The 71,575-nt window shown below is 34.7% G+C and overlaps 1 long non-coding RNA gene across 16 annotated transcripts; it reads left to right on the top strand.

Annotated features, from left to right (window-relative positions):
- Positions 1-12,326: 12,326 nt before the first annotated feature.
- Positions 12,327-61,210, top strand: LOC141380326 (uncharacterized). 16 transcript variants are annotated; one of them, XR_015521990.1, is made up of 8 exons: positions 12,327-12,387; positions 12,849-12,925; positions 14,166-14,243; positions 35,846-35,978; positions 53,729-54,055; positions 57,124-57,267; positions 57,482-57,591; positions 60,929-61,210. It is a non-coding gene; the product is annotated as an uncharacterized LOC141380326 (long non-coding RNA). The 16 variants fall into 16 exon arrangements; XR_015521994.1 differs by having other exon boundaries at positions 56,898-57,267; XR_015521991.1 differs by having other exon boundaries at positions 12,327-12,544; positions 53,822-54,055.
- Positions 61,211-71,575: the final 10,365 nt, after the last annotated feature.

The following is a 71,575-nucleotide window of genomic DNA, read 5'->3' as shown; positions in this document are numbered from 1 at the left end:
GTGCGGAGGGAGTCCGTAATAATCGTGACACCTATCAGCACGTAAATTACATTTAACCTGACGTTCAGCTAATATATCAACCCCATTTAGATGAATTGCCGAGTTATTGCTGTAAAATGGCCGTGTTTGCTAAAAATCATTATGCTAGCGTGAACCCGAAAGCTCAGCGGACATCAGAAGGTCCCTGTTCACTTTCAGCCAAGATTAACATTTGTCAGGTGTTATTAGCATGTGTCAACATTTGAGTTGGAAAACTCAAAAAGTTCAGCGGGGTCTTACATGAACAATGTACTAACAGCAAAATTAGCAAATAAAGAAGTTTTACCTAAATGGAGATCGAGCGAACATCGTCTGTTATTTAACTAATAAAGTCTGTTTGTTTTTTTGGTAGTTAACCTAAACAAGGAAGGTCATTTAACAAGGTGGTAGCACTAATTACCATATTAATAATGTTTTGTTAATATTTTCAATGTGCCAATGAGATAGGCTATAGGCCTACTACACGTTTATATATATATATATATATATATATATATTTTTTTTTTTTTTTTTGCAATTGGTGCACATAAAATATTGAATATTCATGAATTAAAATAAACATAACACTTCCCCACACCTCATGAAACCATGCCTTTATGGCGTATAACCACATATAGTGTTAAATATGGGTATATTATAACTAGTGTAGTAAAACCATTTGTCTTTGGTTTAATTTGTACTAACACTATGGTTATTTTATTTAAATATAGTCGTTTCAACTTTCAGTCATTAATTGAGGTATGACATGCACATAAAATAAACATATAAAAAGGGTGTTTTTTCGTATTTAAATATATAACACATATGCCTGTATAAATGAAATTAGCTAAACTCATAAACAAAATTCTAGACAAACTAATTATTAAAATGATTATAGTTGTTGTTGTTGTTGTTATTAAGCTATTATTAGCCTATTCCAATTTCAAACAGGTCTCAGTAAAAAAAAATGAGCAGGGTAAAAATGATATCTTTAAATCATAGCTACATTTTCTTAAACATATCCCTAAATTCCTAAATTGCACAGATCTAAGCCTAAAATGGCCAAATTTATTAATTAATATAATAAATGTATCAGACATTAATAATAAAAACGACACATATGTGTACAAACGCCTTTGTTTGTTGTCTGGTGTACTTTTTAGCATATTTTTAAAAAGTTTATATATATATATATATATATATATATATATATATATATATATATATATATATATATATATATATATATATATATATATATATATATATATATCTGCGTAATCTGGATAAGTTGGCAGTTCATTCTGTTTTGGCGACCCCAGATTAATAAAGGTACTAAGCCGCAAAGAAAATGAATAATTGAATAGAAATTAGTGCATGATAGCTTACGAATTTGTGTAGACTGTTAAAACTAAACAAACGCTGCCATCTAGTGTTCACCATGTGACGTCAACCGATTAGTAAACATTTTTTGCCTACTAATAATCGACTGCTTTAAAAAAAAAAATAAATAAAAAAAAAATTAAATAAAAAAAAAAAAAATATATATATATATATATATATATATATATATATATATATTATGCTATAAAATTAAATGTATAGTTTACCCTAAAATTAAAATGACGTACTCATCCTCACTTGGTGCAAGCATGCTGAGTTACTTTCTTCTGTTGAACACAAAAGAAGATATTTTGAAGTATGCTGAAAACCGGTCACCATTGACTATGAAAGACAATGTACAGTTTTTACTTTACTTTGTTCAACAGAAGACAAAAACTCAAGCATGTTTGGAGGATGAACAAATGATGAAAGAATTATATATTCATTGAATTTTTATTAAATTCATATCCCTTTCTTTACAATAAGGGACAGTGTACATTAATCAATATTTCTTAAAATAATAATAATAATAAAAAAACGTAAATTTACACAAATTAGCCCAAAGTTTAGTCCTCATTGGTAGTACACTTGCCAGATGCTATAGGCTTATAGATAGTGTGGATTGCAGTTTGTTTTGATGGTTTTATCTGGATAGCAGTCAGGATGGGGTGGGCTGATGACCTGATGATGACCCCTGTCTCGAGGTCAGTTGTGTCATCTTCCTCATTTTTTGACTGTGTGTGTGTGTGTGTGTGTGTGTGTGTGTGTGTGTGTGTGTGTGTGTGTGTGTGTGTGTGTGTGTGTCTTATTAGCAGCTAATGATGCAGAGGGGACAATCTGCCTGTTCCAAAACGCTGCTTCTGCCTGCACTAGAGCTGATTTACTGGCCCTTGCAGCAGCACTTAGGGCTGAAAGATGGAGGCTTTCCTCTCATATTTTGTGCTCTGTCCTCCTTCTCTGTCTGTTTTTCATGTTTGAGATGGTGAGAGGATCACATTAAATGGTTTAGAGGGATGAATAGTTGCAAGTGCACTGGGAACTTTTTGTGAAGAAGCTTCATCTAAGAGAAAGAAAGAACCTTCAGAAATGGGCACTGTTGTTATTTTTCTAAAGAAGCTGGCAAAAATAAAGGAGGAAACCATTTGTTAAGGTCTTTAAAATAAGAAAAACAGTAATATAGAGGAGGGAAAATCATATTTGTTATTATTTTAAAATAATGAAAAAAACTAAATAAACATATTAACTTTAGAAATAATATAAGTAATAATTATAATAATACTTTTATCTATTCATTCATTTTCCTTTAGCTAAGTCCCTTTACTCATCAGGGGTTGCCACAGCAGAATGAACTGCCAACTTATCCAGCACATTTTTTTACGCACCTATGCCCTTCCAACTGCAAAGGCCACAAAATAAACTAATCATATGTTTAATTTATACATTGAAGTCAGAAAATCTATAAAAACAAGCAGGAGAAAAAAAAATAACATTAATAAAATGTAATATATATATATATATATATATATATATATATATATATATATATATATATATATATATATATATATATATATATATATATATATATTTTTTTTTTATCTTTTTTAATTTATCTATATATAGGCAGGTTAGGGTAATTAGGCAAGTTACTGTTTAATGATGGTTTGTTCTGTAGATTATAAAAAATATAGCTTAAAGGGCCTAATAATTTTGACCTTAAACTGTTTTTTAAAAAATTAAAAACTGATTTTATTTTAGCCGAGATAAAACAAATAAGACTTTCTTCAGAAGAAAAAAAAAAACATGATCAGACATACTGTGAAAATTTCCTTGCTCTGTTAAACATAATTTGGGAAATATTTAAAAGAGAAAAAAAATTCAAAGGTTAAATAACTCTGATTTCATATACAATAATGTTAATAATGTTAAAACTTTTCATTTATCTTTGTCTTTAAGCAGAAAAAAACAGACCTACTTTATTATAATAATATATAAATAATAATATATTAATTACAATTTCTAATAATAATTATGTTATTATTATTATTATTATTATTAGCATTATTAATACTACTAATAATAATAATAATAATAACAATTATTGTCTGGCAAAAATGGTGAGGAAAAGTAACCATTGTTATAAAACGTAATTTAATAAATGATTTAATTGTAAAAACGTTTAAACGGAATATACTTTATTTACCACTAGGTGGCAGTGTATACCTGAAATAGGCTTCTTTTAAACAAGACAACGTCCATATCTTTTATACCATAGGCCCACATTTATAACATTATTTGTTAATATTAGTAAAAAAGCAAAACAAAAAACAAAAAAAAATCTAATTTAGACATTTTATGCGCTGATCACTAACAACAAATATGAACTACAATGTCTGATTATCGACATATGTTCTTTATAAACATATTTCTGCATTTTTTATATGTTGTAGTAAATATAATGCAGTTCTAATTAATTAAATTGCAATGTAGCCTATGTAACGATGAAATGTTGGCAAGAGCAACATATTTGCAAAAAAAAAAAAAAAGAAGAAGGTTGCGCTTATATTTGAATCTGAATTAGAAGCTGAAGTATGAAAAGGTCAATGACTGTTTTTTTGCGTCTTACTGACACTCGCTGCGCTGTCGTTAGTAAAATAGACAGACCTGCAGTTGTGCCTAAATGTCTATCCGAGCACCTAAAGCTGCCCTTTGACCCGCAGCCTTATTTAGGAGGTATAAATGACGGAGGGGTGAACAAAAGAAAAAGACTCATCCGCATGGCACCGTCCGAGCCTCCTGTCCGAGATCTGCGACGGCAAATGGTCCGAGCGCTAATTAAAACCGATTGACTCCATTAAGTCATTCTTCAATGCTCCGATGCATGTCCGATTCGTCTGTGTTAAAGGGACAGACCATTCAATAAATAAATAAATAAATAACATCCTTTGCTCACCCTCAAGTTGTTATAAAACTAAGGCCCGTCATTTCAATTAAGTAGTATAAACAAGTAAAAACTTTGTGGTTCGAAAGACCTACCCCTCAATGACAAAAGTCCAGAATTTGTACTATACATGAGCTTATTTGTATGATTTTGACTGCTGCACCATCAAAAATTGTGAAAATAAAAGAGCTTTCAGACCAAGCCAAATTATCTGTTGACCGTCACATCAGTGTGACTTCAGCTAATCAGTTTTGTCCAATGCAAACTATTATTTTTCATTAGTCCAACATCCAGCTAAAACATACAATCTGGTGTAAGTGGTCATCTTTCGCTACTGTATTGTTTTTAAATAGAGAAAACATTTTACAAGTAACTTTTATTCTAAATCTTGGACCTTGTTCTTGAAACAAAAATTGGCCAATAAAAAGGTGTAAAGCCCCAGAAGTCCCATAATAAAATTAATTTGACTACTAATTTAGCTATTGTTGTTATCCATAAATCTTCAACCAAATATACTTTATTTACAAGAAAGGCTAGAAAAATCATAAATTGCTTTTATTTTTAATATGTCTCAATTTTTTATTATTGGAATGGCCAAATTCTGAATGAGGAAATTTGAATGTGCTGGCCAGTTTGTTATTTGCCTAATGCATTTTTTTTATTTAAAACTTAAACAGATTTTTTTGTAATGATATATGATGTAATATTCATTCATTCATTCATTTTCTTGTCAGCTAGTCCCTTTATTAATCCGGGGTCACCACAGCAGAATGAACCGCCAACTTATCCAGCAAGTTTTTACACAGCGGATGCCCTTCCAGTCGCAAACCATCTAACATCCACACACACATTCACACTTACGGACAATTTAGCCTACCCAATTCACCTGTACCGCATGTCTTTGGACTGTGAGGGAAACCAGGTCACCCGGAGGAAACCCACGCGAACACAGGGAGAACATGCAAACTCCACACAGAAACACCAACTGAGCCGAGGCTCAAACCAGCGACAGCACTACCTACTGCGCCACTGCTTCGCCATGATGTAATAAATTTGAATTTAAAAAATAAGTGTCCATTAATACTTATTTTTTTCTAAATCTTTATGAAATATTTTGGTACTGTAGATCATAAAGTGTTGTTATGATGACCATCTGACAAGCTAATACAGCTTAAAATTTTTTCAACTTCATAATTAAATAGAAAATGAGCCAGAAACCTGCAAAAAGGTCTTAATTTTGATTAAAAAAGAACCACCCCTTTCCCCAGGCTGGCTACGTGCCTAAAACGGTAGGTATTTCATTTTCCTGCTAAACACAAAATAGGATATTTTGAGTATTGTTGAAGAAAGAAACTGGTACACCTAGCTGGGTTTCCATTGCCCTGTGTTAGTGCACATTTTAAAGTAGCCTACTGCATGAGAAACAAGTGATGGAAATGCCAAATTTAAAAATTAAATTAGATTATTGTGGATTAATGGATTAAATTCCATTAATCCACAAAAAAAATGCTTGCATGAGGTGGTTTTGGGTGTTTGAATAAAGGGAGATGGAAACACATTTTCCTAAACAAACCCTGACATACTGAACAATGCACCCACTTGACTAATCGGCTGTTTCCATTGTGCTTGTCTTGTTTACTGTTGGTTACTAGGATACCAATACTACAGTCAGCCTCTCTAATAGCTTAATGGAAACCATTGTTCCTTTAAGGCAGGGGTCACCAATCTCGGTCCTGGAGGGCCAGTGTCCCTGCAGGGTTTAGCTCCAACTTGCCTCAACACACCTGCTTGGATGATTGAAGTATACCTAGTAAGACCTTGATTACCATGTTCAGGTCTGTTTGATTAGGGTTGGAGCTAAAATCTGCAGGACACCAGCCCTCCAGGAACAGGTTTGGTGACCACTGCTTTAAGGTAAGTATTTCAATTAACGGCCATCTTTGAAACGTCTTTCGAGCAGTTTGCTCGGGCATTCTGTCTGAATGGGGAAACATCAAATTCTCCAAAACTGTTGGCCAAGCTTATGATTACATTACATAAAAGGAATTACCAATAAAGTTAAACAACAACTGTATCATAAGTTTAGTTTCTGAACATCCAAATCAAGTAAAATCTTGACATTTTCAGGGTGCCCCAGCTAATGCGCATGCGCACTCGAAAGGAACGAGATCACGACACCAACCTTATTTATGGCCATTCTACACATTATCATCCTCTGGATAATATATCATCAGATTGTGCTGCTCTTCTGAAGTAATCCACAACTTGCTCTTGATGGAAAATCTCCTCCAGAAATGTCAGTGGCTCTTTGTTTACAAGTTTGTAGGTATTTGAGTAATTGCTGTCATGTGATGTGCATTTGACAAGATGGTCTGTACCTTGCGATTGTTTCATACAGATTACAAAATAAAAAAAAAAACTTTTGTCTTCAAGTGCACTTGGTTCATTTAAAAGTACATATTTTAAGCTTTATTTAAATATATTTTTTATGTCTGTGAAGCAAGTATTTGCTGAGATTCCACTGCATTTGTTGATCACCAAACTGTCATAAAAGCGCATGTCTGGTCCGAGATTTTCCCCTGGAGATTCGTCAGTCTTTAACGATCGATGATTGGCTTCTGTACTAGTAGACGGGGCTTTGTTCGCCACATTGACCATTACACTTTTCCCCATTTAAAACTATACCAGTGACACTTCTTGTGTATTCTAGAGTCTTTGTGGAAACTCACTTAATTCCAATCAAGTGATTCTCTTTTTGTAAAATTTTTAAAGATTCGCTTCACATTATAGGTTGGAAACTCGGCTATTGAAAAAATAGTATGTAATGTATATTCAAAATACTACTAAAATACTATGGAAGACAATGACTACCAATTTCCAACATTCTTCAAAATATCTTCTTTTGTGACGTTGTAAACTCAAACAAGTAATGATGAGAGAATTTTTTTTCATGAACTAACCCTTTAATTGCAAATCTAAATGTGAGAATTTGAGGGAAAAGGGGTGGCTAAATTATATATAACCCTCATGCGGCTACCTGGCATTTTTGCTTTGAATCTTGTGTTGTTATGACTGGTAAATTTTCACCTATTGATTTACCTACGAACACACAGTGGCTCAACGCGGCCTGAACTGAATATTGCGTAGCTAAACTACTCGTCTTATAGATTCTCTTTCTGTCTGACAGGTATATTCTCAATTAAATAATCATCCCCTGCTTGTTTACTCATACACTTTTGACAGGCCGAAACGTATACGGAGGAAGCATCTAAAATGCATGCATGAAATTAAAAATGAAACGCGGTGGAGCTCCAAATGAAGTCCCCAGCCTCAGAAAAAAAGGCAAAATTCAGATGAGAAATATCTGACAGTACTGGAAACTGCCAACAAGACTGCAGGTGAGGAGATGGTTAATATTTGACTTTCGTCCTGGGAAACAAATTCAGCAAACATTTGTTATGTTTTGCAAGCAGTAGTCATTATCGTTTTCAAAGACGTGTAGGCCTACTGTTGCTTATCAGTTGATGTGTTGAAACCTTTGCCTTTAAAAAAATAAAGCGGTTTTACATAGTAGCTTGGTGTTAAGTTTCTGCAAGTTATGTGAAAAAAATGAACACCCGATGGATGTATAAACTTTGAACTGACTTTTTAAAACTGTACCACTTTTTAACACAAGGTTGTGAGTTTGTGAACCTTTCACATTAACAAGTTTTTGTCAGCTGGCAAAATCAATACCATAAACATTCATTCATTTTCGGATTAGTCCCTTTATTAATCAGGGGTCGCCACAGCGGAAAGAACCACCAACTTATCCAGCATATGTCTTACACAGCAGATGCCCTTCCAGCTGCAACCTATCACTGGGAAACACCCATACACTCTCATTGACACACGTAAACTATGAACAATTTAGCTTACCTAATTCACCTTAGGGCATGTCTTTGGACTGTGGAGGAAACCGGAACAGTCGGAGGAAAACCACACAAACACAGGAAGAACATGCAAACTCCACACAAAATAAAATAAAACAATTAAAATTCATTCTTTCATTCATTTTCTTGTCGGCTTAGTCCCTTTATTACTCCGGAGTCACCACAGCAGAATGAACCGCCAACTTATCCAGCACGTTTTACACAGCGGATGCCCTTCCAGCCGCAACCCATCTCTGGGAAATATCAACACACACTAATTCACACACACACTCTTACACTACGGACACTACTTGGGCCTACCCAATTCACCTGTACTGCATGTCTTTGGACTGTGGGGGAAACCGGAGTATCCGGAGGAAACCCATGCGAACGCAGGGAGAACATGCAAACTCCACACAGAAATGCCAACTGAGCCGAGGCTTGAACCAGCGACCCAGCAACCTTCTTGCTGTGAGGCGACAACAATACCATCTGTGCCACTGCGTCATCCAATACTTTAATAAACAAATAAATAATAAAGGTAGGACATTACTCATATTACAGCATATCTCCAAAAATAATGAAACTCCTTTTCTATAGTTTGGAGGATTCGCTGTACTATTTGTATTATTTTACTTTATTTGTTACGGAAGCACTGTTTGAAACACATCTGAAACATAAGTGTATGTGTATTAAAAATACAATTAAATTAAAATGTATTGTGAGTGCACTTGTATCAAAAAAAAGTGTTCATAATACATTGCAGAACATTTACGGTGCTCTTGAGGTGTGATAAGGGAAGGGTTAGGGACAGGCTTGGTGGTGATGGTAGGTCTAAGAGTCGGTTAAGGCAGTGGTTCCCAAAGTGGGGGTCGGGACCCCCTGGTTGGGTCACAAGACAATGAGGCGTGGTTGGTTGGTGATTTCCAAAAATCTAACTCAATAGAACTACCATATTTTATCTATAACCCCCTGAGGAACAATATAGTAGTGAATAGTAATATTGGTAACATGTTAATAATACACATAGAAAAAACAACAACATGCCAATAAACAGCCATCAGCCTTTCGATTTTTTTTTGCAACCCCTGGGGTGACAATTGTCAGATGCAGCACATTGATTTTATGGAACCAGGTTAAACTTATCACTCATGCTCAATAAAAACATATACAGGCCTAAACTGAACATGGAGGATGATCTCCGAGTGGCGTTTTCCAAACTTTAACGATTATTAGACCTGGGCCTATTGGTATGTGTGCACTATTGTGTGCAAAGTTGATATATTTATAACCGTCTCAGAGAATATGGGGGGTCGCGAGTCACAAATGCAAGTAAATTACTTCTGGCACTTTGAGAGTCAATTGATGTCATTGAATTATAATAAAACAAAACCTATCACTCTGTAGAGGAGTGGTTTTAACCAAATTATGAACAAAGTGGTTTGGTTTTAACCAAATAATGAACAAAGTAATGGGGTTAGACAAACCCTATTTTTTACCAACAACACACAATCCTCTCCTACAAATGAGCACTGGTTGTATGACCACCAGACCTATGAATTCTGTGCAATATTGCCAAAAGTGCCAAGAGTAAAACTGTTACTATTTACCAAACTTGTGGGGCAAGTTGTAACAGACAGAGGGTTAGTAGTAACACATGCTTATAAAGTCAGATTTCACACAATTCATTTAGATCCAGTTTACTTTAAATAGTAGCTATATTTCCTTTTCATTCATTCATTTTCTTTCCAGATTAGTCACTTTATTAATCCGGGGTTGCCACAGCAGAATGAGCCGCCAATTTATCCAGCACATTTTTACGCAGCGGATGCCCTTCCGGATCCCCAACCCATCTCTGGGAAACATCAAGACACACATTCACACACACACACACACACACACACACACACACACACACACACACACACACACACACACACACACACACACACAATGGACGATTTAGCTTACCCAATTCACCTGTACCGCATGTCGGTAACACTTTACAATAAGGTTCATTAGTTAATGCATTTACTTACATGAACTAATCATGAACAACACATGTACAGCATTTATTAATCATAATTGTACATTTACTAATGCATTATTAACATCCAAGTCCATGCTTGTTAACATTAGTTAATGCACCATGAGTTAACATGAACTAACAATGAACAACTGTATTTTCATTAACTAATGTTAACTAACATGAACAAATGCAGTAGTAGATGTGTTGTTCATTGTTTGTTCATGTTAGTAAATGCAATAATTAACATTAACTAATGAACCTTATTGTAAAGTGTGACCCGCATGTCTTTTGGGGAAAACGGAGCATCCGGAGGAAACCCACGTGAACGCAGGGAGAACATGCAAACTTCACACAGTGAGCCATACTTTTTCTGTTAAGAATATTTTCTATTTAATAAACATTTTATATAAAAAGTTTTCAACATTACAATCAAAATTCAACGATTATTCTGTTAATTTAATTGGTGTCCAACAGTGTGTGACTTATATTAACACCCTGTGTCGTATTTTACTACAATAATCACAACAATATGAGATTTCACAAACATACTTTCACGGATAAAAAAAAAAAAAGAAATAATAAAATAAATTAAAAAAAAAAATAAATAAATATATATATATATACTTACATGCTGCATAAATGTTTTTTCCTGTGTTTCTCATCCATTTTTCGCCAAACTTTTTCAGTAATTGGCAGGAAGATGACACTGTGGTGAAAACCTTGGAACCATGCCATGGTTAACCCTGTTTAAATACCTAAAAACTCCATTCTACTGGAGATTTAAAAAAAAAACATTACCTACATCTTGTATGGCCTGAGGGTGAGTTATTTTCAAAAATGAAAACTTACAAAAAATTAATAATAAATAAAGATAATGTAGATAATATTTTTTTTATATGTTTTGTTTACACTCACTGGCCACTTTATTAGCAAACCTATCCAACTGCTTATTAGAACCATCTATAGGGTTTTCAGAGAATGGTCCGAAAAAGAGAAAATTTCCCGTGAGTGGCAGTTCTCTAAGCGCAAATGCCTTGCTGATGTCAAGAGACATGGTAAAATGGCCAGACTGGTTTGAAATGATAGACAGCCAACAGTAATCCAAATAACCACTCGTTACAACCAAGGTATGCAGAAGAGCACCTCTAAACATACAACACATCCAACCTTGAGGTGGATAGGCTACAGCAGCAGAATACCACACCGGGTGCCATTGTTTTAGCCTAAAAGATGGTAATCACAGCAATATAAAATTTCACTAACATATTTTCAAAATTTAAAAAAAAAAAAAATCGACTAATAAAAAATACTTTTATGCTGCATAAATGGGTCTTCCATGTTTCTCATCCAAATTTCGCCAAACTTTTTCAATAATTGGCAGGAAGACAACACTGTGGTGAAAACCTTGGAAGCATGCCATGGTTAACCCTGAGTAAATACCTTAAAACTCTGTCACATTGTACTCTACATTACTTTGTGTCCCCGCTCCCCTAAACGGAATATTATTCAAATATGTTGCTTGAATTGTGTCTTATGAATCACTACAAACCATGATTTTACCTAAAATCTTCTTTAAAGTTCTACTGAAGATTTTAAAAAAACATTACCTTCATCTTGTATGGCCTGAGGGTGAGTTATTTTCATTTTAGGTGATCTATTAAAGACAGAGTTTTTCAGCACATACTATAAAAGTGAATAAAATCACTTCTTTCTCAGAAAAAGTGAATGTACTTGTCTTGTCCTAGAACATTAAATACTCATAAACAGACATCTCTGAAGCGAAGCCAAAGCTTTTGTTTGAGCATTTTTCTTCACTTTTCCTTTTTTAATCGATGGTCTGCTTCTTTAATGAGACATACTATATGCACGAAGCATGTAGGACTTGACAGGATCAGTCACCGGTGGCAAGTGTGCTGATACATCAAGGATACCACCTTTTACCCTGACAATTCAGCAAACTCAGGAGGCCAATTAACACCTTCACAGTGAGGGCCGAGAGAAGCGCGCCGGATTCCTTCCCTCGTGAGAAGCGCGCGCCGCTGCTGATGCGCGCGTGGCTGAGAATGGAAAAGCGCGGGAAAATCGCAGGTGAACTTCTCCTCAGGGTAATTGTGGCGGGACCTCAGGCGAGATACGGCTGAGGCGATGCTTTTTTTTCTTCTGTCTTTCGCCTTTTGTTTTCGATTGTTATCCCCGTTGTGATTCGAATTAAGTCACATGAATTAAATATTAAACGCACATCAGAAAAATATTCATTTAAAGGTAAGATTTCTGTCAGGGGAGCCGTCTCGATGCAATTGATATTCCTCGGACTGATGGTTAATACATATTCATTCATCAAAACAATCATTAAATGAAATGAGGCGTAGGTTCTGAGATTTACTTCTGTTATGCAGTTAGATTTTGGGGGAGTAAGCCAAGTATTGAAACGAGCATGTTTTAATGCATTTTAACTACATTATCACTATTAAGTAGCCTAGCCTATATCCTAACAGCTTATTAGGCTTATATATTTATGTACATGAAATGTTAATCTAAGTTTAAAATTAATTTTACTTATTTTCAGAAAAAAGGAAGAAATACTGACCAGAACAAGGGACATTACTTTGAGATATTGGACCAGTAAATGCCACATCTGACCAGGTTTGATCCTTGTAATTAAAAATCAAAAGAAGTACTATAAAGCTAGCTCAAAGACAATTGACATTTGTTGAAGACAATTATAAGAATAGAAAGTAAAAAATAAAAATGTGTTCATGTATAACTGACAATTAGCCTATTTTACATATAGCTGTCAAAATTTCAGTTTCACAAATCATCTTACATAAATAGTAATAAACAGTATATCCACAGTTATGGGTTCGACTTAGAAATTATCTGTTACTGATATCAACTTACATGATTTAATTGAAAATTACCCCAACTATATTTCAATGTAAAACTAACACAAACATTGATAAAATGATTATTAATAAATATGAAATGTTTGCTTGAATGTCATGTGACCATCTGATAACTACACTCACCGGCCACCTTATCAGGGACACTTGTCCAACTGCTGTCCAATTAACACAAATTTCTTTTCAGCCAATCACATAGCAGCAACTAGATGCATTTAGGCATGTAGACATGGTCAATATGATCTGCTGCATTTCAAATTGAGCATCAGAATGTGGAAGAAAGGTGATTTAGGTGACTTTTAACGTGTACCCATCTTCTGATGGCCAGCAGGATAGCGCACCATGTCATAAAGTGCAAATCATTTCGGACTGGTTTCTTGAACATAAGTTCAATGAGTTCACTGTACTCAAAGGGCCTCCACAGTCATCAGATTTTAATCAAATACAGCACCTTTGGGATGTGGTGGAAAGGGAGATTCGCATCATGGATCTGCATAAACTGCTCGATGCTATCAGGTCAATATGGACCAAAATATAACTTGTTGAATCTGTGTCATGAAGGATTAAATGTACCTCTGAAGGCAAAATGGGGGCCCAACCTGGTACTAAAGTGGCCGGTGAGTGTATATGCAAATATTGTTTACATTTCTAAAATACTGTATAACAAAATGTATAATAATGAACATGAAAATGACATGCTATTCCATGTTTATTACCATAAAGATTTTCAGAAAATAGTGAATTCCACTACTAAAGGCATTAAATTCCACTTGATAATAATAATTAGTTTTATAATCAAGACAAAAGTAGCTGTAATCTGATTATGTAATCTGGATTACATGTAATTTGTTACCATCCATCTACACAAATAGAAACTTTAAACATAACGTTATATCTGTCTGTCTGTCTATTTATCGATCTATCATATAAAGTATAGTTAGTTAAAAGAAACTTTGTCCTTTGTCTTTTACTTTGTCCTCCAGGTTCGTATTAGCATCCTCATCACATCCCAACTTGGCGACGACAAAGATGAGAGGAAACAAAGAGACAAACCCTGACAGGTGAGATATTGTACATTTCGGTTGTCTTTTCTATCCAGAAACCCGACATGGTGTGCGAACTGACACGGAGGAGCCATTGTGTCCCATAAAAAGACATCTCAAGACCCCCTGCTCATTGGATAGAATTTAAATAAGATCCAGGGGAATGTAGTGGGAGATCGGCATCATGGAGGTGAACGCCGGCAGCCGGGGTCACCATCCATCATGCCGACTTGGGCCTGGTGCTTTAGACAAGCTTGGCACAAGCCAAGAAACCCGAGCTGCTACAAGACAAACACATGCTCCCTCCAAAATAACAATGGGCTCCGGTGACACACGCGGCCTGCTGTCAGAGCTTCACTGCAGACTCACGACACCTGACATTGTTATATTGAGCGTGTCGTGTTACCAGACCCGCAGTTAGAACAGAGCGGCCTGTTTGTGCAAAGAAACGAATGCCAAAGATAATCGCAAGTGACAAGTTTAGGAGACAATCCTGCGGTCTGTTTGGGACGAGGCTCGCCATAGGGAAACTTAGAAGAGTAACATATAAGGACAATGATAGCACGCTATATATGTCAGACTGATGGAGAGCTGGAGAAATTGAAATCTTTTATTGTTCACGTTGTAACAAATGTAACAAATACACTACCGTTCAAAAGCTTGGGGTCAGCTTTTTTTTTTAAAGAAAATTATTCTGTTCTTCAAGGCAGCATTTATTAAATATAAAAAATGTTAAATTATTAAATACTTATTTAATAAATATATATTAATTACTTGTATGCATTTTTAAATGAAATTATTACTCCAGTTCTTATAGCTTTTTATTACTTTTACCATTAATAATATTATTCTATCATAAAAATATTATTAATATTAAAGTGATTTCTGAAGGATCGTGTGACTGAAGACTGGAGTAATGAAGCTGAAAATTAATCTTTAAAATCACTGGAATGAATTATTAAATTAAATGTTAAACTACGTTTGAACAGTTATTTTATAGTGTAATAACATTTCACAATTTTACAATTAAAGTACTATAAAATTAGTACTATATTTTTGATTAAATCAATGCATTGGAGCATGTTTTTGCTCTAAAGAAATGAAGACTGATTGTAATTACAAGTAACTTTCTTTTTAGACCTTAATTAATGACTAATGCAGGTACCTGTATATATAGAAGAATCAAGCAACACGTTAATTTAAGCAGCATTAAAGACATAGTTCACTCCAAAAATCTGTCATCATTTTTTATTACGTCATAAATCTGTTTGTGTTTCTTTTTTCTGTTGAAATCATTTTTTGAAAGATTCTTGCAAACCAGAAGTATTTGACTTTTGTAGTATTTAGGGATTCTCCAATCAAGATTTTACTGATTCCTTGTCATGGTGATTGACCAATAATGAGTACTGATTCCAACCCAGGCTTCTTCTGAAAATGTACCTCTATATACATTTCTGGAAAACGCCAAATACATTCCAGGAGCTATGTTTTTTTTTGGGTTTTTTTGCAGTTTTTGTTTTTGCAATTCCACCAGAGATAGCTGTGTACGCTTTTTGAGATCTCAAATTTCTCTCGCGAGTGCCATTCACACCTGCTGTTCTGAGATCTCCTGAAGCATACGGCTACGAAGGCTACGTTTTCAGAATGAGACTATGTTGACTGTGATGGAAAACTGTATATTTCATTCATTCATTCAGAAAGGCTCTGAGAGCATGCATCCAAGAGCGAAATGCAAACTCCAGTGGACAGTAGCAGACTCTGAAATGAGACAGATTCAAAGTTCCACATGATGTCTTTTTTAATTAGCAAATAATATAAATATTTCAAATGTAAACATTAGGTGAGCAGGTTACATTGTAGCCTTGTGTCCTAACAACAGGCTACGTGACGAGATAAGCAGTGATAAGCAACTTGGCTGTTCGCATCAAATGAAACACAACAGAAATTTAAATATAGCCGTTCAGAAGCACAGAATATGCACTGCGGCTGCTTTCAGTATATGGCATTTAATGTCATGTGAAATGGCATTCAAACTCACATTGTTAGCATTTAACAACGAAAAAAGCATGCAAGGTTTACCTGAGGTGATCATTGTCAGTTTTCTGTTCCACTGCTGCAGTAAATAGAAGCCATTTCTAATATATTTATTTGAGGTGTTGATTAGAACAAAAAATCCTTCTAATATAGAAAATAGTCCTTCTTTCACGTACCATTGCTTTAAAATAGAACACCATTTAAATCAGCCTTTAGGCTTGATCATTAGACTTGCTCTTGTTGGTCGTCAATCTGGCAACCTGAACTTGAATTTGTTTTAATTCAGGAATGTAATAACAAGTTCGACCACTGAGTGTCAAACTTAAAACTGCACCTTTAAGTGGAGCTTTCTTCTTACCTCAGGTTGCTGTATGTACAAACTTAAACATCTCTCTTAAATCCGAATGTACACTTGAATCTTGTAAACTCATAAAACGCACTTGTGATTGGTTCATAAGATCGGACTGATTTGTGTGTACCGATCGAGTCAATCAGAGCATCCCAATTAGTATTTGATTTTTTCTACTATTGAAGTCAGAGGTTACCGGTTTCTGACATGTTTCAAAATTTCTTCTTTTCAGTTAAACAGAAAAAATAAACTCTTATCGGTTTGAAAAGTGTTTTGTATTTCATGTTAGGGTGAATAAACTGTGAGTAGATTTTCATTTTTGGGTGAACTATCTCTATACAAACATATTCTTATAAAATGTACTATACACAATGATTAATGAGGAAAAGGTTCAATTACTACTTAAAAACAAACTTTTTAACATTGTAGTAAATGTATTCAGTCTCATTTTTTGATAATTTTAATGCATCCATGCCAAAAAACAAACAAATCTGACCTCAAACATTTGCTGATATACAAAAATCAAGCTTCATTTGTAACCAAACCCAATGTTAGCCAACATTACTCATTCACAACCTTAATATATCTGTTTTGTGTTCAATCCATCATTTTGTTTGAGGAATTAACTCTCTACCAGTCAATTCCCAGCCTCTCTTTGGATCTGATATAAACGTGGTTCATCTGACAAAATCCCACACCCTCAGATCAACACATGAGCACTTTAGTTTATTTCCAAAAACCCTTTCCTGGACCTTCCTGTCCGTCCACCCCATCATTCCTCATTGTGTGTGTGTGTGTTTTGGGCTGGATGTGGGGGAAGGTTCTTTAGGGTCCCTCTGTGCTGGAGTCCGCACAGCTGCACCGTGAGAGCGCAGATTTACAGGTGCCACTGACCCTTTCATCAGAGGAAGTTTACCAGGCCGGCTGTTCCTCTAGTACTCCCTCTTGCTCTCTGAATATCAGGCTGCACTTACACTAGTGTTTTAGTTTGTAGGCAACACACTGCAGGTGAATTGGGTTACAAAACTAGCTGTTTATTAGTACTTATAAAAGTATGATCTTATTGTATATCTTTAATTCTACCCAAACCCAGCTACTACTTTACAAACTACCAATAAGCAGCTATTGAGTAGTTACTGAGGTAATAGTCTTAGGGTGCTTTCACACCTGTGAATCGATTCAGTTGTTCCGAAACAGAGATTACAATTGTTACATTGATGCTCTTTGCTCTTGGAGCGGTTCGCTTTCACACTGCAAAGTTTCTAATTGGACCAAAAGAGCTAAAACAAGTCACGTGCGAGTAAACTCTCCTTACATTGGTCAGAGTGTCAGGGTTTATTTTGTATATCCATAAAACACTGTGATATAACCGCGCTCGGATCAGATCGCTTTCTCACTGCAATCGAACTGCTCTAGGGTCCGTTTCAATCGAGCAGAGACCACCTCATTCAAGCGATCTCGGAGCGATTACTTTGGCGCGGAACAGAGTGCGATTGCCCTGTTCACATAGGCCAAACGAACCACGCTAACTGGGCAAACGAGATACGTTCGGAAACAAAAGTGTAGGTGTGAAAGCACCCTTAGTTTATGCTTCGTTAATATCGTGAGTTATATAGTATGAATAATAAAATATAGTTACCAATTTTTAATGAATTAGTTACAAAATTTATGAAAATATATATAAAAAGACTTTTTTAAACTAAACAAACATTTTAGTTCACTAAAATGTTAATGATTACATATGTATCATTTTTATTAAATATGTGATTATTCATATACATTTCTAGAAAATCCAAACATTATATGAAGCTAGGTTTAATTTAGCTTTTTTGGCATATTAGTCAAAGGTTTTTACAGAGGGGATTTTAAGATATGTTCCAGATTTCAGACAATACTATGAACAGACAGAAATATTTAAAATATATCTATTTTATTCCCAATTATTTGTAAAATATAATGTTGTATAAAATCAGGCAAATTATGTATGAACATATCACTTTGTGAAAACCTAGAGAATTCAGATATGCATTAAATTGTGAAGAAATTACAAAATATCTTTAAAAAAAGGTTTGGAACCACTTGCGGAAGAGTAGATTGTGAGCAAATATTTATTTTTGGGTGAACTATCTCTTTAAGTAACTTTACACTAGTGCTTTTTAAGATGCACAGATTTAAGATGCAGATTTAAAAATGCACAAATTTTTCTAAGGTCATCCTAGAAATCCACAATATTCCAAAACTTACAGCTCTCAAAAATGGAGACAAACAGACAAAATGCTAATTTATGGAAATAAAGGCATGGTTATTTATTTTGACTTTCGGATTATTGTGTAAGTGATGCTAAAGTGAAGATCAATGACTCAAATACACTTGGGTTAAACTCATTTTGAGAAAACAGATTTAATTTGTTTTAATTAAAAAGTGGTCCTCATCCATACATCTACTAAATTTCAGTAAAAGATCTCATTCAAAACTGTAGTGTGACTATTTTAATATGTGTTTAATAGCTATATTATCAAAAGCTTATAGAGTTTTCAAAATAAAGGAAACATACAGGATGCACTTTATGCCATCTCGGTTTCACTAAACTTAAACATGTCACAAGCAAAGCTCAGCATTAGAGTCATTAAAAACTGACTGTAAAAATGCATAAGTTAACCTAATTGCTTTTACAAACTTTAGTGCATTGAAAACAATTAAGTTGTTAAACAAACAACTCAACATTTTTGTTGATTCAGCTCATTTTAAATAAAAAGAACAAGCAGTTATTCAGAAGAGCCAATAAGAGAGTCAATGTGAAGAGTCATGCCTTTATTTCCAAAAGTTTGTATTTTATTTGTCTGTACTGAAACATGGTGGCAACAACTTCTCATAAAAGTCTCCATTTTTGAGAGCTGAAAAAAGTGGAATATTGTGGATTTCTAGGATGACCTTAGCAAAAGTTGTGCATTTTTAAATGAAAAAGCACTAGTGTAAACTTACTTAAAGGGAGAGTAAAAATTAAAATTTGCTCACTATTTACCAACCCAGGCTCATTCTGAAAATGTACTGCTATATACATTTCTGGAGATCGCCAAATACATCCCAGGAGATACCTTTTTTTGGAGTTTTTGTTTTCGCAAATCCACCAGAGGCTGCTTTGTAAGCTTTATAAGATCTCAAATTTTTCTACCGAGTGCTATTCATGCCTGCTGTTCTCATGTAAATCCACCAATGACCGATAGTCTATAGACGATAGTCGCCTGACTGATCAATTGACTGACCCACCCTGCTCCTTCCTTAAACCCAACCAATAGTGTTTTCAAAAGCACTGATTGACCCATCCACCCCCTTCCCTAAACCCAACCTACATTTTTTAAAAGCTGGTAGCATAAAAATAGCGGTGTCATACCGCACTGTATTGCTCGTTTTTAAATATGAAATGCAACCATACGTTCTTCTGGCTGCATAATTCGTGATCTCCAAAAATGTATATAAGGAGAAGGTTTCAGAATGAGCATATGTGGCTATTTCCTCTTCCTCAAGTAGTTCCAAACCTTTTTTTTTTTTTTTTGAAGATATTTTAAAGAAAGCTAAGGAAAAAATGGAAACCACTCACTTCCATAGTATTTCAAATAAATGGTTACCAGTTGCCAGCTTTCTTCAAAATTTGTGTTCAACAAAAGAAAAAACTGAAAAAGGGTTGGAACAAGTTGAGGATGAGTAAATGATGAAAGAGTTTTCAGTTTTGGGTGAACTGTTCTTTTAAATCTTTAACAGGTTTGAGTTCAGCGTATCGGAAAATCCCTATTTTAAAGCAAGTATTAATAAACGAGAATGTATTCTTTGTTGAAAAGGGAGAAGTTGTACGACACAACTGGAATGGCAAGAAATAGTTCAGATCGCAGAATGAATTCAGTATGAAAGAGGACAAGTTTCTGCAAATCAATTCCTTTGAAAAAATGTTCATTCGATGTGCTGAATTGCTCGGCGCTCCTGATGAGGAATGTTGTGTGTCTGAAATACCTCCTGTAAAAGCACTGACCCTGAACATGACAAACTTTGGCAAAAAAAAAAAAAGTAATTATTGAGATATTGCTTGCTTTTTTGATGTTCTTTTAGTTTGTAGTGTCTGATTATCCAGACCCGACATAAACGATAGCAAAACAGGCGGCATAACATGTTTTGGAAAAATAAAAAACAGATTCTTATAAAGCATATTTAATATATTCTAATAAACTATATACAGTTGAAATAAAAAATGTTAACTCTCCTGTGAATTATTATTTTTTAAAATATTTCTCAAGAAATGTTTAACAGACCGAGTAAATGTTCACAGTATTCCTTATAACATTTTTCCTTCTGGGGAAAGTCATATTTCTTTTAGTTTGTGTGGAATAAAAGACAATTTTATATATATATAAAATTAGATTTAGGTCAAAATTTTTAGGACCCTTTAGAATCTTTTTTTCAGTTGTTTATGGAACAATCCACTGTTGTCCAATGACTTGCCTAATTATGCTATCTCGTTAACATAATGACCTAGTTAAGCCTTGAAATTACACTTTAGTCTTACATTAGCATCTTCCAATGTAAGTATAAAATATTATGTTCTGTCTTCATGGCACAGACAAAATAAATTAGTTATTATAAATTAGTTAGTAAAACTATTATGTTTAAAATTTGTTGAAAGAAATCTCTGTTTGCAGCAGGCTCTTTCTACAAAATGTACCGCTATATACATTTCCCGAGAGCACCAAATACGTCCCAGGAGGTACTTTTATTTTATTTTAATTTATTTATTTTTTTTGCAGTTTATGGTTTTCATGAAATCACCAGAGGCCGCGGTGTACACTTTCTGAGATCTTAAATTTCTCCCGCGATTGCCATTTGCGCCTGCTGTTCTAGTGTAAATCCACCAGAGGCCGATGTGATTTTTACCATGTTTTCAGATTTTACCACATTCTCACCCTGTTATTTACATGTTTATTATATTTTTGGGTTTTCTTCGACCCCGTCATCATGGTCAACTCCTCTCTGCGTCTCAGTTATCAGACTGATTAATATTTATTAATACAGTTATTAAAAATTAGTTATTAAAACTATTATGTTTAGAGGGAAAAAAATTAACGGGGGGTTAATAATTCAGGGAGGCTAATAATTCTGACTTCAACTGTATATGTATATAACATCTTTTGTAAATTTATGTAGAGTACATTTTTGTGATTTCATTATTGTAAAACGAAGGATATTTAATTTCCTTATAATTCCTTTAAATGAAATAATAAAATTCTAATATGTTTGGATATAATTCAGATAAAGAAAATAATACATTTTGTGTATGAAAAATGCTTTTAAAGGGGTGGTCCACTATGATATCATATTTTAAACTTTAGTTGATGTGTAATGTAGCTGTGTAAACATAAACAACATCTATGAATGTAAAAAGTTCCAAGTTCAATACAAAGGGAGACCTTTGTTTTTTACAGAGTTAACTTAGCAAAGCCTACAATGAATGAATTTTGGGGACTACAAAAAATACTTCCGCCCCCTGTGACACCACAAAAGTTCGTTACTGCGCATCCAAACTGAGCAGGTAAGGCCCGTGGCCAGAGGCGCTGTAACGTTATAGCACAGATGAAGCTAAAAATGCGTCTAAACACGGCTGTTTCCGTAGAGCTTCGTCCGTTTCTTTATTTAGGCTTCCAAAAAACACGACACAAACACAGAAGTGCTTACAGTTCAATATTAATTATTTTCCAGAGAATTATAAAATACAAAGCAAGCATGATATGACAAAACTAAAAAAAAGCTTCCAGAATCTCTCCCAGTTCAGTGCTGGATTCGGCTAAAATCTCCTCAAAGTAGAAGCTGTCAGGTACAACCAGTAAGTGTTTTTATTAGTTAAAATTGATCATGACATGTACAGTGTCTAGCGTTAACGGTATGCTGTAGCAACGATGTAAACAATGGGTAATTCTGCTTTGCGGGCAAACGATTTAGCTACAAACTCATATTTATTAGTCAAACTGCTGTAAACACACACACTCCACCAGCACGTTCATGTCTCTTATGTGTGTGCGCACGGGACTGCACTGAATCTGATTGTCTTCAGGCAGCTTTTCCATACGTTACACATCTCAGATAATGAAGTCGCAAAAGATATGTGGATAATTCATATTACTTACACCTGCTTATTCCGGATACACGTGAAAGCCGTCATGTTACTCGTTGAGTTAAAAAAATACAGTGCTAGCAGCAGAAAAATAAATCCAGGCTCAAACATAGCATCCCACATCTTGTGCTTTATTCTTCTGTCACAATATATTACAGAAAATAACTTAATCCGAGCATCAGAGAAAAAGAAAGTCCCGCGCACATGCGCTTGTTACAGAAAGTTCACACATTTACACACACACACACACACACACACACACAGACACACACGCAAACGCTATTAAAGGAGCCACACCCCATTTTCATTTGTTACAGACACTTGTCAGATATTATTTTAGAGCAGGCAGGAGGTTGACTGAGGTTTACACAGCAGAAAAGCGTGTGCTTTTACAGTCGTGACGTAGACCCGATTCGCCAATCGCAGCACATTATAACGATGACCAATCAGAGTCACTTAAGGGCTGGCCTTTCAGAGGAACTAGGACATACAGTCGTTTTCATGTTAACTGAGTAGCTGTGTATAATCAAAGTGAGATATATGAAAAAATTAACACGATTTCCTTCAAGTGAAACATAAGCACACATTGTTTTGCATCTTATAAACACAACCAAGACTTAAAATTACATTGTGGACCACCCCTTTAAATTTATTGTCTTTATTTTCAATAACTATTCTAACCTCCGCCTGTTAGCACTTTATGCCCTTTTTTAAGACTATCATAAAGACCCAGAAAGATAAATGAATTAATAATTCCTTTAATTAATTATTACATTTAACTCTGAACTTTAACTGACACAGTTTCAATTGTAATTTACTAGAACTTCTATGTTAAGCCGCTTTTACAACCTACATTGTAAAAGCGCTATAGAAATAAAGATGAATTGAACTGAATTGGATAAATAAAACAGTAAATTAATTGCTGAAAATATCATAGAGCCAAAATAATTTTCGCCGTTTTTAAAGAAAAATGCCTCAGCATTTAAAATTTAATTGCTGTACAATTTACAGTATCACTTTTAGTTTGGGTTGCAAGTAATACTGTAAAATGTACACGTGCACTGTAAATAAACAGTTACAACTGTGCTATAGTTTTACAGCACAATTATTAACGTAAAGTGCACTTGTAAATTTTACAGTATTACTGGCAACCCAAATTGAAAGTAATACAGTAAATTGTACAGAATTTTTTTACAGTGTTTTGTTTGTAATTAAGAATGTTTCCCCTTGTAATAGATTGCAATCATCAAATTCATAAAAAACACTAAATTAATTGCTGAAAATATCACAAAGCCACAATAATTTACGCAGTTTTTGAAGAAAAATGCCTCAGCAGCAACATCTTCATCTCAGAGTCTGTCCTCCAGAATAATGTGTGTGAAGATGAACCAACGCTCACACATTTATATATTTCAGCCGCATCTCAATAACCAAATAATGAATCTGAGAAAAAAGGACAAGACAGAATCGATAGACGACGATTGGCATCAGAAAACACGCGCAGATGGACAGAGATGGACTTTGAATGGGATCAAGGTCCAGTAACCCCTCGCCTAATAGCAAAATTAATCTGCTGAATATAAAAGCGCTGTTAATGCAATGGGCTGTGCTTTAAATGAGGCTGTGTTTATTGATCAGAGGTCAGATCTTTCTTCAGGAATAATGTCAGTGAATGTCGTCGCTTGGCTTTATTCAGATGTGGAAATGTGCTGGATGTCTGAATAGACCGATCGCTGATACAATAGTGAAGGGACAATCACTATCCGTCACCGCTTCGCCAGTCGATTGGAACTGCTAATAAACATTCCTCTTCAGTATTGTTGTGTTTTTGGCGATGCAAATGTCAGGATGGATCCTATGAATCAACTGAATTGAAATTGTTACCAAAGCAAAACCATTTGTGCCTGTCAGTATAATAAGATTATTTGACTAATTACAACTTGTTACATATTATATTGGTTTATATACGCGAATGAGTGTATGATAAACTGCTTATTATATTATTAGATATAAAAAATGTCTCTGTCAAATGCCAAATCTGAATCTTATCTAACAAAATAACTTACGGTAATGGTCCAAAAACTAGTACACTCAAATTTATGTTATAGAAACACATTAAATACAAATTTAAAAAAAAAGAAAAATCATGAAAATCAAAAAATCTAGTTAAAATTTTGTAGGTTGTAATTTATTTATTTTTGCAAAATTTTGCCTGAATTTAAACGTATTATTGTTCAATTTCTCAATATGTTCAGTGACAAAAATATTATTTTATTTATATATATATATATATATATATATATATATATATATATATATATATATATATATATATATGTTTAATAAATATATTACAGTGTCATAATATACCAAATACAACATTTTTTATGTTGTACAACATAAAAAAAAAAACAATACAACATTTGGATAAACTATGCATATTATTATTTTCATAAATGTTTTCCTACTTACTCATGACAGATTAGTTTAAATGACATTTAATTCATAATTAAAACCGTATACTTTTTCGTATTATTATATTTTTTAAAAATTATATATATGTAGGAGAGAGCGGGGACGAAAGTAAAATTTTTTATGAAAAAAATTTGCTGTGCACTAACTCACAAGAGTGGTGTAATCAACATCAGGTTTTATTTTGTATCATTCATTAATTTTCTTGTCGGCTTAGTCCCTCTATTAATCTGGGGTTGCCACAGCGGAATGAACTGCCAACTTATCCAGCACGTTTTTACGCAACGGATGCCCTTCCACCCGCAACCCATCTCTGGGAAATTATTTTGTATCAGTGTAGAATAACTCCAATATAACTTCAGTTTAAACAAGATGCACATTGTTACTTTTGACCCAATCAGCAGGGACGAAACTAAACACCAATATTTGCTAGATTTACTGGCTTAATCTTGTTCATTTTAAATACATCTGACCCAGAATTTTCATTTTAAATTTTAAATTTCACTTCCATTTAATGTTTCAAAAGCAATCCAACAATGCAATATGTTAAGATTTTCCACATTTTTTGAAAATTTTTGTTATTATTGTCGGCAATATGCATTCATTCGTTAAAACATCTGAATCCAAACACTGCAAACTCTAATGTGGAAGTGAAAAATAAGGTTTGGCTATTAGCAGTAGGACATAAACAACAGTGTTACTTTTGTTCCCACAGGAACTCTTGCCATTTAAACTGATTTACTTTTTAATTGAAAAATTCAGATATTGCAAATTTGAGGATGTGTTATTGCACTAAATAACCCGTAGATTGATAATTATTGAGACACATGAAAAGAAAAACACAACTTGTAAATATTAAAAAAGAACCATACAATAAATAACTTTTTTGCACTTAAAAACAGAAATTTACTCGTGGGACACAGCCACAAAATCACATGATGTTTGGTAGCTCCATCAAAGGTTGCATGCTGAATGTGCTGCTATAGCCTGGAAAGCAAATGTTGTCTTTGAAAAAAATGGTTTGTTACTTTCCTCCCGCTTCCCCGCTCTCCCCTATGTAATTAAATAAATAGTTTTATTTTTACAAATGTTAATTAAAAATTATTTTTATTAAATGTCAGTAATGTTAATAAATATTGTAAATTATATAATTTATATGAAAAAATACAATAATATTTAAGTTTATTAAATTTTGAAAAAAATCATTTGAAAGTATATTTCTCTAAAGAATGTCCCCCCTTGCAATAAATTGCACCCATAAAATTATAGAATTTAAATATATTGACATGTGTAGTGTATTCAAAATATTTAATTTAATTTTTTTATTATTTTTATTTTTATATTAATTTAATTTTTTAATTTTATTTAATTTTATTTTTTTCCATACGAGTCAAGCATCCCTGGTCACATGTTAAATGGTAACATATTTAATCGGCATGGTTGTATTTTCCCTTATTATCCTATTAATATTGTTGTATATTTATACCTTTTATATCACATAAATTATATATAACAATAGTTAGCATTGTTGCCTAACAGCAAGAAGGTCACTGGTTCGAGTCTGCATTCTCTGTACAAAACATGTGCTGGATAAGTTGGCGGTTCATTCCACTGTGGTGACCCCTGATGAATAAAAGGACTAAAGGAAAATTTATTAAATTAATGAACAATATTAATACTATTAATACTATTTAATAGTATTTAATAATATTAAATTATACATACATCATTTTTTACTTTGTATCCCTGGTAATAATATTTCAGCCACAGCTGATCACGTGTTAATGGTTGACATCATTAAAAGAGAATAATGTACAACAGTGATTGTGAGCGGAAACATCCAGAGCAGTGCGTTACTAATGGAGGTATTGGAGCTTTGACTTCGCTGTTAAAAAGAGACACTTGTGTGTGAAAGGATGTTCATTAGGAGCTCAATGTGGCTAATGAAGCTCATCTAAATGAAGAGGAGGAACCAGCAGCTGTGGCAGAGACACTGCAGACAGCGGCACACATTTTAGCTAACAGTCTTGGGGTCAGTAAACATACAATTTCTCAAGAGCGCTTTTTGAAGGAGACACAAATAATACCGCTAAAACTGTACTAGAATATGTATAGGGGTGTCATGGTCGCTCGGTTAGCACTGTTGCCCTACAGCAAGAAGGTCGCTGGTTCGAGTCCCGGCTGGGCTAGTTGGCATTTCTGTGTGGAGTTTGCATGTTGTCCCTGTGTGGGTTGCCTCCGAGGGCTCTGGTGCTTTAGGTGAATTGAGTAAGCTGAACTGGCTGTAGTGTATGTGTGTGTGTGTGTGTGTATGTGTGTGTGTGACTAGGAGTGAATGGGTGTTTCTCAGTACAGGGTTGCAGCTGTAACAGCATCCGCTGGGTAAAACATATGCTGGAATAGTTGGCAGTTCATTCTGCTGTGGCAACCCCTAATGAATAAAGGATAAAGGGACTAAGCCAAGGGAAAATAAAGGAATGAATAAGAATATTTATACACAATGGTTGTTTTGACCGTGTTAATGTACACAATACTATCTGTCACAGCTAAAGTTGTTATTGCCAAAGTAGCTAAAAATATATTGACATCATCTGGTAAAGAGAAAATAATTGCTTTATCTGATATTTAAGTGAATAAAATAGCCTTGACAGCAGCATTATCTAAAAACATTTGTCAATTTAGCTTTTTTTTTGGACATTTCAACAACAGTGCATATTTTAAATAATTGTTTTCTCCAAACGTATAAAAAAATTTTATGTGTTAAATCTTGCAGTATGTGTTAAATCTGCAGTATCAAATAGATACACAAAACTTAACAATCGTTTTTATTCATACTGTAAAAAATGCTGGGTTCCACACAATCAATTTATGTTGGCACAACACAAAGGAAATAAGTTACTTATTAGTTTCTACAAATTTAAGTAGATTGAGCATTAAACAATTGAGTTGTTGGAAAAAAAAACCTCAAGAATTGTGTTGTTTCTGCTCATTTTAAATATGTAGTTTGAACAAACAGCATATTTTTTGAGAGTGTGTTCCAAAGGTTTTGTATGAGGGATTTGTTTACAGTGTTTTAGCCATTCCTGCATGTTTACGTAAATGTGATATGTAAAACTTTATCAAAATGCAAGAAAAAAAAACTTTCTGTTTTTGGCTATTGTTGTTGTGTCAAAGTAGAACAATATACCTCAAGTAACACACTTGAGAAACTTAGACTTCAACTTAGTCCCTTTATTCATCAGGAAAACTTATTTAGCATATTTTTACACAGTGGATGACCTTCTAGCTGCAACCCGGTACTGGAAAACATCCATCCACACCCATTGTACACATACACCATAGTCAGTTTATTCAATTCACCTATACCGGATGTCTTTGGACTGTGGGGGAAACCGGAGCAGCCAGAGGAAACCCATGCCAACATGGGGAGAAAATGCAAACAAAGAAATGCCAACTGACCCATGCAGCCAGGACTCGAAACAGCAACCTTCTTGCCTTGAGACGACAATGCTAATTACTGAGCTACCGTGTCACCCTTGGTTTTAACATGTCACCAATAAAATACAAAAAAAAAGATCAGTAGAGGACTAGTTTAGTTTCCTTTTAAACCAGTATAATTTCTATTAAAACCATTAGAAACCCTATGATGGTTCCTATATTTGTTGTTTTTTTTTCAGCAGGGAACAAATCTAGTCCTGAATGAACATGTTTTATTGTAAAAGCATACGTTTCCTCCAGTTATGTAAGAGTGCCCCTCAGATCCCTTTAGACTTGCCTAACAACAAAAGCAATGGATTTGTCTCATAAACACAGTTTTATCTGTCAGACAAGATGGCACAGTCCTCGTCTCTGAACTCACAACAATCATCTGAAGCCTTTTCCTGGCAAACAGCATCGTACGCAACAGTTTTCCTTCCCCGCGTAACATTCGAGCTTCAGGATGAGACGCGACCGTTTTCAACACTTCCTGCGGCTTCGGCTGTTTTTAAAGAGAGGCGACGGGAGGGGTGAGACCGAAAACAAACGCTGCGACTCGGGCACTTTGATCTTCATTTCCTGCCAATTATTTACGTCTGTTTCTCACGAAGCTTTTTTTTGTGTGTTTTAGGCTGATTTTGAGGTGCTCGTTTCCCTCACTTTTCACCCTCAGACACAATGCGATTTCTGTCAGGAAGCTATAAAAACACCTCTGATGGTGATGTTTGTGTTTAGGAACAGCCTCCTGGTGGGATATTGTGCTTTAAATGTTTGATTACCCATTATGAAAGAACTTATCGATGTAGCAAATGAGCTGAGGGACAGTTCATTCAAAATTCTCTCATTATTTACTCTTCCTCTACTTGTTACATACCTGTTTGAGTTTTTTTTTTTTTTTTTTTGTGAACACAAAAGAAGATATTTCTAGAAAGTATTTGTTAGTATTTGTCTTTCCTATATGATAGATGTATCTTCCTTTGTGTTCAACAGAAGAAAGAGACTTGTAATTGCTTTGAAAACACCTGAGGATGAGTAAATCGTTTTTTGAGTGAACTAGCCTCAGTGGTCAGAACTGTCACCTCACAGCAAAAAGGTCGCTGGTTCGAGCCCCTGCTGGGTCAGGTGGCATTTCTAGTGCTATAGGTGAATTGAATTAACTAAATTGGCCCTAGTGTATGTTTGTGTGTGTGAATGTATTTGTGTTTCCCAATACTGTGTTGCAGCTGGAAGGGCATTCACTGTGTAAAACATATGCTGAATAAGTTGGCAGCTCTTTCTGCTGTGGTCACTCATGATGAATAAAGGGACTAAAGCCTAGTTTATGCTTCTGTGTTGAGTAATCGGCTTAACCCACAGCGCCTGCCTTGCACATTGTCATGCATTTCTACTTCTGCGCGCTGTTTGTGTTGCTATGCGATAACACTTCCGAAACACTAGCTGGCAGTGAGGTTTTTATGTTCTTCTTCGTCGAGTTTCTTTGTTGATGTTTAGTTTTTTCTGAACGTTATCTTAATGTACAAGTTAGCTCAAACTTGCTAATTTTGAGGCGGGAACTGGGGGACGTGCAACAGCTTTAATCATAAGGTAAACACAATAAACAAAACTTTCCATCTGGAGCTCCTTTACAGGACTCGACACATGTAAACACTCGCTCTAATAGGTTCGTGCAGATAAATTAAAAGTAAAAAAAAAAAAAAACGAAAAAGTCAATAAGATAAATTTCATAATCAAAATAATTAAAGGATAAAAACAACTGAAAAACAACAAAATGTATTAGCGTGAACTAAATAAGCTATTATAAAAGTAAAAAAAGAATGTTTGTACATTTTATAATATTTAAAATAACTTAAAATAAATTAGTATTATAATTATTGATAAAATTATCTGAAAATAGATCATTAAACATAGTATTTGTAGTGTATTTTAGAGTCAGTTTGAATCTATTTAAATAATTTAACTAATTAAAGTAAAAAAAAAAATGAAAAAGATGTCTGAAAAAGCTGAAAAGAATTAGTTTTTAATAAAAAATAAAAAAATAATTTCCAGACACTTTTTTCTTGTAAAAAGGTTTTGTATCTACATATAACATAGAAGCAAAGTCAAATGAAACTATAAAATATATTTTAATAAACATACACTACCAGTTTGGGTATGGGGTAAGTTTGGGGTCAGAAGAATTCTTAAATGTTTTAAAACAAGCTTCTCGTGCTCACCAAAGCTGCATTTATTTAATCAAAATTACAGCACAAATTGTAAAATTGTGAAATGTTATTGCACTATAAAATAACTGTTTAATGTAGTCTATAAATGAATTGAATAATTTATTCCAGTGATTTTAAAGATTATTTTCAGCTTCATAACTCTTCAGAGTCAGGTGATCCTTCAGAAATCACTCTATTATTATTATCATTATCATTATTATTATTATTAATAGTAGTAGTAGTAGTAAATGGTAATAGTAATAAAACCATGTTTGATGACTAGTGTAATAATTTCATTTGAAACTACATACAATAAATAATAAATAAATATTTGATTAGTGACTATTTACAAATTAACGTTTTTTTTTTTTTTTTTTTTTTTTTACATTTAATAAATGACACCTTAATGAACAGATTATTATTAAAATTAAAATTAATAATAAAAAAAGACCCCAAACTTTTAACCGGTAGTGTATATGCCTACAAATGGAAGTTATACAGTAAATACAAGTATAACAGTAAGTGACTTCAATCTTTTTTGATTATCCATTTATTGGTTATGAGGCTAACTTTTCCCTGTTGAACAAAGTTTACTGTTTCATATCAAAAACAGTATGTCTTGATAATCTTATTTTTTAAATAGATCATCACTGGTTGTCAGAATCTAAAATCTGAAAATACGATTAATACATTAGATGTAATTGAATGAAATATTTGCATTTGGTTCACTTAGGTTAAACACAGTCTATTCAAAAAGAGGATGATTAGTATATTGATTCATACAAATGCATATGACTTTAAGTGCATGAAAACCCTACCACTAATCCCACCCTTCATACTTAAATGTATGGATGAGATAGTACCAATTAATAGTAATTAGCTACTAAATCAAAATGTGTAATTCGCACACTGACTAACATGCAAAACATGCTGAGAGTAAATAGTGAACAAAACCAATAATCTCAGAAAACAAAGCACTCTCGACGTCCAAACTATGATGTCAACATTAAAGTGTGTGCCATATTCAGTCAAACATTAGCATCGGCGGCGCATTGCTTATTCAGAAAAGCCAGTGAAGAGTGTTTAGTGCTGAACTATGTGCTGTGAGGAGAATAATGAGCGCAGGACCTCCAGAACGGGGCCATTAATCTGAAGCCCGCAGTCGCACCCGCAGTTCGACCCGCTCGACCCGTTCCCTTGACCCGCACAACACACAGATCTGCTGAAGAGGCACAGCAGAAAATGACCATTCAGAGGAAAAACGCTCAAGACCAGACACTGCAACACTAAAACACCTGTCAGCTTGCAGATTTCATACAAAATAACATTTAAGGAGTTGTTTTGGTGCATTTAGTCGCAATTTGTGTTTGTAGATTTCAGTTACAGTGCAGATTTTGGTAACACTTTACAAGAACAGTACTTAAATAATGATGTATTAATATATAAACTAAAATAATTACTTTATTATGGACTAATGATTCATGCGCTAATCATGAACTAACTTTAACTATATCATGAGTCACATGAGTTCGTCTGTGAATTACGGCTAGTACAACTTGCTAGTACATGCTTGTTTGTTAATTAATGTATTAAATACCACATTAGTTTTTGCTTAATTTAACCAACTTATGAGCTTTTAATGTATAATTATATTATGACTTTACTTGGAGGGACACATCATCACTAACCAATTCTTAACTCATCATAAACTGCTTATGCGGTTTAGTAGGTTTACACTGAATAAACAGTTTAAACACAGGAGTTCATTAAGGATGAGTTAATGATGATGTGCCCCTCCAAGTAAAGTCATGACATAATTATCACGAGTTTATGTTGGTGACATTTACCATAATCATAAATGTTAATTAATACATTTATTAACAAACATGTACTAACAAGTAACTATGGTAACCATTATTTACTCACAAACTAATGTGCCTTACCATTAATTCATATTAAAGAAGTGTTTAGTTTACATATTAATGCATTATTATTCATGTAATCTGTGTTACCCAGATTTTTTAAAGCTGTTCTCTAAAAATGCGTTTTTTTTATGTTGAGTTATAAATCTCCACTTCTGAAGCTCTTAGAAACACCAAACTACTTTTAGTTTTATTCATATCTGTATTCTACAGGTTTTTACAGAGGAATTTATACCTACATAAATTGACTTGTCATTGTTTTTCTGGCTTGTGAAGTATTTGCAAGCTGTTTTAGACAAATGCATTTCCCTATATGCACTTTACTTTGAATCAGATTTAATATCTGACATAATCTTTGACCTTTTGAATTGTTCATGGTTTTTAAAGGATTCATAAAACATTTGTCCAAAACTGAGCAATGGGTTCACCATAGACAACTAAAAATAAATTATTTAAACAAGTGAAATAATGAAATAAAAAACATATATTTTACTTGATTAAATATAAAAGAAATAAAACATATATTTTGAAAGAAATAAGTTATTAATTATATGTACATGAATATTTACAAGTTGCCATTTTACAATTCTTTAAATAAAAAATATTATTGTTACTTAAAAATATATATAATTACAAATAATAATAATACATTTCAAGTAGCAATAAAATGTATATAAAAGCATATTTTTAGATTGTAGCACATTTTACAGTTTACTTAAAATATTCAATATAAAATTCTAATTATATATAAAATAACTATTATAAAAATAACACAATAAAATTACAAACAATACAAGTTGCTTATTTTCAACATATTCTAATAAAAAGTGGTTATTCAAACCGTATTTTATATTGAACAAACACAGTTAACAATTTTTGTAAATTGCACTGTATTTAACTGCAATATGAACTGTATTGTACTGTAGGACAGTTATGCAGTTTGTTGTAGTATTTTAAAGTCGCATTGTCAAAATTACTGTTCATTTTACAATAAAGCTATAAAACACTGTAAACAGATATAGAGCAAAATCGGACATTAACTGCTGTCAAATACACTGTAAATTACTTTGTATTTTACTGTAATATTAACTGTATGTGTAGGATGGTTATGTAGTATATTACAGTATTTTAAAGTTGCGTTTGTGAAAATGACTATATTTTACAGTATAGATGTACAATATATCAATATATATGATATCAATATATCATATACTGTAGAGCAGGACAAATGGTGCTGTAAATGTAAATACTGTATTCTTGCTGTAATTGATTTACCGTAAGTCACTGGTAAACTGCTGCCAGTAAGTTACTGTAGATTCTGCAGGATATTGTTAACAGTTCAATATAATAAAGCCTACGTGTAAATTGTATAAATCAATAAATCAAATTGCATCTGTTTGGTTAATGCTGCTCATTCAGAGTGATCAGCTGTGGTCGGTGCGCATCTGAGATCCTCATCTCTTATCAGAGTGTTTTTCGGGGGCCGGTGTGAGATGAAAGGCTGCGGGGGCTGAGTGTTTGCCGTCTGCAGTTGGGAGTCTGATGACAGAGGGTCTTTGGGAATTTAAGAGGAGCTCGGACGGCGCTTTTCCCTTCGGATGACAGACCAGGAAGGAAGGGCTTTCTTTTCAAAGCCTCTGCCTTTATTTATATTACACATTTTCATCGAGGACTCTTTCAAAGGCAGGCCGCTTGTTTCCACAGATGTGCTTTTGATTACTTTCCTTTCCTTTAATTGTCATTTGTATAAAGATCTTTATTGGGACGGTAACTTTTTTTTTAATTCGGTAAAACTTTAGTTGAATTTCCATTTCCCACTGTTAACTGCGTATTAAGATGTTGGCTCTTTATTTGTATATACAAAATACGTATTCTACATCCCTAACCTAATACCTAAACCCAAATGCTACCTTTTTAACAACTAATGAGCAGCAAATGAGGAGTTTATTGTGATAACAGTTTTAATTTAAGTTTATTAATAGTGAGAGTTGCACCACAAAATAAAAGCATGATCATTAATTAATTCTAACCAAAACCTCGTGAACCGGCTTTGTTTTAGTATTTAAGTCTTTAACACTGCATTATATAAATAGGTAATGTATTGTTATTTTCATCTGCAGGTGATAAGGTGCTTACTGTCTTTTCTACAAGAGCTAGTAGTTTTGTGCAAAATGCAGAAAAAATCATGTAGAAAGCATTTTCTTGAGTTATGAGACGTAATGAGAATGATTTATAAATCTGTTGTCAACAAAAGAGAGGCACTTCAGAAATGTTTCCCATGTTGCTGTCTGCCACGATAAAAGCCCTGTGTTTTTACATTTTAAAGTAAAACAAGAACAGTTATTACAGTATTTTTTACTTATAATAATAATAACAATAATAATGATGATTATGAAAGTTATTATTATTAAGTATTTTACTGTTCAGTTACAGAACTGTTCATTATTAAATACTTTAAAGTAAATTTGGGTAAATAATAATAATAGTAAGGATAGATTATTATTATTATTATTATTATTATTACATATGAAAGTAGCATAAATCTGAAGTGAAAAGATCCGATTCCATGCGGTTTGGGCTGTTCACACTGTCATTACTTGAGTCACATGAGGGGGAAAAATTCAGATTCGGGCCACATTTGGCTGCAGTGTGAATGTAGCCCAAAAGAGGCTGCTGTGTGCGCTTTTTGGGATCTCAAATTTCTGTCCCATTCAACCCTGCTGTTCTCATGTCAATCTACCAGAGGCCGTTGTTAACTGACTGACTGACTGACTGACTGACTGACTGACTGACTGATTGACTGACCCATTGCCCTCCTTACATAAACTCCAAAAGCACAAAAAAAAAGCACAAAAGCACAGATTGACCCACTCACCCACTTCCATAAATAAAAGCAATCCAGAAAAAGAAAAGTCCTTGCCTGATTTTTACCACATTTTCAGATTTTACCACATTCTCACCCTGTTATTTAATTGTTTATTTTGATTTTTTGGCTTCTGTTTTTGTCTTAGCCACTTTCTGGAACTGTTCTTTGCCAGACTCAAACCCCATCGTCATGGTCAACTCCTTGTGTCTCAAGTCCTCTGATGTACATGGCAAGCTACTGGACAGACTGATAACAGCGGGAAAGCTGTCCGCACAGAGGTAAGCGGTCAGCTGGTAAAAGTGAAAAGAAAAGGTGCCATACCGCCATGTAGTATTCATTTTAAAGACAAAATGAAGCCATACGTATACATAATTCATGATCTCCAGAATTGTATATAGTGCTACGTTTTCAGAATGAGCCTATACATTGGGGGAAAAAATGTTTTATGTGGTATTCCAGTTTTGCACATAAGTTTAATTCACATCTTTGGATAGAAACCTACTGTAGTTATTTTGGCTAATTTACACCAACAAAAAAGTTTTGATCCCTGAAACTTTTAAGTTTATTATAACACATAGACCACTTACATGTCAAAAGAACAAACAAATTTCTATATATAAAAATACAAATACACTGATTTAGAGCTCAATTTTCGTCATTATCATTATGGCTGTCATTGTGAACGTGTGTTTGCGCACACCCGCTCTCTGATGTCCAACAGTAAACACAGATGAGCTCCAGTCACTGATCTCTGAGCAGTTCATCTGTCATTGGTCATTATTAGCCTGAATGATGAATCAGCTGTCATTCAGAGAACCACATCAGTTAAGGCCACAGTATCAGTACAGTAGAGAGGCGTTCACCTCTTCAAAATCTGTCAGATGCTCCTGCTGAAACTGATGAACCTCAGCCTGTGATTGATAAACACAGCACATGTCAAAACAGGACATGAGGTCAGAGGAAACGACTAATACAAGGAAGTCTGGTGACCACTCTCTAACTACCAGCAACAACATTGTGTAAGGTTAAATAAATAAATGTGTAAAAAAAATAGATAGTTTGTCCTTGTATGTATGCAGTTGAAGTCAGAATTATTAGCCCACCTTTAATTGTTATTATTTTTTTATATTTCCGAAATGATGGTTAACAGAGCAAGGAAATTTTTACAGTATGTCTGATAATATTTTTTCTTCTGGAGAAAGTCATATCTGTTTTATTTCGGCTAGAATAAAAGCAGTTTTTTTTAAAATCCATTTTAACGTCAAAATAATTAGCCCCTTTAAGATATTTTTTTCTGTAGTCTACATAACAAACCATCGTTATACAATAACTTCCCTAATTACCCTAACGTGCCTAATAAACTTATAAATTAGTTAAGCCTTTAAATGTCACTTTAAGTTTCTTGAAAAATACTTTGGTAAAATATTATTTACTGATATTAAAACTATTACGTGTAGAAATGTGTTAAAAAAATCTTCTCTGGGGACAAAAATAAACAAGGTGCTAATAATTCTGACTTTAACTGTATATTAAACTTACTCTTTTAAGGGATAGTTGACCCAAAAATGAATATTTTCTCATACTTCCAAACATGATTGAGTTTCTTTTTTTCATTGAACATCACAGATGCTATTATGAAGAATGTTTGGGGGGGTTGCACAGTCAAGTGATAAAAAAACATGGTGAGGACATTTTCCTTTTGGAGTAAACTATCTCATTTTAATTAGATTTATCCAGTTGAATTATTAGACTAATCTTCATCAGATATTTGAACAGAATACAAAAGTAACTACCTATGTTTAGGTTTATGTAAATTTTTAGTTTTTAAATTTAGCACATTTAGATATATTTATTTTAAGTGTATTGAGCCATATATATGTATGTATGTATGTATGTATGTATGTATGTATGTATGTATGTATGTATGTATGTATGTATGTATATATATATATATATATATATATATATCAGATATTCAGCAGATTTGTATTTAGCATTATTTTAGGTTTATTCATTCATTTCCTTTGGGTTAGTCCCTTTATTAATCAGGGGTCACCACAGCGTAATGAACCGCCAAGTTATCCAGCATATACTTTACACTGCGGATGCCCTTCCAGCTGTGACCCAGTAATGGAAAACACTCATACACACTCATTTACACACATACACTACGGACAATTTAGTTTGTTCAATTCTCCTGTAATACGTCTTTGGACTCTGGGGGAAACCGGAGCACCTGGAAGAAACCCATGCCAACATGGGGAGAACATGCAAACTCCACACAAAAACACCAACTGACCCAGCCAAGGTTTGAACCAGTGACCTTCTTGCTGTGAGACGAACGTGCTACCCACTGCACCACCGTGCAGTCAATTATATTTATATAAACCTAAAATAATGCCAAATGGTACATTTTGTTCCCTTACTGAATATCTGATTAAAAAATATTGATCTCAAAATAATATTAATATTAATTATTGGCTTAATACATTTAAATAAATATATCTAAATGTGTGAAATTTAAAAATTCTTAAAACTTTTTATTTACATGAACTTAAACATAGGCAGTTATTTTGGTTTCCTGTTCAAATATTGGCGGAAGATTAGTCTAATAACTGACAAATTATTTGACAATAAGCTGGACAAATCCCATTTTAAAGGGATAGTGCACACAAAAACGAAAATCTCCTCAGCATAATTTTCCTCACATGGCTGAGTTGTCATGACGTCATATTGATGTTATACCCCAAAGACATGTGGTACAGGTTAATTGGGTAGGCTAAATTGTCTACTGCATGTGTGTGAATGAGAGTGTATGGATGTTCCCCAGTGATGAGTTGCAGCTGGAAGGGCATCAGCTGCGTAAAACATAAGCTGGACAAGTTGGCGGTTCATTCTGCTGTGGCGACCCCGGATTAATAAAGGGACTAAGATTTTATATTGGGCATTGACGTTGGCCTGACGTCCATCATTATCAGTTCCAAACAAAATCCAACATCCCCATGACTGTGGGGTACAACATCAATATGACATCATGCTGATGTCCTGTGCTTGCCGGGTTACTACACTGTCATTATATATGATGAAAAAAAATTGTAATACATATTTAATATTTTTATATATGATATATATTTTTCACTGATCCCACTAGTGTTGTTGCAACAAATTGCTGCTTACTTTGGTATGTCAGGGATTTGACTTGTTCACATTGCTTATACTCCTGCAAAGCGCAGCTCCTAATAAAGTTACCAACCAACTGCCTTTATTTACTCTGCAAGTCAATTTTTACTCACATTTGCCACTTGATGACTGATAATTTGGGATACTAGATGCAACTAATACCCTATAAAGTGTGAAAACAGTTTGCACAGGGTGATTAGACAGGAATCTTCATGCAGTTGGTATCTGTCACAACTGTGCAGGTCAAGAAGTCAAGCTGTTTGAGCCTGTGCCATTCAATAACTACCATACCACAGCACTCGCAAAGAGTGTGAATCATTTAATACTAATAAGAAACATTATTACATGTTATAAAATGTAAATGTAAATATTATTATATGTTATAAAATAAAATGTGCGCTGTAACCTGCTCTACACCAAACTCACAACGTTCTGTTTTGTCAATGTTATTTTGCTAATTTTTCAGATATTTTTTGGACATCTCCTGATGCCATTTGTGCTGGTCATTAACCATAAATAAGCAAGCTATTCATATACTTCACTGTTTAATGTACATGTACAGTGTGTTTATACTTCGTCGCACAATATATTTAGTTATTTGAATACTGAATACGGTTTGTATAGTTTTTTCCCAACACAAAATGTGGAAAGGTTTGTGAACGCCCAAAGTGCAATAGCACTACACGTCTGCACACTGCCCATATGAGACTATCTGACAACTTTGTTTATATACTTTTCTTTAAAGTACAAAAAAACAAAACAAAAAACAATGTTGTCTCAGAATATACACAATTTGTAGGTAAATATAATATGAATTGCCATACATGTGGGTTCAGCTGTTGGAGATACAAAATGTAGTGTTACAGAGTATGTAGTCAAGTGCCTGACAAAGGGTTCCCGGTTAGCAAAGAACTTTTTGTTACAATTGGATCTTATAAATCGGAGCCTTTCCAAGTGGATATCGGAGGCCATATCCATTAACCAGATTTGAAAAAAGGACGTAAAGGAGTTTTCCAGTTTTTTTGTATTTTTAGTACTTCTAATATAGCTTGGTCACAGTCATGCCTAGAGTGAGGGCTCGTTGGAGATGTTTTGTAAGGGTGAGAGAGTGTTCTGAAACACCAAAAATAGCGAGCTCTGTGTCCGGTTAGAGGGAAACGTTATAGGCCCATAAATCAGTATAAGTATAAATCAAAAATGTATATCCAAAAATTTAACAAAGATGAGCTAAACCAAAATGCACGAGCTGTGGTGTTCTCTGTAGTTTTACACTTGTCACACATACTGTAGGTGAAATAGAGGGGAAAAATGTGTAAATTGGTTTTGCTATACGTAGTGCAGGCGATGAGTAACTTTGAACTGTATTAACTGGTTCTTACTGTTTACCGAACAGGACCGTACTGCAATCAGGCACTTGTCCCATAGTTCCTCTGATATCTCAGTTCCAAGTTTATCCTCCCAAGCTAGTTTAAATTTATCATTAGTAGTTGAAACAAAGGTTTCAAACATTCATTTATTCGTTCATTTATTTTCTTGTCAGCTTAGTCCCTTTATTCATCCAGGGTCGCCACAGTGGAATGAACCGCCAACTTATCCAGCAAGTTTTTTTTTTTTTTTTTACGCAGCGGATGCCCTTCCAGCTGCAACACATCTCTGGGAAACATCCACACACACATTCATACACACATTCATACACTACGGACAATTTAGCCTACCCAATTCACCTGTACCGCATGTCTTTGGACTGTGGGGGAAACCGGAGCACCCGGAGGAAACCCACGCGAACGCAGGGAGAACATGCAAACTCCACACAGAAACGCCAACTGAGCAGAGATTCGAACCAGCCACCGAGCGACCTTCTTGCTGTGAGGTGACAGCACTGCCTACTGCGCAGGTTTCAAACAACCCCACAAAATTTGAAGTATGATGAGTGGACTGAGTGTCCAGGAAGAAATCAAAAAGCACACGTTTATCAGGGATGCATTCAAAATGACAAATTTTAGCTTTCACATAATGCGTTACTTGCGAAAAATGTGAATGTGGTATATGTAACTTTGTATAAAATTCCACCTCAATGCAATCATTTGCATTACTAAAGAAGCATTTTTAAAAAATATACTTCAACATGGCCAAACTGCTTGATTACAATCAAAAATGGCTGCCTTCACAGTCAAACTGTGCATGTCTATGCACACTAAAAACATGTTAAAAACTGAACTTAAACATGGTAAATATGCACATTAACACAAACTAAAGAAAATACTATTAAAAAATGCACCTCAACACATCAAACTGTGCATGTTGTTAACACTTGCTGAAGAAACATATTCAAAGTAGTGCATTAAATAGATTGTTGTAGAAAGTGAATAACTCAATAGAGATGCAATGTCAGACACAATGCACTCAATGGAGCTAGTGATGTTACTGGTACTGAAAATGCTTTGTAATGATAATTTTTATTATCTCAGTAAATAGTATTATTTTGTAGGAATTTTTGTATGTAACTCAATAATCTAGATCAATCATACTGATTAAAAAAAGCACAATCCTATAAAATAAGGACATAGAGAATCGAAAGACATAACTTGACCAGGATTGTCATGACAGCACAGTTGCACTATATTGCAAGCAGCAGGAACAAAATGCCCTGTCAGCCTATTATTTGACCAGATTTTACTGTAATATCCACAAAGCGGAATTTTGAGCTATTTTGAACTTTGAAAGTGGATCGCACACATTCCTTTGCTCTTGCTCTTTGGTTGACGAAGCTAAAACGGCCTTTGCATGGTTTTAACTTTTTTTGACTTATATTTTTGGGCATTTTTTCTCTTTATCCAAAACCGTGAATGCCAACAATGTTCAGTTTAAATTCAGTGCCTTCCTAGTTTATTGTTTTTGTTCTATCTTTTCTGTTAATTCTTCAATAGTTACCCACATAGCAAATTTCTGGCCCAGCTCTGGCCCACACAATCCACTATTGCTTTGCCCACATGCCCCAGTAAATTACAGTTCATGATGGGACCAAGTCTTGCTTCCAGGGAAGGGCCTAACATGGACCATTTCTGGGCCAAGTGTCAGCTAAGTTAAAAACCCATGACTGAGCCTGAACTGGGCCAGACATGTTGGTGTGTCACGACTACAATGGAATTGATAAACCCACGAATGACTGTGTTTTAAGCACGCTATGGGCTTCCTTTTTCTCATAGCCACCTTATTGGTAATTTTTTTTCTTTAAAAATAAAATAATAAAAATGTATTTTAAATGTGGGTCAAGATAGGCCAAACTTACATGATTTCCCACATATCAATTATTAACATCTGGGCCAAATATTACAGTTTACATCTGGCCCAAGTATTGTGTGCCACCTTGAAGATGGTGCCACCTCTGCCAAACTAGGGCCATGTATAGGGCACACATGCTTAATGTCATTGCCGGATGAATGCCTGCTGTGCCAAATTTATGCCAAATCTGGGCCAGAATTCTTTGCTACCTGGGTAAGTAATGGCCAAAAAAGTTCTGCCCCCTTGTGGACAAACTAAGTGAGTTAGGCATACATGCTGAGCTCTGTATTTTTGTACACCCTAAAGTAAATGTTAGGGTTAAAAGTATAGCTCACCCAAAATAGGAAAATGTACTCACCGTTTACTCTCCATCATGTGGTTTCAAACCTTTATGAGTTTTTTTTTTTTTTTTTGACTGAACACAAAAGAAGATATTGGATAGCTTTTATGTTCACAGTGGAGAAAAACACTACGGAAGTCAGCTTTTCTCTGGTGAGCAAGTTTCATATGTTCACCAACTGAATTGATTTTCACATTTGGCACTTGCCGATTGTTCATTTTCGGCCCTGAGGATACCAATAAAACTTCAGCCACCCCTTCGAAAAGTTTTTCCCCCATGCCATCAATTAATTAATTAGGAAAAGGTGTCATTTGTACGAGACTCTTGAGAAATCAAGGGCAAGAAAACTCTTTTTCTCTCTCTTGTCATCATGTTGTTCTTCTTGTCACTGCTTCATTAATTTTCTCGGGGTAAATCACGTCAAGAGTGTGCATGTGTAAGCTGTCAGGCAGGAGATGTATCTATTCATCACCTCGGGGAGCGCGTGTGTGCGTTTCGCGTGGCCCGTGGGTAATCTTGACAGGGGACGCAGGGGAGGTCTGGCACGCCTTGTAAACAAGATGCTAATGTCTGATAAGAAAAGCTGATGGCTAATGACAAATTGCTAATAACGGCAGGAGACTGCAGAGAGCGAGAAAGTGTATTGATTATCCTTATTACTCAAAGCATTCGTCTTGGGAGATGAACGGGCCGAGGGAGAGGGAGGAGGGAAATTAGCCTGCGCCTTCCCCCCGTTGACGGACTGATTGCTCTCGGGGCCCTGAATGGGACAAATGCGTTCACACAAAAACACATAAACCTCAACCTTCTGCCTGCAGGATGAGGAAGCTAACAGATGATCCAGAGAAAATATCCTCAGCTTTTGGATTGACTTGATAAAAAAGTACTCTTGGGTTTACTTCAGATCTTCATTTTTTAAATATTGTGTTATTTAAAGAGATAGTACGATTGGGTAATAAGAGATTACCCAAAAATGACAATTATGTCATTTTATTCATCATCCACTTGTTTGAGTTTCTTTCCTCTGTTGAACACAAAAGGAGATATTTTAAGAATGCTGCAAACTCTTAGCCATTCACATCCATATAATTTTTTATTATTATAAATGTCAATATTATTCCATCCACATATTTTTATGTGCATTCTGAAATATTGCATAAAATATGCTTAATGGAAATGCCAAGATGCGCAAATATTTTATCAAACTCATAGGACAACTGAGTAGGACAAACTTTTTATCCGATATGAAAAAATGTGCATAATCATGGGATCATGATCATTGGCAAATTGACATGCCAGCTCTAGAAATGCTTGTTTCGGTCATTCTAAAATCCCTCAGCCATCAATGTAGTTCAGTATTATTATACCTCTCAGAACTGTCTTGAGCATCTGCACTCCCAAAAAGGGGTTTCACACCTCCGAAAAGCCACTGCTCAGTTTTGTGTATAAGTCTAATTCACATCTTTGAATGGAAACATACACTCTCAGAAATAAAGGTCTGTCACTGGAGCAGTACCTTTTCAAAAGGTACATTTTTGTTGTTAACAGGTCCTTGAAGGTACATATTAGTAATTAAATAGTACAAATGTGTACCTCAAAGTACCTTATAGCTACAAAACTGAACCTTAACAGTACAAAAATTGTACCCTAAAATTACTAATGTCCACCTGTATGGTACAAAAAAATTACCTTTTGAAAAAGTACCACCCCAGTGAGAGATTTTGTATCTTTTGTTCGGAGAGTGAATCTGCTTATTTCTTCAAAATATGTGTTGTTTTATAAACAAACTTCGAGAAGAGAACGTGATATGATTGAGACCTACCTGATCTCGGACCCCCTAATATGCTAACATAAACGGGAGCCCTGGGCTCAATTATCCTTTAAGCTCAGGGTTACCAAACCTGCTAATAGCATCAAACAATATCTAGTGTGAACGCCTGAAATTCTTTTGTATTCAAAACACAAAAAAGAAGCTCATATTGTTTTGGAATCACTTCAGGGTTAGTAAATGGTGAATGTGTTTTCATTTTGGGTGAGCTATTGCTACATGTATAAATAAAAAAAAAAGGATTTTGTTGATATTGATTTCATATGATAATAGTTTTTTTTATTACTGATTTATCCGTCTGACATAAGAGGAAATAGATTTAATAGTAAATAAAAATAAACAAAACTAATCTCTGCCTTTATTTACCATTTTACCTTCTCCAACTCATTCAATATCAATCACTATTAAATATTACTTAAAAACTCTGGCTTTAGTAGCACACAGTAGGCCTGGATGTATTGGGCTTAAATATGAACTTACATCCTTCTCTGCATACACAGACATAGCAGTGCTTTATTGTAAATAAAACACAGTTATTGCCCAGTCGCCATCAATGATATGCATTTTATGAAGTATATTATTTCTATAAACGTGCTTCTGTTTCACAAGCTTGAGTGCATTTGTAATCAGGAATCAAAGAGCGAGAGGTTTGGCTTGTCCGTCTCGCCACATCTAAAAAATCTTGCCTTTCCTTGGGCACGGTCCACTTCTACTCATAAACCCTGGTTGGAAAATACTTTGAGTTAATGGTGACCACCCTGAGAAGTCTTGGAGTTATAGCTTCAATGCATTTTGCGTTGATTTTCAGTTTTGAAGATGGCATTCTGCTGTGACTTGGTCGCTCAACCACTTCAAGTTTTGCAGGTATATCTGTACGCCAAGAAAGAAAAAAAGAGCTTTTTTGATGGTTAATCCACAATTACTGTTGTTCGTCTGAAGTGCTGACTTCTCCAGAGAGCAGCGGCGAGGGCCGTCTGGGTCACTGTAGGACTGCCCATCTAAGCAGCACAAAAAAATGAGGTCACTCTTTTCTGCTGCTTCGCCAAAATCTGTCCCGGGTCGAGCCGGAGACATGGGGATCCATACCTGCCTTTGTTTCAGGGACATCTTTTGTGCAAGAACAATAAGAGACAAGAAAAATGAAGAATTATTAGTTAGGGCATGTTTTAGTCATTTGTGCTCAAGGCCTACTTGACCGCAGGCGTATTCAGACTATTTTGATGCAATTTAGATGTACAGATGTTACTACAACTTGTGTTTTAATTGAAACTTAATATAATATAATATATTAATAACTTAATATAATATAATATAATATATTAATAACTTAATATAATATAATATAATATAATATAATATAATATAATATAATATAATATAATATAATATAATATAATATAATATACAACATTTTATTAATTTAGCTATTTTATTGAAAGATAACAATAAATTGCACTACATTTGCTACATGCGCTGACTCACAATAAAAATGTCATCATCGCAATAATGTTTTTTCATTGTTGCTATATTTATTATTTTAACTAAAACTGACAGGATATAATCTGTTTAAATATATAAGTTATTTTAAATATACATACACTCATTGGCCACTTTATTAGGTACACCTGTCCAACTGCTTGTAATGCAAATATTTAATCAGCCAATCACATGGCAGCAGCTCAATGCATTTAGGCATGTAGACATGGTCCAGACGATCTGCTGCAGTTCAAACCGAGCATTAGAATGTGGAAGAAAGCTAATTTAAGTGACTTTGAATGTGTCATGGTTCTTGGTGCCAGATAGGATAGTCTGAGTAATTCAGAAACTGCTGATCTACTGGGATTTTCACGCACAACCATCTCTGGGGCTTACAAAGAATCGTCCGAAAAAGAGAAAAAAGTGGCAATTCAGTGGGTGAAAATGCTTTGTTGATGCCACAGGTCAGAGGATAATGGCCAGACTGGTTTGAGCTGATAAAAACGCAACAATAACTCAAATAAGCACTCCTTACAACCGAGGTATACAGAAGAGCATCTCTAAACACACAACACGTCCAACCTTGAGGCAGATGGGCTACAGCAGCAGAAGACCACACCGGGTGCTACTCCTGTCAGCTAAGAAGAGGAAACTGAGGCTACAATTCGCTGAGACTCACCAAAATTGGACAATAGAAAATTGGAAAAATGTTGCCTGATCTGATGAATCTTTTGATGCTTTCTGCTGCGACATTCAGATGGTATTGTCAGAATTTGGCATCAATAACATGGAAGCATGGATCCATCCTGCCTTGTGTCAATAGATCAGGCTGGTGGTGGTAGTGTAGTGGTGTGGGTGATATTTTCTTGGCACACTTTGGGCCTATTAGTACCAACTGAGCATTGTGTCAACAACACAATTGCTTACCTGAGTATTGTTGCAGACCATGTCAACCCCTTTATGACCACAGTGTACAGATTTTCTAATGGCTATTTACATCAGGATAACATGCCATGTCATAAAGCATGAATCATCTAAAATTGATTTCCTTAACATGACAACACTGTACTCAAATAGCCTCCACAGTCACCAGATCGCAATCCAATAGAGCACCTATGGGATATGGTGGAACAGGAGATTTGCATCATGGACGTGCAACCTCCAAATCTGCGGCAACTGAGTGATTCTATGTCAATATGGACCAAAATCTCAGAAATATTTCCAGTACCTTGTCAAATCTATGCCACAAAGGATTAAGGCAGTTCTGAAGGGAAAAGGGGTCCAACCCAGTACTGGTACGGTGTACCTAATAGAGTGGCCAGTGTGTGTGTGTGTGTGTGTGTGTGTGTGTGTGTGTGTGTGTGTGTACCTAATAAAGTGGCCGGTGTGTGTGTGTGTGTGTGTGTGTGTGTGTGTGTGTGTGTGTGTGTGTGTGTATAAACATTATAGGCTATTTGATCTGTTAAAAAAATGTATGTATTAATGTTTAATCATGTTATAATTTCTGTGTGTTTAGCTACATTGAGTACAGTATCTTTTATGAGGCACAAAGGCCTACGGTTTTTGTTCTTCTGTGATGTAATGATCTTTAATATCTGCAGTCTGTTAAGCATTTTTATAGTATTTTCCAGCTACATCTGAGCTGAGCTCCTCAGGCCAAGCAGCTTCCGTTTGTTACAGCCTCATCTGGGCTTTCGACTGTAATAATGGCACCAAATCAATAACCATATTTGTCTTACAGTAAACGTGCTAAAGTATTTATGAATGATTTGATCCTTTGCCCCAAATAAAACAAACACGCCTGAACCCGCGTCATGGAGGTCGGCGTAATGAATAGCGGCATTAAAATCAATTGGTATAATGCTCGCCGAAGAAAGAAAAGTAAGCAAATCAATCGGGCTGCATTATCATGCACCCGCGACACGTTTACCACGAGGCGTCGCGCACGCGCAGTGAGGAGAGTGTTGGCGCAGATGCTCAGGTGGAAAGACGCTGTTGTAATGCACAGATGTACTGTGAGACAGATGTATTATTGTGATGTGCTGAAGGTCAGGCCTCATTGTGTGGCACTGTTGTAATAACGGGACTGACAGACAGCGAAACAACTCGCCTCAGTTTAATCTCTACGGCAACAACCCAATCAAGATGCTGCAACACTTTCAGCATTCATCATCACGACACACCGCTGTAATTGTGGCCTTTACAGAGAAGACAGAGGCAAGACTGTAAATTACATTACGACTGTTACTGTGCATAATAATAGGTATAAGTAGGCTTGTTTAACTAAATCTAACTGTTGTTATTATTATTTATAAAGGCCATAATTACATGCTACACATTACAAAAATGTTATTATTGTGCAATTTATATAATAATAATAATAATAATAATAATAATTATTATTATTATTATTATTATTATTATTATTATACAGACAACGAGGTGGCGCAGTACGTAGTGCTGTCGACTCACAGCAAGAACGTCGCTGGTTCGAGCCTCGACTGGGTCAGTTGACGTTTCTGTGTGAAGTTTGCATGTTCTCCCTGCGTTCATGTGGGTTTCCTCCATGTGCTCCGATTTCCCCCACAAGTCCAAAGACATGTCATACAGGTAAATTGGGTAAGCTTGTTCGTAGTGTATGATAATGAGTGTGTATGGATGTTTCCCAGATATGGGTTGCAGCTGGAAGGGCATCCACTGCGTAAAACGTGTGCTCTGTGCTGGATAAGTTGGCGGTTCATTCCACTGTGGCGACCCCGGATTAATAAAGGGACTAAGCCGAAAAGTAAATGAATGAATTATTATTATTATTATTAATAATAATAATAATAATAATAATAATAGTGTAAACGTTATAATAACATAAATGTAATAATTAATATGTACTTATTACATAATTACATTGTGTATATGCATATAACAAATTATACATATATATATATATATATATATATATATATATATATATATATATATATATATATATATATATATATAAATACAGCTTTTATAACAATAAGAAGAAGAAGAAGAAGAAGAAGAAGAAGTAAAAGAAGAATATAATTTAACAATTATGCATAACTAATAATAAATAATATATAATAAAAATAATTTAAATATAATATTTTTTTAATAATTACATTCATTCAATAATTTTCTTTCTGGCTTAGTCCCTTAAATAATGACATATATAATAATAATTACTTATAATTCTGAGAAAAAAGTACACATACATACACACACACACACACACACACACACACGTTATCTAATATAGTACAACCTCAAATCAGAAAATGTTGGGACAGTATGGAAAACGCAAATAAAGACTTTCACTGCAGACAATAGACACGTAGTACAATTTTGGTTAATTGCAACACATTTCATAAAAAGTTGGAACAGTAAAGCATTCACCCCTTGGTAATGTTGCCATTCCTTCGCACAACACTTAAAAGACATTTATGGACTGAAGACACCAAGTGATGAAGTGTTTCAAGTGCAATTTTGTCCCATTCTTCCTGCAAGCAAGTCTTAAGGTGGGCAACAGTACAGGGTCTTCGTTGTAGCATTTTGTGCTTCAAAATGCACTACACATTCACAGACAGGCCAGTCAAGTACTTGTATCCTCTTCCTCTGCATCCAGGACTTTGTATTGTGTGCAGAATGTGATTTTGCATTGTCTTGATGAAATATACATGGCCGTCCCGTCCGTCGTGTACTTTTCAGCATTAAGGGTGCCATCACAGAAGTGCACGTTAACTTTGCCAAGGGCACTGACACAACCCAACATCATGACAGACCCTGGCTTTTAAACTTGTTGCTAGAAACAGTCTGAATGATCCTTTTCTTGTTTGGTTCAGAGTGCACAGTGTCCATTTCCCTCACCAAAAAATACCTGAAATACTGATTCTCCTAAACCCAGGACACAGTTCGACTGTGTGATGATCCTTTTCATACACCTCCGAGCCCAGAGAAGTTGAGAGGCCTTCTGGACACTGTTAACATAGGGCTTCCTTTTGGCACAGTGCAGTTTTCACTGGCATTTGTGGATGTAACTACATATTGTGGTACTTGACAAAGGTTTGCCAAAGTAGTTGTAAGCCCATATTGTGATATTGATTATAAATGAATGAGGATTCTTGATGCAGTGCCACCTGAGGGATCAAGGATTACGGTAGTTCAGCTTAGGCTTGTGCATTTGTCCTTTATGCACTGAAATTCCTCTTGATATGCACTGTTGAAGGTGAAATATCCAAATGTCAATCCAATCCTTCTTTGAGGAACATTGTTTTTAAACATTTCAATCATTTTCTCACTTATTTGTTGGCCAACTGGCGATCCTCGGCCCATCTTTGCTCCCAAAGGACTAGACCTTTCTTGGATGCTGCTTTTGTACTAAATCATAATTACATTCACCTGTTGACATCACCTGTTTCAAATTACATCATTATTTGCCTGATTACTAGCCCTAAACTGTTCCCAACGTCCCAACGTTTTGCAGGTCTGAATGGCAGGAAAGAATGTATATTTACAAATGTAAAGTTGACCAGAACAAAAAGTGAAATATTTTGTGTTCATATTGTCTGCAAAATACATTTGGAAATCTCTACTGTCTTTTTAATTAGCATTTTACATAATTAACTTTTTCTGATTTGGGATTGTACATTATATTTATATTACGTTTAGATCTCTAATTATTTTATTTTAAATTATGTTTAAAAATATGTTTTTAAATATTGATTTATATTAAATGTTAAACTTATATATTATTATAAAGATTATATTATAAGTTAATATAAGCTATAATTAGTAAAATTATTTGCATAAAAATATATAATATACATTTGAATTATGTAATAATATTACACAAATGATCTTAACTATAATGAAATAATTTGAATGTTAAATTGTAAAAAAAAATATTATTTGTATTTAATATTAATTCATATTTCAATAATAAGCTTTCAATAATAGAAATAATAATACAATTGTATTATCATGTAGGCTACCATTACTATTCATAACATTATAGCCCAATATAGATGAATAACAATGAGTTTGCTTGAAAGGTACCAAACTATTTTAGTTACTCTCAAATCATTCAGAAATCAGAATAAAGTTATCCATTAAACACTGTCATAAACACTAAATACTGTGATATCATGCTCACTATAAAAACTCCCTCAATGACTTTTAACAGAGTCAACAGTTTATCAAGCATTAAAAATGGCCACCGTGAGCTCAGCTTTCCTGCAGCAGAGCGTCTGTTTGCAATCAGCGGCGCAGCTCTCTTAAATCAAGTGATGTCACCGCTCGCTCGACACGTGGGAGGTTTGAGGCGGGAAACATGTTGAACAAGCGCCTTCCTCGTCAAACTCGAGGAAATGTGGGAAAACACTGCGGTCAACCGACACTTACAGACGGGCCGAAAACACAGGACGCTGGAGGTGGGCAAGAGTTTAAATAAAGCCTTTCGGGACGTCCAGGAACGAGTGTTGATGTTGAAACCGTCCCAAAGTCTGACCCTAAAACTCGGACTGTTTAACTGAGGCAGGTTTCGGGTGTGATATTAGCTGAAAACGATTACGGCGGACCACACGGAAAAGAGATGAAAAAAGGGCGGTATTTTTAGGAGGACGTCGGAATGAAGATTTACTACATCGGTGTAAAGAGCGCATTTTTAAGTGCCACCTATGTAGAAAGTGAATTTGATGTATATCATTTGCAGCCAATTATGGAAAGGGAAGGTCTTTTTTTTTGGTGACGCCATATTAATCATGGACAGAGATCACAATGATGAGCCTGTGCTGAAAATTATACCAGAGATCAGTGGTTGGACTTTGATATTTGTATTTAGCTGCAGAATAGCATTTATTTTTGTTTTCAGCATAAAACTACATTATGCTTTCATTTTTATTATTGATAAAATGAAATGAAAGGCTACTAAAATATTTATTAGTGTATATTTTTATCATTAGTTTTTATACATGAATAAATAATATAATTTAAAATTAAAAAGGCCTAAATAAGTATAACAGTAGGTACTATATATGGGTGACACGGTGGCTCAGTGGGCAGCACTGTCGCCTCACAGCAAGAAGGTTGCTGGATCGAGCCTCGGCTGGGTCAGTTGCCATTTCTTTGTGGAGTTTGCATTTTTTCCACTTGTTGGCGTGGGTTTCCTCCGGGTGCTCCGTTTTCCCCCCACAGTCCAAAAACATGCAGTGCAGGTGAATTGGGTATGCTAAATTGTCCATAGTGTATGTGTGTGAATGCGAGAGTGTATGGGTGCTTCACAGGGTTGGATTGCAGATGGAAGGGCATCTGCTGTGTAAAACATATGCTGGATAATTTGGCGGTTCATTCTGCTGTGGAGATCCCTGATGAATAAAGGGACTAAGCCGAAAAGAAAATTAATGAATGGATGAAATTGGCCATATGTGTATGCATGTAAATGAGAGTGTATGAGTGTTTCCCAGTATTGGGTTGCAGTTGGACTCATATTAGAAAATAGAAAACTGTGCAGTTCAGAGAAAAGATTAGAATTGTAAAATATCAACCCAGAACTGCAAGATATAAACGTTAAAAAGAAAAAGTTATAACTCACAACATTTAAAAAGAGAATTTCTCGAAGCCATCTGATAAAACGTTTCAAAATTCATATTCAATAAAAAAATTCCCAGCTTTATGACTTTAGCATTGCAGGTTTTTATTTCGCAACTCTGGGAATAAAAGAATAGTAAAATGTAAGTTTAGAATTGTGAGAAATAAAATCAGCATTGCGAGACAGACTATAAAAACCCTATAAAAGAATTAGAGTCGCAATTCTAAGAATAATATAAGAATTAAACAAATTTGTTGCAAGAAGCAAGAAATACGACAAATTGTGAGAATTCTGAATTCTGTCTCAGTACTAAAAACAATAGTGAGATATAAACTATAAAAACTGACAAAAACGTCACAGGTCACAGTTTGGATGTTTTTTCTTTCTCCCAGCACATTTTACATTAGTTTTTATCTCACAGTGTGCTATATAATCATGCAACAAAGAAAAAAAATTGCAAGTGACAGGAAAAAAGTATACCAATTGTAAGAGATAAACCCAACACTCCGAGCATTGTAATGTTGAGAAGAGACACAATGCTAAGGAAAATTAAATAAACCCAAAATTTCTTAAAATCAAATCAATACAGAATATCCGAGATGAAAAAAAATGCAAAAATAATGAAAATTCTGATATTCTTATACCTTTAGTAGGAGTTTGTACCTTGCAATTAATGGTTTATAACTTGCTTCTATTTCACAATTTTCAAAAAAAAAAAAAAAAAAAAAACTAATTGAATTGAGAGAGGCAAACTTGTGCTTGAGAAATACATGTGTAGTTCAGATTAATAATTTAATAATTTAATGCATAATTGTTCTAAAAAGTGTTTGTATATATATATATATATATATATATATATATATGTGTGTGTGTGTGTGTGTGTGTGTGTGTGTGTGTGTGTGTGTGTGTGTGTGTGTGTGTGTGTGTGTGTGTGTGTGTGTTTGTGTGTGTGTGTGTGTGTGTGTGTGTGTGTGTGTGTGTGTGTGTGTGTGTGTGTGTGTGTGTGTGTGTGTGTATAAAGGCAGAATTTGAGAATAATATTATGAAAAATAGCTAAGAATTCAGAGTTTTTATCTTGCAATTTTTATTTATTTTTTGGATTTTTAAAAAAGATTTTGAGAAAAAAAAACTACTTTAATAATTTTAAATCTTTAATACGTGTTTCTGTCTTGCAATTGTGGGTTTATATCTTTCTAAAATTACATAATTGAATTATTAAAATTATTTTTTTATCCTCTAGCAGAAAGAAACTACTTTAAAGAACAATTGCATCACACAGAAGAGCAAACCTTGTTATGAATAAAACTTTCCTCAACAGGTGACTGCAGACTGAAGTTTCGATAGGAAGCAGCAGGTAAAATCAGAAGGGGTCAAACAGCAGTCCAGTCACCCTGCTCTTGTCTCGTGTCAGCCGCAGGAAGAGATAGGAAGCCCAGGAACAAGCTTGATGGATGTCGTGGAGTGCAGAGAGGAAGAAACAACATGGACGGGTGCAGAGGGTCTGGCTATTTTTGCACCGACATCCGGAAATGAGCCACAGTCCTAAGAGGAAGCAGAAAGAGTCGCTTAGCAACCAGAAGCAGGAAAGAAGCTTGTGTTTGTGGACGTAAAGAACACAACAACAAAAACTAGTCTGCTCGCAAAGGTATTTATTTATATATATTATCAATGTAATATGTTTTGATAAAAAATATATTTCCATAAGTTTATTTTATTAATAACACAAAATGATAACTAAAATATCTAATCAAATACATATTGTGATGCATATTATATAGTATGTATATATATAATTTATTTTAATGCTTTATAAAATTGTATATGTTTATATATAATTTGTTATATAATATATGCATATCCTAATATTTGATGCTTAGTAACTTTAACAACAGAATTAATCTGTTTATTTATTTATTTAATATTTATTATTATCTATAATGAAAATTGTTCTTTTTTTCAATTTGCATTTATGAGTAATTATACCCCCCAAATTTTAAAATACTAATTATTAATAAGGGTTACACAGTGGTGCAAGGAGTAACGCTGTCACATCATAGCAAAAAGGTCGCTGGTTCTAGCCTCGACTGGGATTTTGCATGTTCTCCCTGTGTTGGCATGCGTCTCCTCAGGGCGCTCCAGTTTCCCCCACAGTCCAAAGACATGTGCTGTAGGTGAGTTGGGTAAGCTAAATTGCCTGTAGTGTTTGTGTGTATGTCCTGGTCCTCCAGGTTGAGCAGTAGGGGTTGAGCGTTGGGCTAACAACCCACCTCATAAAAACTAGATGTTACGAAACCCCAATATGGTGCTGCTAAATATCAACTTCAATATAAATGCCCCTGGGAGTAAGTAAGTACTTAAGAGAATTTATGTCTTGCCATTCTAATGCTGATGATACACAGGGCAACCGTTTGAGAAATGTTGAACGGCAATTTTAGGAAATGACGCTATAAATGGGCAACCAGGTAAGACACAGGGTAACTAATTAGGGCAATGGGCTACAGATACAATACTGTTGCCCAGTCTTAATAGAAAAATAGCCCAGCAACATACATAGCTCCACAAAATTGGCCAGCAACATTGGTCAATAAGTTGTATCATCAACATAAGTGTATATCTCACAATTTTCCATTTTCTTAGAATTATAAACTCACAACATTGAGAAAAATGTTGCAGTGCTACACTGTAAAAAAAACTTACTTTTAAAGTTTTTAAATTATTTTATAAAAGTAAGTTAAAAAAAATGTGTTGTTTAAGTTTATTAACGTTTTGCCTAATTAGAAATCAACAGTTTCATGTAACAGTGGGTTTACTCACTCTTTTATGTCACTAACCACTTTTTAGGGAAAAACAAGATGTTCAAATATTAGAATAAATTTAATATATATTTTTTTTAAATCTCTATTTTATGGAGACCCGGAAGGCACGTGATTGTGGGGAAAAATGGGTGGAAGAAGAAAAAAAAAACTGGGTGCATGGGAGAAAAAACTAAATATATATATATATTTTTTTTAAGTTTTTGTATTTTGCTAAGTTGTTCTGCATTCCCTCACAGAATTGTTGTTCCACAAACACTTCCTGTTCAATATATACATGTCAACCCTCCCGCTTTTGCTGGGATTCTCCCATATTTTGCCTTTCTATCCCCGATATCATCCTATCATTAAGTATTTTTCCATATTTCTCCCATATTTTGAATCTTGAACGGATATTGAAATGAGTATAAAAATGTCTGCATTTACTTTCTTTCCTTTAAATCTGTGCGTCAATCGTCGTCATATGCAACCTCTGAATCAGTGAATACATAAGCTCTGATTGTCAGACGCACTACTTATGATAAACTGATCCCAGACCAGATTCTGTACATGCCATTTAAAGTGACACATTTGTTATCAAACAAGAGAAGAGCAGCAAATGAATCTCTCGCTTTGTTTTGTTTGACAATAGAGGTGTCAATTTATGAACGCAAAGATCTATAATGAAAGCATTCGATTACTATGCTTAATTAAGAGAAAATTAGTTGTTTTTAAAATAAAACACGCAGGATGGACATGTTTACAAATAATTAAGTGTATTTGTGTGCTTCCCGAATCCCAAAGTGTCCTGCACTTTAGCTTCTCTTTAAATTGTGTGTATAAGCCGATCTTGCATCAGTTTATCATTCGGAGCACGTCCATCAGAAAGTGCTCATACATGCGTTCACTGATTCACAGGTTGCATATGATGGGCGATGATCGACGCACAGCTTTAATAGAAAAAAGTGAATGCAGACATTTTTATATTCACTTCAACGTGCTTTCAAGTTTAAAAATATTGGAGAAAGATGGAAAAATACTTAATGATCGGATGATAGCAGGATAGAATAGTAAAATACGAGAGAATTCTGGCAAAAATGGGAGATTTGAAATGTACAGTATGAAGTGAACAGGAAGTATTTGTCAAACAACAGTTTCGCGAGGAAACGCAAAACATCTTTGAGAGGAATCGCAAAAACTTTTTAAAAAAATTTTACATATATATATATATAATTTTATATACATTTTTTTTCTTCCAACTATTTTTTCCCCACCATCATGTCCCATCCAGCTCAGAATTATGACCTTTTTTCTCACAATTTAGTTATATATCTCCCAGTTCTACTCATTGTGACCATTTCTTTAAAGCATGAGAATATAGTGTATCTCATCTGCTTGAAATTCTGAATTTCTATCTCTTTATTAAAAAAAGTCAAAATTGTCATATTATTAAGTTTCAAAAAACTTTTAAACTGTTTTTAACAAGCATCCACAGCTCCTCCATATTGGCTGTATGGTAAAATGACACCCTAAGTATACCGTATAAGAATATCTGCCTCAGCACTCCTGCACATTAAACAGCTCCATGTGGGCCTCCTTTTGCCTTTCTTTTCAATGCCTCTCCTGCCAAGGCTGTCTTGTTGTCTCTAAATGTGTTATTTCTCCAGTCTGATTAATGTCGTTCTCCACCACAAGATGATGTTTGAAACATGGTAATCAAGACGTAATCCCCAAATCCCTGTGTGGTCAACACGACTGAATCTGGACTTTCTCATGGAGGTTTTGCAGCATTTATTTCACGAGAAACCTCCTGGAAACGAAGCAGCTTCATGCCAGCTTCTGCAAACTGTGGCATATGCACTTTTTCCCAAGCCACAGCGCAGGCCAGCGCAGATTAATTTCCACTTCTATATTTTTGCAGAAGGAGAAGTTAATAAACTACCGTAACCAGTTTCAGCACATACAGTATGGACAAACTTATGTAAAATATACAGTGCAGTGGCAGTGCTTTGCTGAGCCTCGTCTTGATGCTGGATACTAAAATGATTAAGGCGAGACACTGCAGGTGAATAGGGTAAAAAATTATGAATTTTTGATCATAAAAAATAAAGTTTATTAAGTTTAAGTTAAATAATTAATTTTTAAAATGTGATGGGAAAAAAGTCAGCATTTCAGGCTCAGAATTATGACTTTTTCCCTCAAAATGATGTTTATACAATGCAATTCTGAACTTTTTCCTCTCTGAGTTGTGACAATTTCTATAAAATGTGACATTATAGTGTATCTCACATTGCTGGATCGTCATGTCAGTCGGTGGACTTCAGACGCAGAGTGGAGTTGACCGTAATGAGGGGGTTTGAGTCCGATGAAGAACAGTTCCAGAAAGCAGGTAAGACAAAAACAAAAGTAAAATAAATAAATAAATAAACAAGTAAATAACAGGGTGAGAATGTGGTAAAATCTGAAAACAAGGTAAAAATCAGGGTTCTTTTCCTTTTCTGGATTGCTTTTTAAAACACTGTGGTTGGGTTTAACCCTTAAAGACCGAGACAGCCGCCCGCGGCTAAAAATAAGTATTGCTCTTAAATGTTTAATAACTTTTGATCCGCTGATCCGATTCATACAATTCAAAGATTGGCATAAAGAAGAGAGTCTCAGCTTTCCAGTGCTGTATCACATAACATTGCGGACTTTCAGAGGCTCCGGAATCAGTGCGGTTACGTCATCAAAATTTGACAACGCTGATTTGACAAAGAAACGCTCGTCACTGTGTCTCCGGACAAACCAGACATCATACATTGATGCATTGTCCCTCCTCCATGCCCAGATTGGTTCAAACTCGCTATATCACAACCAATAAGCATAGGTTTCGCTTTTGTTTGTGGACCAACACGAGCTTTTTGAACAACACGGAATGAGAGATAGGCATACATTTATGCGCGGCTAAATAAAACGCAAAAAAAAAGTTTTGCATGAAATAATTCTCATAATAAGTACTTTTGCATGCACAGCTGCACAGAAACATGACAAAACAGTGACACAGCAAAGACGAACTGCTGCTCTTGCTGTTTTCAAAAGACGCAAATGAAGGTGCAGCTGTTTGTCTGCATTGCAGACAACCATATCCAAATCCACAAACAACCATATCCATGCTGGCACATAAAACCTAAGGATGTTCCATATTGAATCTAGTTTCGTTATGTAACTATTTATAGTATAGTAAATATTTATATCTATTTTTTTTACTGAGGATTTGCACCATGTTTATTTGGACTTTGACACATTATTTATTATTTTCTTATTTTTTTTATTTGTTCATTGTAAGTGGTGTTGTTTATAGTAACTGAAAATATATTATTTGGAAAAAGTCAAATTTGCTTCACTGTTCTATTATTTTGTAACATTTTTTTTTCTGTTTAGTTCATTCCCAGAACTTTTGGGCAAATACATTGTCAGTAAATAAATGCATTTTTTCCCCCATAGAAAAACGCCTTGGAATAACATTGAAATAAAATGCTATAACTTGCTCAGGGAATTGTGGATGTAGACAAAATTTATTTTGGAAGTATAAAACATCATAGCATGTATTTCTAAAGAAAGAAAAACAAACTTCATAAGGTTTTGTTTGAAATAACTAGAAAATGCCACTTTTTTTAAAAATCGTTTCTGGAAAATTCTGGAATATTTTCTGTCTGTTCATATGTTTTTGGACCAAAAAATATTTTAGACTGGACCTTTAAATGATACAGATTGAAACTTCAGGTTCTCCTGTTTAAAATGATATATGACACTTGAGGCTGACTGCTAAAATAAAAATAAAACTGCTTTAAAAAAAAAATAATAATATAGGCCCATTAGGTGCCCACAAAATACCTCTAGGTCTTTAAGGGTTAAGGAAGCGGGAGGGTAAGGGGATTGATCAGTTGGTCATTCAGTCAGTCGACACCTCTGGTGGATTTAGGTAAGAACAGCAGGCGCGAATCGCACTCGTGAGAGAAATTTGAGATCTGAAAAACTATACACAGCGGCCTCTGGTCGAGTTTTGAAAACGAAAACTGCAAAAATCGCTCTTGGGACATATTTTGCTCTCTCCAGAAATGTATATAGGGGTATGTAATTAGAATTAGCCTGAGTTGAAAATGATTGAAAATGAAAGGCGAGACACTGCAGGTGAATAGTAGTAAAAAAATGACTAATTTCTTATCATAAAAACTATGAATATTTAGTAAACTAATAAATTTTTACAGTGTGAGGGTAATAAAGTCAAAATTATGATTATTCTGAACTTTTTTCCCCTCTGAATTGTGACAATTTCTTTAAAATGTGAGATTATAGTGTATCTCACAATTCTGAATTTATTTCTTGATCATCAAAGAGGCTAAAATGATTAAGGCGAGACACTGCAAGTGAATAGGGGTTAAACAAAATTATGATTTTTTATCATTAAAAAATATGAATTGTTTAGTAAACTAATCGCTTTTTACAGCATAAGGGGGAAAAGACAGAATTATGACCTTTTATTCACAATTCTAAGTTTACACCATGCAATTCTAAACATTTTCTATCTGAACTGTGACAGTCTTTAAGATGTGAGATTATAGTGTATCTGAATTTGTTACTTGTTCATCTATGATACTTAAATAAAGAAGGTAGACCCTGCAGGTGAATAGGGTTAAAAAAAATATGATTTTTTTATCATATAAAACATGATTTTAATAATTGAATTGCTTTGTACAGTGTGTGTGTGTGTGTGTGTGTATGTGTGTGTGTGTGTGGATGGGGGGGGGGGGGGGATTATGACTTTTTCCTCACAGTTATAATTTTATACCATACATTTCTAAACTTTTTTCTCTCTGAATTGTGACAATTCTTTTTTAATGTCAGATTATAGTCGATCCCGCAATTCTGAATTTATTTCTTGAGACTAAACGGTTTAAGGTGAGGCATTGAGGGGGATGGGGGTAAAAGAAATTAATTTTAATTGCCATACTAATCTATTATTATTAGTATTTACAATTGTATGTTTGAATAAGCAAATTAGGCATGAAATATACACTGATCTGCATTTTTTTTTTTTTTTTTTGCACACACAAAAAATTATGATGTCAGGTTAAAAAAAAAATTAGGACAAATTAGAGTTGAAGTTTTTCCAGAAGAAAGTTGTGAATCTCTTTTTATCTCAACCACCAAAATTGGATTACAATTTAATTTTTGGATATTAAATTATCAGGTGAATTATATATGAACAAATCACTAAAATCCATCAGATTACAGATATGAAAAAAGCTTGGTTTATATAAAGCAACTTGGTTTATGTAAAGCTTTATGTAAAAAAAATTGGTTTATGTAAAGCTGGAGATAGCTGAGATTTTGACAAAACAGCTTTTTAGAAATATTTATATTGTTTTAATTTACAGATATATTAATAAAGTGTGATAAAATAAAGACTTATATACTGTATTTGAGATGATTTAATTCATTAGACTGAAAAAACACTTTACAAAAAGCCATTTCACAAAACTGAAAGGTGCATGACAACTTACTTTTGAGGCTTTCATTGTCTTAATTATTTTAATTTAAATTTAGAAAGCTGTTCAAAAGGAAAATATCCCTAGTGTTAAAACAAAAGCTATTATGTTTAAAGAACTATCCTGGGCTCTTTAACAAGGTGCACATCTCCTTGAAGGAAGTCTTGCTCTGGTGTAACACAGTTGTTTGCTCTGCAGGTTTGCTCCTCAGATATTTCCTCAGGAAAACAGAGCCGTTGAAATCCACAGTCCTTTTCCAGTAAAACTCAACCTGAGCTGACAAAGAGAAATCACCGCCCTTTCTGTACCGCTACAGATGTAGGTAGAAAAAGCAGTGGCGTGGGATATTATAAAAATACTGTGGAACTTTAAAGAGGATGTATTTCTTTACAACATTAGTGTACTTTAATTTCCATTCCGTTATGACTGTATTTAATTTTCTCCTGAATACTTGCAAGAATAAAAAGAATATTTCCTTGAGGTTTTTTTTTTTGTTTTGGTCTATTTACCATTGCATGAGTAATATAGTTAAATTTAAATTAATAAAACCACTAGGTTGAATTAAAAAATCAGAAAAGGTAAAATTTAGTTTTGATATTAATAACAACAACCATAATAATAATAATAATAATAATAATAATAGTTATTATTATTATTATTATTATTATTATTATAGAGAAATAACAATATTTTTATTTATTGTACATCTAATAAAAACATTAATCAAAATAAATAAATAATAATAATAACAATAATAATAATATTAATTATAATGATTATTATTATTATTGAGAAATAACAATATATTTTTATTCTTTGTACATCTTAGAACAATAGTAATCAAAATAAATATAATAATATAATAATATTAATACATTTATGATTTAAAATATATAAAAAATAAAAACTGATGAAAAGGAAATGCTACTGAATGCTAAATTTTGCTATATAATACAGTCAACATTTATCATTGTTAATACTACTACCAATAATAATGTAATTATAATAATTGATTCATTTAAAAAGAACAAGAACAAAGAAATGTTACATTAATGATTCAAAAATGATATATTTAAATCCCTAATTTAGCATGTCAGAAATATATTACATTTAAAAAGTAGACTTATCATGCAAACACAGCTTGAGTAGTGATGGCACAGATTCCGATTGGACATAGAGAGTGCCAAAATATAAGATCCCAGGACGTGAGGTGTGAGGGGGATAAAAAAATAGAGGAGCTCCTGAAGGAGTGGCCACCAGACTGCGATGGCATCTTGCTCTCTGAAGATCCATCAATGTCCTTCCGAGCTCCAGAGAGCCGACATGCTGACTTGTTTTATGTGGGAAGGGCTTGGCAGGCCAGAGGGGGCCTGCGGTCTGATTGTAAAACATGGAAGAGGAACATGTTAAACATATTGATACAGTCATGTCAGGAAATCCCATGACCCACCACCTCCCTAGTTTCCGCTCCAGTTTCCATTAACACAGGCCATTATAGTCTGTCTGGGTTTGCCTGGGCTGGAAAAAAACAGGTGAGCTCGGAAATAGAGGAAAATCTGTCATTTTGAAAAGAAAAAAAAACATTGATTCAAATAGCAAATACACAACACAGGCTCATTCTGAATACGTCCCCCTGTATACATTTCTGGAGATCAAGAATTATGTAGTCAGAGGAATGTATGGCAGCATTTCGTTTCTTTTCGTGCTTACCAATTGTCCTTTATACGGATCGCTTTCTCTCTGTTACCAGTTTGTCTAGTGGCTCGCCATGTACGTCAGAAAATTTGAGATGCAGAGCAGAGTTGATTGTGATGATGTGGTTTGAGTCCGATGAAGAATGGTTTTAGAAAGCAAGCTCGACAAAAGCCAAAAAATAAAATAAACAAGTAAATAACAGGGTGAGAATGTGGTAAAATCTGAAAATGTGGTAAGAATCAGGCTGCCACAGGGGCTTTTCTTTTTTTGGAAAACACTGTAGGTTGGGTTTAGGGAAGGAGGAGGGTGGGTCAGTCGATCTGTCAGTCAGTAAACAGTCGGTGGATTTATGTGAGAACAACAGGCGTGAATGACACGAGAGAAATTTGAGATCTAAAAAAAGAGTACACATCGGCCTATGGTGGATTTGCGAAAAGAAAAACTGCAACAAAAAAAAAACCTGGGATGTATTTGGTGCTCTCCAGAAATGTATATAGTGGTACATAATCAGAATAAGCCTGGGTTGCAAATACATTCACAGTTTTAAAGGGGACAAAAAATGCCCCTTATCATAAGACGTAAAATAAATCTTTGGTGTCCACAGTCTGTGAAGTTTCAGCTCAAAATACCCCACATATTAATTAAAGCTTGTCAAATTGATTCTTATTTAAAGAGTCAAAAACATGGAGCAAAAACGTGCCATTTTTCTGTATATACCTTTAAATGCAAATGAGCTATTGCTTTCTCTACAAGGGAGGGGACTTTATATGCCACTGCAGAAATAGTAAAACAATGGAAAAATCACTCAGCCAAAATGTCAGAAATAACGAGAGGTTAAAGATTTACATGTTCATAGCAGAGTCTTGCTATAATGGAGAGGCTGAGAAACTTTTAGACTGAACCAGGGCACTTCTGAATGGTAATAGCAGATACATTTGCTACATAGTTGATACATAGTTGCTTTGGAATAAAGTTGATTTAACTAATCGACAAGCATTACCTGATTATTACACTATTTAGTGATGCATTGATCATGATTTTTCATAGCCGATTCACCTTTTTTTTTTAGCAAATTGGTTATAATACAGTTTTCCTGTTTTTGTTTTGTTTTGTTTTTTACATTGTTATTAAATGATATTGCTTGAGTTTTTTTTTTTTTTGAGGGGGGGGCAATTTATTATTGTATGAGTAATATAGTTAAATTTAAATCACCACTAGGTTAATTTAATAATCAGAAAATGTGAAATATAATAATAATAATAATAACAATAACAACAACAATAATAATAATAATAATAATAATAATAGTAATAATATGAATTTTATTATTATTGTTATTATTAAGTAATAACAATAAATAAATTTTACTTATTGTACATCTAATAAAAATTGTATAGTCAAATGAGTAATAATATATTTATGATTAAAAATAAATAAAAGATGTCAATCTGAAAAAAATTTTACTAATTCTAATACAGATTTTTTTTACATTTCTATTCAATTATTATTTTTATTACTAGAAACCAAAAAAAGAGTTTGTGAGCAAACTGTTTATGTACTACATCACAGGCTGAATCGAAAGTGATTTCAAATTACAGACAATATATAGTATTTTGGGTAATTGGGAATTTATAATAGGTTGTATAATTAAAAAAAAATATCTGACTTTATGAAATTTTGCTACATAAAACATACCGGCACAAAAATAAAATGGTAGACGTGCTAGTTAAAGATGCTAATTCATTCTCTTCCAGCAGATGGCGCATAGAGAAGTTTAATGCGCACTACATCTAAAATTTTCATCCAAAATGTTTACATCAAAAAATAAATATGACCTCACATTTTGTCAATCCCATTTACCAGTAAAATTATTGGATTGAGTTAGATTTTTTCCCATCCATAGCCAATGTTTTGAGAGCTGTTTTGACAATTCAGAAACAGTGTACAAGCAAAGCCAAAATCTACAATGGCGTCTGACAAATCATTCCACTTCATTTCGAAGCACAGAACAATTTATGGCAAAAGAAGTGTGAAATATATAGACAGATTGTGCCGGATTTTTGAGAATCACTGCTGTAGCCTAATGGATGCTGGTTTCACAACTTTCCCTTTGGATATGAAGTTAAAGTCTGAAGTGCAACCATTAACTCGTCCTTCAGAAAAATCATTGAACTGTTGTTAAAGCAGTCCAGCATAACATACATTTTGCCCAAATATGAAACCTTTTACCAACATTTTAAAGCAGATTTCGAGTCTATGTGGAATCTTATGTTTGTTGGTTCATCCTTAACAGAATATTTATTTTTGGCAACATTTAAGCAAGCATTGTAAATTATACAGCTTCTACAGTTTAATTAATCTTTATTTCAATACTTTTACAATGCAGATTGTGTCAAAGCAGCTCAAGTAACCAGAAATTAAATGCAGATTAACAGAGTTTGGGTAAGTTTAAAAGTAATACATAGTATTACAATATTGAGTTACTCCCCAAAAAAGTAACTAGTTGCACAACTTTGTTGTGCAAATAATGTGTTATGTCACTTTGAATTACTTTTGCGTTACTTTTTCTTACCTGGCTGAGGCTTGATCTCTTTTAGAACTTGTTTTTTCTCCTTTTTTTAATATAAGACCTCGGCAATTAACAACACACTTTATAACCTTCTTTTATCTTTGAAAAAACACACAAAAAATAATTATTTAAGATAATGTTATATGAGAACTTCCTGAATTCAGAGCTACTGTATACATGCCATATATACAGATTAGGGAAAGTTTAAAGCAGCGTTTGCTTATGTTCTTTTTGTCTTATTAGTAAAATCACCGTCCATTGAGACAGTCCCCTTTTCCTCCATGTGTTCAATAATAATGTGAATACTTCCATCAGAAATTAAAGGCTCTGGTCTTCGCATTTTTTCATTGAGGGCATGATTCAACTTGGTTACGTTTATTTTCAACCCAGGCTCATTATGAAAACGTAGTCCCATGGACGTTTCTGGAGACCGCGAAATACGTCCCAGGAGGTTTGTATTTTTGCATTTTTTGTTTTCGCGAATTCGCGAGAGGCCGCTGTGTGCGATTTTTCAAATCTCAAATGTCTCCTGCGAGTGCCGTTCGCGCCCGCGCTGTTTTCACGTAAACCCACTGGAGGCCGCTGTCGAATGACCATCTGTCTGACTGACTGAATGATTGACTGGACGACCGGCCAATCGATCGACCCACCCTCCTCCTTTTCTAAACCCAACCAAAAATTCACAAAAGCCACCCAGAAAAAGAAAAACCCTTGTCTGATTATGTCCTGTTATGAACTTGTTCACTTTATTTTTTGTTGCGAACCATAATGTGTTTGGCTGCAGTTGTAGCCTCTCTTGGACGAACTGAACTGAAAGTGGTTATGTCACACCCGCCTGCCCAAACGAGTGAAACGTGCTACTCCAAGGCCAGCCTGGGTTGCCAGGTTTGTGGAAAGCACTTGATTTACAGTTTAAATCCGATCCTGCCTCCGATCTTCAATGCTAATTTCATCTCTTCATATGAGATCTCGTCACACCTCTAATTATTATGTAACTCGCACTACCTGCATTACCCCCAATACTGCAGATTAATATATACATCATAGGAGAGAAATCCGAATGACTCATTTTCTGAGAAACATTTTCTAAGTAAATGCACCAGAGACCTGATTATAGCTCTTAAACGCAGAAAATGTACGATTTCATTAATTTGTCCCATTTAAAAATTCATTTTCGACGAATCAAAGATGGATTCAAAGGTTTAAATGAATTGGAGTGTCGACAGAACACAGAAGAGGGCAAAGTCTCCTTCAGAGGCGGATGCTGCTATATAGTGCACATCAATCATGAGAGGTCTGACTGGAGACTATAGAGCTTTGATGAGAGGGAGAGAACCTGAAAGAAACCACTCTGAACACTGTACCTGTACTAGTCTGCTGGAGTCAAGGTAAAGGGCCCCATTATGACTCTGCCTATTTCTTGGACGTCACTTAATATCTATACCTTTTGAAGGATGGTTCAATTTGTTCTTCTTTCTCCCGCTCGCCAGATCTGTTTTCCCATTGCTTCTGTGATTTCTATTGAGATTTGACACACAAAAAGGTTACTTGGGTCCAGCAAAAATATATAGTTTAATAAATAAATGTATTCAGTGAGATGCCTCTTTTGCCTTCAGAACTGCCTTAATCCTATGTGGCGTAGATTCAACAAGATACAAATACTCCTCAGAGATGTCGGTCCATATTGACATGATATCATCACACAGTTGCTGCAGATTTGTCGGCTGCACATCCATGATTCGAATCTTCTGTTCCACCACATCCCAAAGGTGCTCTATTGGATTGAGATCTGGTGACTGTGGAGGCCATTCGAGTAAATTGAACTCATTGTCATGTTCAAGAAACCAATTTTAGATGATTTGCGCTTTATGACATGGTGTGTTATCCTGCTGGAAGTAGCCATCAGAAGATGGGTACACAGTGGTCATAAAGAGATGGACATGGTCAGCAACAATACTCTGGTAGGCTGTAGTGTTGAAACAATGCTTAAAGAGCCCATATTATACATGAAATAGGGTCATATTTTGGTTGTAAGGATCTCCAACAACAGTCTAATATGCATGCAAGGTCAAAAACACTTTCATGGTCTTATAATTTGCATTTATTTTTACCTAATTATCCCAGCGACTCCCGTATGAATCGTCCAGTGATTCATTTGTTCCCAAACCCCTCCTTAGCACGAAGCTAATCTGTGCTGATTGGACCGATGACAGTCTGTTGCAATTGGTCGACTGCCTTCAGTCAGAGAGACAGAGTGAAATGCCCAGCAGCTAATCAGCAATATAGAAGTAGTCACAGTGCATACACGCTCGATAGTGTAAGGCGTAGAGTTTAGCTGCCAGTGGCTGAATGTAAATACAGACGACTAACTATTTTATTGAGCAAAAACTCCAAAAACTGTCGAGGTGATCTCCTAGCTTGTCTCACTCTGCTCTTTTCACAGACACACACACACACACATATTACCCTCGTCCTTGCGCGCACACACACACACACACACACACACAACCCTCCTCCGGACGACAACGCGCGCACACACACACACACATAACCTTCCTCCGGACGACAACGCGCGCGCACACACACAAAAACACACACACACCTCCGGACGACAGCAAGCGCACACACACGCACACACATTACCCTCCTCCACCGAACGTAAACAAAGCAGCACGCGTCGCGTTTTAAACGTGGCTTTGCACACGATATGAGAATATAGCGAGTTAACCTGATACAGTACACGCGGTTACAAGTAACAAATCACAACTAAATACATTTGCATGCTAGAGTAAACGAGGCAACAACTTTAATCGCATGTACTTACACTTGAGAAATGGAGGAAGAAACCGATCCATGTCCTGACATGTCCATCATTAAGTTACTCTTTACTGATCCTTCCTTTAACAAACGCAGATGAAGAATTCTCTGTAGCATGTAGTTTCCAGAAGTTTCCAGTACTCCAACTAGTTTCCAGTTTCCAACTGTTCAAGGCTTGGTTATAATGCTGAGGTTTCATCTTTGGGTAGAGATTCAATAATATCCATCTGCAGTGTGACTTTAATCGACCGGCATATTTGTGTGTGTGTGTGTTTGTGTGTGTGTGTGTGTGTGTGTGTGTGTGTGGGTTTCTGTGTTAGAGGGCGGGGCCGCAGGTTTCAAATCTCCCGGGTTTGCGCGTGCACGTGAATAACTTGGTTTCGTTAGTACGTCATGGCGAAACACCTAATGACTCATTATCAAGGTGACTCATTTGAAGCACTATGAGTTGACTCTTTTATAGATGAATCAACAGTTTTAAACACTGTACACTTACAGATTTAAGCCTTAGCTGGATACTTCACTTCACTTACACTACATGGAAGGGCATTTTTAAAAACCCATAATTTGGGCTCTTTAATTGATACTAATTGGTCCAAAGTGTACCAAGGAAATATCCCCCACACATCACAATTTGCACAACTATAAGAGCAACAATGAATAAGTGCTGTAGGCAAGTTTCAGGTGTGTAAAGTCTAAGAAGCAAACCATTAGTAATGTAAGTTTTTTTTTTTTTTAGTACAGTTAGTGGTATAGCCAGAGATGCAATTGCAGATTAGTAAGGGAAGTGGAGACTAAATAGTTGAGTTTTTAGTCATGTCTTGGAGAAAGCGAGTGACTCTGCCAATCTGATGCAGTAAAGGAGTTCAGTCCAACAACTGGGCAGATTGAATGCGAGAGATAGGGAAAGTGATTTCTTCCCTCTTACGGATGGAACCACGAGGCGACGTTCATTCACTGAACGAAAGTTTCTGGAGGGCACATAAATCTGCAGAAGTGAGAGCAGATCCGAAAGAGCAAAGCCAGAGGTTGCTTTGTAAGCAAACATCAGAGCTTTGAATTTCATGCGAGCAGCAACTGGCAGCCAGTGCAAACAGGTGAGTAGCGGAGTGACATGTGCTCTTTTAGGTTCATTAAAGACCACTCGTGCTGCTGCGTTCTGAAGCAGTTGAAAAGGTTTAATATAGTTAGCTGGAAGCCCGGCTAGTAGAGAGTTGCAATAATCCAGTCTGGAGAGAACAAGAGCATGAACAAGGAGATGAGCTGCATGTTAAGATAGGAAGGGTCGGACTTTTCTGATGTTATAGAGTGCGAATCTGCAAGATCGAGCAGTTCTAGAAATGTGGTCAGAGAAGTTTAGTTGGTCTTTAATCGTTACTCCAAGACTTTTTACATATATCAAGGTTATTATAGTTAACGACAACTAACGAAAAAACGGAAACTAAAATGTAAAATAATTGTCGTTACCTGAAATAAAAATAAAAACGAGAGTTTTTTCAAAAACTAGAACTAACTGAAACTGTATTGTGTACATACAAAACTAACTAAACTAACTAGAATCATAGCAAAAACCTCCTTCGTTTTCGTATTTGTAACTGTATTTAATACATAATCTTACTGTAAGCCTTTTAGAAGTAAATATAATCAGAGCTGCAGGTGTTTGTGTTTGACCCTTTCACACCTAAGAGTCTCCATGTTGCCAGCATTAAAAAATAAGATTAATATAATGTTTGTTAAATAAAATTAATCGATAATGTATTGCCCACATTTTTAAAATAAATGATATACACTACATATATTTCTAGTCTACAAAGATTTAACTTATTTTTAAAGCATTTAAAGCACAATTAGAAAAAAAAATAACACTAATACACCTATAGGGGAAGGTAATGAAATTTTAATATCAAGTTCAAGTTCACTAAAGCAGTAGTAAAATTAATTTTAAAGGCTATTTTTTATGTATAATTTCTACAAACTTATAATGCACATGATTTGGATAACACCTCTCCAATCCAGTTCTAGGAATCTGAGTCTTCCATAATACACACACTTAATTAATGATTCCTACTTGTCTTCCTCGTGATGAAGAGTAGGCAAAATCTAAGCATGGACGGGCCCCTGGGCCTGTGCCCATAATGCCCATTGGTTAATCCGTCCCTGCCCATCACTACTGTGTGTCTAACCTCACAAGCAGCCTTGCACACATATTGTATTTGGGGCTGCTATCTTGTGGGCTGCTGTATTGGAATTTGAGGACGGGTAGATGGTTGTGGTAGATGATAGTGTTCATGTGTCATCTGAATACATGTTTAAAAAAACATGAGTTTTTATTATACAATAGTTATTCTGTTGATTTTAAATCTTGCACCTAACAAATATCCTCATTTAGAAACAAAATAAACAAATACTGAAACTAATTAAAACTAAACTAAAACTAAGACATTTCAAAATATATATACACACAAACACACACACAAACACACACACACGCACACACACACACACACACACACATTGTGTTTTGTGAAAAGTAAAATGTTATATTTTTCATGTCTCTGTGCATATTATTGTATTATATTTGATTGAAAAACTCAAAAATACATGCATATAAAATCTTTAAAATTATATATATATATATAAAATTATATATGTGTGTGTGTAACTATATTGGTTTACTAATAATAATTATTTTTAATTTAATGTATGTATTTTATTATATTATTGTATATTATTACAGAATATTTCAATGGATATAGTTTGAATTAGAGGATAGGAACTGCAATTTTCATTTTGCTTGATTTGTACAGTAAGTTTCTTTTTCCTTTTACATTATTAAAACTTAAAAAAACTTGGCACTCAACATCTGAGACTGTGGCATATTGCGTAATCACAGGAGGTTTGAGCTTACAGTCAAAGATTTTAGTGGGAGGATATCGGTGTGACCCTTGGGGCCTGTGTACAGCTGAACAGGCTGTACCTCTTCCTGTTTGGAGCCATTTATCTTGTCCACTGTTATCAGGGCATCAGTATGTCTGCATCATTTTTACTACACTTAAGAATAAAATATATAAACAGAATTACAGCATTTCAGCAAATACGACAAACTACGCCTGAATGCAGAGCAGCAGAAAGCAGCTCTTCCCAAAACAAGGCTCAGATGTCACTAGCTTTGATGGATTGGTTCCCATTGGTGTCCCACGGGTTACGGAGGGGGAAGAGTCGGCCCCGGTCTCCTTAGATCTCTGAGCAGAAAGCCGAACACAATGGAGGACAACCCTCGTGGAGTCTCTCCGCTGGTCTGTACGGGTGCATGTGGCATTCGCAGGAAGCCAAGACTACAGGGTGTGGGGCCGTTGCTCTCTGCAAAGATCCGATTTCCACATTCTTCCCTTCTGCCACACCTAAGTCCTTAATTGTCTGGCCACAGACAAAGTATTTTGAGACCACACCATCGCAAGCCAGTTTTTTATTCGGGACCTGGATGTTTCATTTGGGCCAGAACCAGAGGTTTGGTCGAGACCGGTCGGCTTGCGTGCAGCCGTTCTCAGGAGGAGGGAGTGAAAATGGGATTATTTGGGAATTTGGCGACTGAGAGGAATGTCATGTTCAGATTTGAGCCTGTAACTGAGATAACTAAATAAACACCATTTTCCATAGTTTACAGACATTGGTATCATTCTTATTGTGAAGTGGATTGCATAAGACGATCTTTTCATGTAAAATTCAAATCAATGAGTTGGGAGAAGGGAAAGAAAATGGGAGTT

The sequence above is a fragment of the Danio rerio genome, chromosome 22 (assembly GCF_052040795.2).
Source record: "Danio rerio strain M-AB ecotype USA chromosome 22, GRCz13ab, whole genome shotgun sequence".
Lineage (NCBI taxonomy): Eukaryota > Metazoa > Chordata > Actinopteri > Cypriniformes > Danionidae > Danio > Danio rerio.
The sequence above is the reverse complement of the archived record's forward strand: the minus strand, read 5'-3'. Positions and strand labels throughout refer to the sequence as shown.